Source organism: Ictidomys tridecemlineatus, chromosome 4 (genome assembly GCF_052094955.1).
Source record: "Ictidomys tridecemlineatus isolate mIctTri1 chromosome 4, mIctTri1.hap1, whole genome shotgun sequence".
In the NCBI taxonomy this organism is placed as follows: domain Eukaryota; kingdom Metazoa; phylum Chordata; class Mammalia; order Rodentia; family Sciuridae; genus Ictidomys; species Ictidomys tridecemlineatus.
Genome location: NC_135480.1, coordinates 183063926 through 183136014, shown reverse-complemented (window position 1 = coordinate 183136014; position 72089 = coordinate 183063926). Strand labels below are relative to the sequence as shown.

The 72089-nt window shown below is 33.7% G+C and overlaps 5 protein-coding genes across 7 annotated transcripts in view; 3 read left to right on the top strand and 2 right to left on the bottom strand.

Annotated features, from left to right (window-relative positions):
* Nucleotides 1–8131: 8131 nt before the first annotated feature.
* Nucleotides 8132–9076, bottom strand: LOC101964247 (olfactory receptor 13D1). Its single transcript, XM_005340390.2, has one exon. It carries the CDS (start codon nt 9074–9076, stop codon nt 8132–8134), a length of 945 nt encoding a protein of 314 aa, XP_005340447.2.
* A 5260-nt stretch (nt 9077–14336) lies between these two features.
* Nucleotides 14337–41553, top strand: LOC144377320 (olfactory receptor 13C9). Of its 3 annotated transcripts, XM_078047897.1 has the most exons (4): nt 14337–22885; nt 23364–23509; nt 37625–37713; nt 39960–41553. In XM_078047897.1, the coding sequence occupies exon 4, from the start codon at nt 39979–39981 to the stop codon at nt 40933–40935; it is 957 nt and encodes a 318-aa protein (XP_077904023.1). In that variant the 5' UTR covers nt 14337–22885; nt 23364–23509; nt 37625–37713; nt 39960–39978; the 3' UTR covers nt 40936–41553. The 3 variants fall into 3 exon arrangements, with proteins under 3 accessions (XP_077904023.1, XP_077904022.1, XP_077904024.1); XM_078047896.1 differs by having other exon boundaries at nt 14337–23509; XM_078047898.1 differs by lacking the exons at nt 14337–22885; nt 23364–23509 and adding an exon at nt 29521–34214.
* LOC101966286 (olfactory receptor 13C7) lies at nt 26062–27964 on the top strand. Its single transcript, XM_040286116.2, has one exon. It carries the CDS (start codon nt 26251–26253, stop codon nt 27211–27213), a length of 963 nt encoding a protein of 320 aa, XP_040142050.2. The 5' UTR covers nt 26062–26250; the 3' UTR covers nt 27214–27964.
* Nucleotides 41554–50375: 8822 nt separating the features above from the next.
* LOC101963968 (olfactory receptor 13C9) lies at nt 50376–51432 on the top strand. The gene has a single exon (XM_078045171.1). The coding sequence runs from the start codon at nt 50456–50458 to the stop codon at nt 51410–51412; it is 957 nt and encodes a 318-aa protein (XP_077901297.1). The 5' UTR covers nt 50376–50455; the 3' UTR covers nt 51413–51432.
* Nucleotides 51433–66367: 14935 nt separating this feature from the next.
* The window catches only part of LOC144376909 (olfactory receptor 13D1-like), a 5752-nt gene continuing 30 nt past the window's right edge, over nt 66368–72089 (bottom strand). The window contains exons 1-2 of the mRNA XM_078045170.1: nt 71200–72089; nt 66368 (exon numbers count right to left, since the gene is read on the bottom strand). The exon at nt 71200–72089 is cut by the window's right edge and continues 30 nt beyond it. Of these exons, the coding sequence (XP_077901296.1) occupies nt 66368; nt 71200–72089 (891 nt within the window). The remainder of the gene's footprint in view (nt 66369–71199) is intronic.

Genomic DNA, 72089 nt, shown 5'->3' with positions numbered 1-72089 from the left:
TGTGTAATATTGAGGAATCATTTTGATATGCTCAAACTTGCATGGAATATAATTTGCTGTATTTCAGTCCCCAATACTTCTTCTTCCCTGCCCTTCCTTGCTTCCCAATTCCCCTTACTCTCTTCTACTGTTTTTTTATTGTATTTATTTATTATTTTTAAAAATTAGTACTTCATAGATACATGTAAATGTGAAATTCAGTGGTATATTCATATATGTACATAGAATTATTTGGCCAATATAATTCTACAGTTCCTCCCTTTTCCCGTCTGCCCTTAATCCCTCTGTATTTCCTTCCTCTAATCCACTGTGCCTCTCTATTTTTATGAGATCTCCTATCCTTTCCACTTCTTATTTTGTTTTACCTTTCATATATGAGAAAAATATTTGACCCTTGATTTTCTGAGTCTTGCTTATTTTATTTAGCATGATGTTCTTCATTTCCATCTAATTACCAGCAAATGTCATGATTTAAATCTTCTATTTCATTTCATTCTTATTTTTTTTCATTCTTATCAGGGAACTCAGAAGATCTAGTGCTGGATGAAAAAGACATAATTTTAAAGTGGTATTGAGCCTAGAAATTTTGTTGTATTTGCAGGAACTGTAAATGAAGTTTGATGATATCTATGATTTTTATTGGCTAACACAGTCAGAAGATATGGTATAATATTGTGGTTTATTACCTCCCTTCATAAACAAAGGAATGATTTATTTTAATTAGAATGCAGTGACAATAAATATATAACCTTTAATTATGTAAGTTACCATATCTACAGAGTCCTTAATAGACTTCCTTTGACTCTGTGTGTACTAGAGATTACAAACTGCTGCTGTAGTATACGAAACACGCGGTGGAAATCCTGGTTCATAAATTATGTTCATATTAATCTTTACCAAGTATTGACAAAATATTTTATAACTTTATCCTCTTAAAAGCAGTTTATGAGGTTTATCTGACCAACGTTTTATTTTGCCTATTTCCTCTTTGAATGTGAAGTTACATTGATACACCTTGTATTACAAATTGCATGGTGATGGAAATTATTAGGTGGCTGAGGGTATGTATCTTGTTGGTGCTCCTGCTAGTTTTTATTCAAAAGCTGGGTTCATACAAATATGTAGCAGGAAGCAGGAGAGGTGGATTCAATGCTGCCTCAACTGAGTAGGTGGGTAGCAGCTTCAGCTGAACTCTACGTGTTTATGTTCGGAGCTACATCCCTGGGTAAGTACCTTCTTTTTTTTTGATGCCCTGTTATATAGTCACTAGATAGAAGCATAGACCAACTTTCCCTTCATTAAGGGATACATATGACTATTTTTCTTGTGTGTATGTATTTTCATGTGTGTAATGCTGGATTATACAGTGCACAAAATTGCAATAAAGTGATGTTGCATTTTTATTATTAATAGTAATTGGTATTAAAACAATAAAACCTTTTCTTCACTTTTCCTTACAAAGTCCCACTAGAATCATTGGATTTTTGTTAGGTAACTGTTGGGTGATGAATACTGAATTAAATGTTTTTGGGAGGAAAATAAAGCAGCCACTGCATCTCCCCTCTTTTAAAAATGTGTTTTTACTAGTGCACTCTCATTATACATAGTATTGTGGTTGATTTTTACATATTCATAAATGCACATAACATCATTTGCTCTAATACATTCCCTAGTACTCCCCTGCAATCCCATTATCCTTCCTATACTCTTCTGGTCTTCCTTCATGTGTTTACATTCATTTTTATATAAATGTGGAATTCATTGAAATATATTTATACAGGTATTCCTGTTATTTTTTGAAAATATTAATTTATTTGTTTCAATTAGTTATACCTGATAGCAGAATGCTCTTCAATTTAATACATAAGGATCACAATTTTTCACTTCTCTGGTTGTATATGAAATAGGGTCATACCATTTGTGCAATCACCTAGGGTAATGATGTCCATCTCATTTCACCATCTTTCCTATTCCCATTCCCCTTCCCCATCCCTCCCTCTCCTTTGCCCAACTCAAAGTTCCTCCACTCATCATATGCCCCACCCAATTATGGATTAGCATGCATGTATCAGAGAAAGCATTGGTCTTTATTTTTTTTGGGATTGGCTTACCTCCCTTAGCATTATATTCTCAGCTCCTTCCATTTACCTGCAAATGACACAATTTTATTCTCTTTTATTGTCAACTAATATTCCATTGTGTATATACACCACAGTTTCTATGTCCATTCATCTATTGAAGGGCATCAAAGTTGGTTACACAGTTTGGTTACTGTGAATTGTGCTGGTATAAACCTTGATGTGGCTGCATCAGTATAGTATACTATTTTTAAGTCCTTTGGATATATATCACGGAGTGGGATAGCTAGGTCAAAAGGTGGTTCCATTCCAAGTATTTAAGGACTCTCCTTACTACTTTCCAGATTGGTTGCACCAATTTTCAGTCCCACCAACAAAATGTGCCTTTTCCCCCACATCCTCCCCAATACTTATTGTTTTTTATATTCATGATAATTGCCATTCTGACTCGTAGTGGGATGAAATGTTAGAGTAGTTTTGATTTGCATTTCTCTAATTGCTAGACATGTTGAGCATTTTTTCAAATATTTCTTGATTTATTGTATATTTTCTGTTGAGAACACACGATTGCCTTAACATAAAGATGGGTATACAAGGGTCTTAAAATGTTTACATTTAACCTCTCTTATCATCTTCCATGTTGTGTCTATTCTTTTTACCTTGTTTTTAAATCCTTCATTTATTCTTTCTTTTCCTTACAAAGCCAGTGACAGTTTATATATACCTACAAATTTAGCAATTTTATTGTTTATTGTATTTTAGTTTTAATTTAATTCTTTGAAGTTAGGGAATTTTTTTCTAGGATAGTTTGGATGATAAAATCTCTTTCTTTTTTTTCCCTTAAAAATGTATTTATTTTGCCTTCTCTCATGAAAGTTTAATTAGATACAGAATTCCCAGTTTTCAGAATTTTATTTGGATAATTTGAAGATATTTTTATATTTATAAAAGCCTTGTGCTTTTTGTTGACATTTTTTATTATCTTGAAGCATTTCTGAAAACAAATGATGTTATATGATATTAAGATGTAAGATCATTCATTACAAAGAGCAAGTTTAGCTGAAATTTTTAAAGGCTACTGTAAGTATTCTGTGTGGGAAGCATCATGACATTGTTAGACCAATATCCTCATTTCCATTTAGCCATTTATTCTTACCATTACATTTTGCTAATTTATAAACATGCTTATATACTTGTATTTATTTTTTAAAAGTGAATTACTTTGTTTTAAGCATTAGGTAAAACATTGTTACATATTATACAAATGATTAATTGAAACCACCTTTCATAAGTTTTAGATTTTAAAATTTAAATGAGCCTGCAAAATCATCCTATAAAACCTAGACTGGATTGTACATACAAGAAACCAAAAAAGATATCTTCTGCAGACAAGGCCTTATTCTAGGTGTTATCATTTTACTCTTTATGTTATAAACTTAAAAAGCTTTATAACATAAATTATGTATTTCATAATTTGGTATCTTAAAGAAGAGAAATAAGGCAAATATCAATGTCATAATATACATATAGAAACATTATTTAGTTTTGTACACACTATATTCTACATAATCATTCTAATGACCTCACTATTGTAGTGAGACAACTAGTTTAAAAACATAATAAAATTTCCTAGTCTAGTTAAGTTAAAAATAGGAGTCACTCTCTCATTCTATTTTGCTCTATGACTCTTACATAATTATTTTTTATTTACCATGGGATTGTTTCTTTTTTTTTGTTCGTGAATACCATTCCACTGTATGAGAGAGTGTAAGACATTAAGATACCTAAATCTTCGTGTATTTCTCACAAAGACATCATTCCTTCTGAATCCAGATCATTATAGTATATAGTCTTTGCCATCTAATTTTCTTGATTTATGTCTTAAGTAATTTATTTCACTTGTTATTCATTCACTGATGTGTTCATTTTCGCTGTCTCTCAACACTTGGAAATTTTAACTTTCATGAGGAGCATAAAACTTAGACTCAATAGCCTTTTCATCACTAATACCATTAGTATTCATTATATTTAGTAATCTCATCTCCCACTTTAAATAATGATATAGAGTACAGCCTACATAGTAACACCTGTGTTCTTTAATCACCTGAATTATTATTATAATATTACTACTATAATATTATTCATTTACATTAGCCTTACCCAATGGTACCTCATATTTATAATAATTTTTGTCACATATCTGGTGTGAGAATATGAGTAGCATGGAATAGAATCAGTTCAGCCAATTTATAGATTAATTGTTGGAATTAAACTTCAACTTATTTTTTATAGTGGTTACAAGTCAGAAAAAAACTGGGAAATGTGATTATGTAACTTGATTGTTTTTAAGGGTATCAGCATTACAAGGTATATAGGCAAATATCTTTTGAATACATGAATAGCATCATCAAAAACTTCTTGACTTTAATTGTAGTGAAAAGTGTATACTTACAAAATACATGGTATAGGAAGAGCCCAATTTCTTTTGCTAAACCCTGTACAGTCTAGTATGACAGGGGAATCACTAGTTCTGTCAGAAAAAGCCAAAAACACATGAATAACCACCATCAACAACACATCATATCAAACAAATTTATTGTTTTTCTTTTCTTTATTATCTTTGAAATTAATTCTAGTAAATCTTCTGATGTCTTACTTTTCTTTACTTTCCTTCTCCCCTTGTGCTAATTCCCCAAGGATTAGCAACTGAAACCCTGACAAGAGTTCAGTATAGGAAATTAAGTTTCATAGGGACCATTAAAATTTATTTTAAATTTCTCTCTTGTAAAAGTTGTAAATAACCTATTACTATGTTTTCCCTTTTAAAGTAGTAGAACTTTTTCTTAAACTAAGTTTAAGAGAATTATAATGATATCATTTAGGATCCAAATTCTGTTCTTGTCTCATTCATTCATGGATATAAAATTCATTCAAGAGTTGTATTCCTGCCAAATTTTGACAGTTTTTTGTATATGGTACTGTGAAATTTTGAAACATAAAGAAAATCTGAAAAAAATTGTTATACCTATATATCTACCATCCATATTTTACTAGATTTGCTTATCTCATTCTAAGTATCTATCCCTATATCCCTACATTAAGTCCAGTTCATTTTTTGGGGTGCATTTCTAACCAAACTATAAATATCATTACACCTTCTTTAAATAGTTTAGCATCTTTATTATTAACTAGAATTTAATACTTATTTAGTTTTCCTTTTAAACAATTTCAATAAACAAATGTGAATGTAGGAAAGTTCTGACAAATTCATGCCTTTTTCACTGAAACACCTATCAAGTTATAGAACATTAACATAAGCTCAGAAAATTCCCTCACAACCCAGCCCAGTTGATACCTGAAATCACCCCTCCACCACAATGACAGCCACTATTCTGATTTTAAAAATACCATTGATAGGTTTTTATCTCTTCTATGACTTAAGTATTTGCCATTCTAAAAACAAAACTCTGTTTGCTGTGCAAAGAATGAATTGTGGGAAAACAAAAGTCGAGTTGTGGGAGGAAAAAAGTCTGGGATTTGGGAAGCTTTAGTATTAGCATAAGTAAGACCATGTGGCTTGGAATAGTATGGTAGTAATGGAGGTGATCACACTAAATTGTGATGATGGGTTGGATGGGCATTCCTGTGTGGTGCTGTACTTCCTGAGATGAGCAAGAATTGAGAAATAGTTTGAGGAAAGGAAAATCAAAGCTTCTGTTTTGGACTGGTTATATTTAAAATACCTATTATGCTAGATCTCGGGTCTGGAATACACATATAGGACTCATTCTTCTTCATTTTAACATCTTTTTTTTCTGTTGGTTATTTTCAAGCTATAAGCTCAGTAAATTAGTGATTATTATTATTATTAGTGATTATGTCCATGTGTACCTGCATTAGTAAAACTATGCCAACCTGTTAACAGTCAATCTTTTGATGCCCAGAATTAAAAAAACAAACAAAACAAACAAAAAACTATACATAAAATAGAGCATGCTAATTTAACCAGAATTTTTGCTATAGTAGTTGTATGTATTATATTATCACAGTCATGCTTCCTATATTCTGTGAAAATGAAATTATGTTAAGTGAATAATCTTCATACAAGAAGGCACTATACAATGACACAGTTAATGTATTAATTGAAGCCCACTTTGTTAATAATTGTGGCATTACAATACCAGATAAGTCATAGACTTTTTTTATATTCCACTGTCATATATTTAAAAAATAAAATCAATTAAATATAAATAAATAAATAAACAAATAAATAAGTAAAATTCTAAAAAAAAATTTCAATCAATAGCAAGTTTATTGCCAAGAGAACATAAATCTTAAAATAATAAATATTCCAAAACCTAAATAGTTTGCTATGGAATTTTAACTTAGAGGAAGAAAAGGTAAGAATTGTGCTAGGATTTTTAAAAATGCTTTAAATAAGAGGAGACATTTTTGAGAGGTAGTTTGAGATTTTATAGGTAGATTATAGAGAGGGCAATTTTAGTGGGAGTGAATGGCAATTGTAGGGATTATTTAGGCAATGGTACATATCCTTATTTATTTATAGCATAAGAAAGGCAGTCACACACTTTATAATAAATGCCTTTGTTTCTGGATACCAAGGTTTCTAAAATAAAGATTAGTTTTATATCTTTCCTTGAGGAAATTCAGAGTCTATTGTAAGAGATGTATATTTATAATGGTATGAAGAATGTGTATTTTTAATTGCATGACAATTTTTTAGCCTACAGAAGGATGTTAAATATAGTGACCTTTATTATAGTTATTTAGGAATATTTTGTCTATTGTTTATGGGCAAAATGTACTATTGAGAGTTGCAAAACTAAGAAGCACATAAGATTACCCAAGAATGGTAGTAAAGTTTAGAATAATAGTCTGGGGCAAAACTGAAAAACAGAATGTAGGAAAACGTAAACACTGTTTAGAAATTATTGGTGAGGGGTGATTAGTGTATTTACCTTCATGTAAAACAGAAATTATATGATTATAATTTATTTAATGAAAGAAAAAAGAGAACCCCTGAGTGCTGGAGAACTTGCGACTACTTCAGAAATCTATCCCCACAATTTTTGGCTTCAAAAAATGAATGCAGAAGCAACAAAGGAATACATTAATCAGGACAATTTGATTGTAAGTAATTAAGAATCCAATTCAAAGTTAGTTTTTTTTTTATAGAAAGGTAATTTATTGACTCATAAAACCAAAAGAACATTTGTGAATTCGATTTTAGACACAGCTTGATCAAGGAATTAAAACAACCTTTCCTACAAGCCTCACAACTTTTCTTTTATCTTTCAGTTAGGCTTTCTCCACATAAGGGCAATGATTGGCTCCAGATGAATACTCTACCTGTTTAGCAACTCTAGCAGAAAGAGTTCCCCTTTTTCTTCAAACTGGGACAGAAATCTTGGATTGAGTTTGGTTAGCCTGAATTGGCTCACTTGAAATCCTGAATGAATCACTGTGGCAGGAAAGATTTTGTTCTTAATCAATTAGGCCAATGTTCATTGCTTATACTATTTCCAAAATATTGGATTAGTCCTGTCCAGAACCACACAAACTCAAATGGATGGACTGTTGATTCATCAAAAGAAGAATACTCTTACCGAAAAGAGGGGGACAGACCAAAAAGACATACATGTTCAACTTTAAATAACTGACAAAGGAGACTGAGAGGACAAAAGAAAGGAAGAGAGATGAAATAGATGAAGGAGCGAGGAGGAGAAGGACCAAAAGGAGAAGGAAACAGGAGCAGAGAGAATAAAAAGTGAGGAAGAAAGAAAAATAGTAGAGACAAGATAGCAGAGGGCAGAGAGGATAAGATTTATATGATGGAAAGATGTATAGGGACTAATTAGAGGAGCTGTGCACATACAGGGACTGCAAACAAGACAATATTCAGAAGCTTTATATGAGCATTCCAGATTGAAAAGAACGGAGTCCTATGTATGGCCTTACAAGCAGACTTTTTCTGTGACTATAAAACACCTGATCTGATCCTTTGTTGAGAGAATCACATGTTTCAAGGCCTTTCATACTTTTGTTAGATGCAAGTGTCTTTTCAAAATTTTCTTCAGAGCCTCTTTTACTTCCTTATTCCTCAGGCTATAGATGATGGGATTCAACATTGGGGTTATCACTCCATAGGACAGTACAATGATTTCATCAGATACTTTGGTGTTGTTTGACTTGGGTTTTGTGTACATAAAAAGGGCTGACCCATAGAATAAGATCACCACAGTCAGGTGGGCTGAACAGGTAGAAAAGGCTTTTTTTCTCCCTTCAGCAGAATCAATTCTTAGGATGGAAGAGAGAATGAAAATATAGGACACAAAAATTAACAGCAGAGGAACCACCAGTATAATAATACTTGCCACTGTCATAATAAGCACATTCATTGATATATCTGAGCACACTAGTTTTAGAAGAGCCAGGATCTCACAGGTGAGATGATCAATAACATTGTTACCACAGAAAGGCAACACCATTGCCATGACTGTTTGCACTAAGGAGTTCATGTAGCCTATAGCCCAGGACCACGCAGCCAAGTGCACATATAACACCTTGTTCATGATGATGGGGTACCTCAGTGGGTTGCAGATGGCTACATACCTGTCATAGGCCATCACAGCCAGGAGAACACATTCAGTGGAGCCCAAGCCAAGGGAGATAACCATCTGCAGGGCACAACCAAGAAAGGAGATGGATATTCTCTCTGACATAAACATAACAAGCATTGGTGGAATGAATGATGATGTGTAACAGATGTCTAAGAATGAAAGATTTCCAAGAAAGAAGTACATAGGAGTATGGAGGCGAGGATCCAGGATGGTGATGATAATGAGGAGACTGTTTCCTAGTAGGATAATCTTGTACATGATGAGGCAGAGCACAAAGAGAAAATGCTGGAGTTCTGGGTATTGAGAAAGCCCTACCAGAAGGAATTCAGTCACTGCAGTATAATTCTCCATCTTCATGTGTCCTTGTCATCTACAGAGTTCATATGAGGACGTGACTCAGGGAAATCTGAATTTTTGATGTAGATATATGTAATCATTTCTCTTCCATTATTTATGTATTTATTTTGATTTTTTAGAACATGGCCTGTAATCAGTAACAGCAGGGATAGTATATTAATTTTACTAATGATGAAAGAGACACTGAAAGATAGGTAATACTATGTAGCAGCAAACAGTAGCAGAGATTTCGAATCGTGGTGAGAAGTGCCAAGCTTTCCGATGAACACATAATCTTAGGGCAAACTTAATTGAAATTTGGACACATAAAAATCTTCTTATTATCAATATTTTGAAATGATACCATTCTAATACAGCTCATTTTAATTTAAAGTACCATGTAGATTTTGTGCCATCCCACTTAGCTTTAGTGTGATCCATTTTAAGTAGCTTAACTATTTGAGTTTCAACTAGCTAAGCTACTAGTCTCAGATAGGAGAAAGGGGGATTTTATTAATTCTTTGGTAGGTTTGTGTGAGAATTAAATTAGATAATATCCATTAGGTGGCAGGAACAGTAGACCATTTCAATATGTCATCTAAAACTATATGTAAGAATACAACATAATAAAATATAACAATATTAAATATATATTTCTATATTTATAACTGTTAAAAATGACAATTTTTATGTGCACATGTTTTTCTTAGAAGGAAAAGTTTATTTAAAAATGAGGATTTAATTGGGAATTATAATTGATGAACATGAATATTTTCTGATCTGTGGGACATGTCATCAATTAAGATTCTGATAATCACTGAAGTGTGGTTTCTAGGAATTTGTAGGCACTAAAGAGTTTGGGCTGCCATTATGCACAGATTTTCTTTTCTTTTCTTTTTTTCTTTTCTTTCTCTCTCTCTCTTTTTTTTAAGGGAGGATATCAGAGATTGAACCCAGGAGCACTTAACCAGTGAGCCACATTCCCAGCACTTTTTATTTTTTATTTTGGACAGGGACTTGCTAATTGCTGAAGATGGCTTTGAACTTGTGACTTTTCTGCCTCAGCCTTTTGTGCTGTTGGGAATACAGTTGTGCACCACTGCACCCAACTATGCACAGATTTTCTAGGGCCTATAATTCACCATTCTTCACTTTAAGTCACAAAACATTATCTTTCCTCCTAACTTTTACATATTTCCAGTTGATTTTAAGTATCTAAATTCTCCATTCTTTTTTCTCTACCACTTACCTTTTAGTTGTATATATTATTTTTTTCTAGCATATTCCTATCATTTCATATCTATTACTTCATTTTTTATATTTGATACTTTGGAGTGCATCCCTGGATCTTCCAAATTATTTTTATTTTTAGCCATAAAGTTTACATAAGTGACTAAACTGATTGTGGCTAACATTTATTGAGCACTTTGTTGTAAGCACATTACACTAATGTAAGTTCATTGAATGTATTGACTTACTTAAACTCAGGGCAACTCTATAATTAGTACCATTTTAAACTCATATTTGATGTGGAGCAAACAAAGATACACAAATTGAAGTAACTTTCACAAGTCCACAGATATAATAGATGATCAAAGTAGAATTGAATATTTTAGTCATGGTTCTAGAATCAACCCTCTTAACCACCAGACCAGACTATCTGTCACAGATTTCTATACTGATTTTAAGCAACAGAAACTATTAGAAAAATGTGTTACATTTATATAGGAATCATCACAGTTTGTTTTATTTCTGACCTTAAGTATTATGACAGAAAGCTCTGAAAGGTGGATTATAGCCTCCTTAGTTTTCCACTTACATGAAGGAATTTCACAATTATGAGGATTAGCATAATCAGGAATAATGGCCTGAGAACCCTTACCATTTTATTTGCCTCTAACAATCACACACCTGGAATTCTTAGCATTTGGCTTTCCTCTCAAAATCAGTATATACTTCAAGAACTTCAGTTATCTCAATTTTGGCCTTTTGTTTTCTTCTCTGAATTTTGTATTCTTTCAATTTTCTTCACAAATTAACTTTTTCCACATTTTTTATTGGTGCATTATAGTAATACATAATAATGAGATTTGCTCATATTTGGACATGCACACAATATAGCAATATAATTTGGCCAAAGTTTTGGCCTTTTCTATCTTTTTCCTCCCAATTCATGTTTTTTGAAGTTCTGTCTACTTATAACTCTAAACTATATCATTAGAACTTAGTTGTGTTCCAATTGTTTCATACTTACTTTTAAGATGCTTAAACATGAGTGTAAACCTATTATATAAAGGATTTCATCTTTTATTATTTTATCCCTTCACTGTTGTAGTTGTATTCTCTGGATTGTCATAATAGAAAGAAAAAAATTATTTCTGATCATATCCATCCCATAACTATAGATTTCCTTTTATCTTATTTGTATCCCAAGAGTTTGAAGATGTAGATGAATGACTTACTGCTTGGCTGGTCACAGATAACAAGACTGTCTTCCTACAAGGGAACACAAGGCTAGAAAAATAATTTCATCTTCATTTTTTTTCTTTACATTTGTCTTCTTTTTAGAGAGTATCCTTTGGACAGTGATTTTTTGGTGAGGCTAAAAAAAATTATTGTACCAATATCAGTATATTGGAGAATAATCCCTTCTTCCTATACCTTTCCTTTCCTATTGGCCACTTTGTGGACTTATTCCACAAAGGAAAGAGTTAAGACAGCTGTTTTAATTTGTTGTAAGGGATTAGTGGAAGAAGAGAGGGAGGATGGGGAAGAGAGAAAGAAGAAAAGTAGAAAAAGTGGTTATTATTTACTATTTAATAAAATACACTAAACATTTGTATTCAGGAGTGAGGTTCTTGGATAAAAGGGATAAAAATGGTTTTTCTTTTGCTCTATTCAAAAAACTTGCAGGTAATTGTGCATATTTTTTTTTCAAAATCAAGGATGAATAAGAGAAAAAATACAGTCATGTTGTCAAAAACATAGTTAACCCATCATAAAAAGTCTATCTTGACTCCCTCAGTTTTCTTTCCTCCTCTCAGTTCTGATTTTTCTCCTCCCATGATGGTGTCCAGTAAGGAGTTACTGGGTAGGTTTGCCTTCAAATAATCTGCATCAGTATCCTCATAAAAGTTACATTGACCGAGGGATAGAGTCTAAGGAAAACAATGTCCTCTTATGCAACACAGCTTAAAAGACCTACAGCTCATCCTCCAATCATTCTTTGGTCCCTTTGAGGTAACAATTCTGAAACCACTAGTGACACTTCCAGTGCTCTGCAATGACCAATCTGAGATTCTTTTAGTTATCCTCAAGCACAATAGTCATTTATCTTTATGCATTTGTACTGTTTTCTTAAACTTGAAGGACTTTTTTCAATTCGGATATTATATTTTCTAGGAAACTTTCTCACCTCCTATTATGAGGGTTATGCTTCTGCTATGTGCTGTCACCCAACCCTGTGCTTCCTGCTCTCATAGCATACTTCATTTACTTATTTGTTCAACACAAACCATGCCATTTATACTATGATATATAGTAGGGTTCCAATGTGATACTTTCAAAATGGGCACTGAATGAAGAATAAGTATTGTGATTTTAAGAAACAAATAATTTATATGCTATCTAACATTTTAATGTGAAAAATTATTGTAAATTATTTTATCAAATTAAAATATCAATTTTACCCAAATGTATTAGAGCCAAGAAAGTGTTGGTCAATCCAATTTATGAACATATTTACAAAGAATATAAAGTACACCCAACTATACAATAAAGTGATGTTAATTATTTTTTTTAATTCTTGGAATTCCACATTAATTTCTGAAAATTTGTCAATATAATATATGAAGTGAATTGGTTACAAAAGTAAAATACATTGGCATTTAACTAGGTGTTCAAGAACATTTAATAGAGCACAGTATTCATTCTTCATACAAACTTTTGGTAATCTAGACTTAGGACGATAAATCATTAAGATGATAAAAATCATCTTTCTCAGATTGTCAGTCAATATAATTTCAAGTGTTGAGATGCTGGAGGTATTTTTTTAGAAGTCATTAAAATGTATGATTTGAGTTTTTAATTGAAAGTTCTAACAAATGAGAAAATAAAAATATTTGTCACTTATTTTTATTATATCATAGTTTAAATTAAATTATGCTTTATTAATTGCTATATTATATCCTCTAAGATAGTGAAATTCTGGCATATAATGACCAGGGTATTAAGAGTGAAAAGACATGAGTCCCATGTTATATCACCAATGCAAACTGTAGTCTGAGAGAAGTGTTAAAAAAAAAATGGAGGACACTGTCATGACATATTGCCTGAGAAAGGAAGTGTCTCAAAAGCACCTAAATCATTGCAGTTTTGTAAACAAAACTGCAGTTTTATTAAAAAAAAAAGCTGCCTAAAGAAATTATCCCTGGGGCTGTGGCTGTAGCTCCTTGGCAAAGTGCTTGCCTAGTACTTGATCCTTAGCACCACATAAAAATAAACAAATAAAATAAAAGCATTGTCCGTCTACAGTTACCAAAATAATTAAAAAGGAAACAAAAAGAAATTATACTGTGTTGATTGAGGTTTTCTCTGGAACAAGGAACTTGGAGCATTAACAATTTAATCTCCATATTTTCCAAATAATTCTTAATCAGTCTATGTTTAATTATTATAAATATAAAATATGTACTATTTCCTAATTTTTAATAATAATTTTAATAAATATAAAACATATACTATGCTATATTTAATAAATATAAAATATATACTATTTCCTAATTTTTAAAGGAAGGGAATAGTAGAATTAACACAAGAACTTTCACACCAGTGTTATTTCAAACCCAAGTAGGAAATAACACAGTCAATGGTCAGGAAATTGGAGAGAAACTTTTTGTTGCTTTATATCATATAGAGAAATACAACATTTAGTGTTCCGATTTCAACCAGTAAATCTCACAGATTCCCACTCTTAGCATACAGCCTGACATAGCCTCAATTATTGTAAAAGGAATCCATATAGAATCTCAACATCATGTATATCCACAAGACTGGGATCCTAATTAGAATAAGATATACTCCATGTTTGTATAAATAAATATGTCAAAATAGAGTCTACTGTCATGTATCTAAAAAGAACAAATAACACACACACACACACACACACACACACACACAGGAATGTGATCTAGTTCGACAGTGCTCACAGGAGGCACTGTAAATCATCCTGTAGTATCTCTCTCTCTCTCTCTCTCTCTCTCTCACTCTCTCTCTTACACACACACACACACACACACACACACAGAGAAATGCAGAGATACTTGGTGGGCAAAAGTAGGCATAATAAAAAAAAAAGTAGGCATCGGGAAAGATCAAGGACTTCTCTTACTATCTTTTCTTTCTGTCAGAAAGCAGTAAATTTTGGTTATTTGTCCTCCACATTTTATTCACCTCTCCAAATACTTAGACAAAGATTGATTCTCAGCATTGTGCATCACTTGTGGAAAGAAAGCAAACTGTTGATCATGAAGCATTCACTCTTTTTCTCTTCATGTTTGCATGTTTATCAAGAAAGAATAGTAGTTAGAAAAGGATATGTACTCACCCAGACTCTCTGATTTTAACCCAAAGAATGTTTGTACAGTATATGACAACAGTCATCTTGCTTAATCCAAGTTTTCCTAATGTTTACAAAGTGCCTTTGTTCCTTACAGTATGAAAGATCACTGGCAGGAGGCTCCTAATGCTCATCTAAATAAATGACTTCCTAGGAGCCCTAAAAGGGGTTGATAATAATCAGTACTGGGTGACTTAGAATTTAGCCCTTTTTTTTTAGTCTTAAAATTATTCTGTTTTTTAATTAACATCATCATGTGAATCAAAATGCATCCCTCCCCGACAGGAATATCGTGGATGGTTTAAACTCTTACATTGTTGGAACTTCTATCTGTGCTATAGGCTCTCTGGGATTGATTAGAACATACAACTCATTCAGTTATTTCTAAGGCTCTGCCATGTAAGCCTATTTTGTCTGATCCTCTTCTTTGTTCTTATTGTTAGTTATGTATCTTTATGGAGAAGGACCATGTTTTAATAGAAAGAGCAGTTGACTTAGAGTCAGGATTCCTAGAGTTCAGTCTGGGTCTGTGATTTACCAGCGATACAAACTTGCATGTCATGAGTGTCATGAACAATAAGATAATAGTACACTCATTGTACTGATAAGATGATTAACATAACATACCTGAAAGATTTTGGCACAAAGGGAGTGCACAGTACATGGTATGTCAGTTCACTCTGAACTCCTAAACTGCCATTTTTAAATTTTTCAAGGTAAGCAAAAAATAATTTAAATATGTTCATAAATATTCAAGGTATTTTCTTTATCAAATAATTATATCCCATGTTCTTTTCTCTATTTTATTAAAAACTTACCAAATACAATAAATCATTCAGATTTCTTAACTGTTACATCCTCTTTGCTTTCTGAAAATAGCTCTTCCCAACTTTGCTTTAATCTACCTCATTTACACATTAGTGTAGGGTTTCCAAGTTTTCCATGTAGAATAAATTACTTGGTTTATTGGAACTACAATCTTCAAAACAAGTAAGACAGTATAGACATAAACATGAATATCTCTAATATTCACATCCTCTAGTATATCATTAAATTTTTCTATTTATGTATTGATGTATGAACATACTTTATGGCTTCATGCTGAAGTGTGAAGGCAATAATTAAGTAGCTGAGACTGTTCCTTTTTTTATATATTTTTTTAGATGTTGATGGACCTTTAGTTTATTTATTTATATGCAGTGCTGAGAATTGAATCCAGAGCCTCACAAATGCTAGGCAAGTGCTCTACCACTGAGCCACAACTCCAGCCCCTGTTCCTCTTTTTAGTATTTTTAACCTTAGCTATCTTCTCTTTGAGCTGTACTCATGTGTAGAATCCATACAGAAGAATCCTACACCTCCAGGTGAATGCTAGTAGTTGGAGTCAGTGGGAGGCAGATCAAAAGTAAAGCTTTTATCTCTAATACAAACTCATGTCATATATTTGAGTTTGTAGTAAGTCAATCTGCCACCTAAGTACTCTCTTACCTCTGGGTTTCAAGTATTTTCAGGGGGGTTACTGGTGCCTCTGGCAGCCAATTTAAGTCCATCTTTGTTTTCTTCTAGGAGACTCTATATTCCCACAAGTGATTTAAAGTTGATTCTTTCAAACTTCCTAATGGTAGCCAATTGTAGAATACTAAGGACAATGAATCAAAGACCTAATCATGTCTTACTCATTAAATAGCATTTTTTTAATTAATTTTTTTTCTGATTTTAGAAATAATATATATTCATTGTGGAAAATTGGTTTATTCAGAAAAGGCCAAAGAGAAAAGTGAAAGTCATCCATTATTTTAGATATAAGTATTGAAATTTTAGCATATTTTCATGAATATACTTTATATAGTATGAAGCATTATTGACAGCATATTCTACTTGCCATATTATATCCTTGAATATACTTCATATAGTATGAAGCATTATTGATAGCATATTCTACTTGCTATATTATATCCTTGTGGTTAAAATTCATGTATTTTATATATTTTTGATTTTATTTATTATGGTACTGAGGATTGAACCTAGGGGCACCCTCCCACTGAGTTATATCCCAACTCCTTTTATTTTTTTATTTTGAGACAGGGACTCATTAAGTTGCTGAGGGTGGCCTCAATCTTGTCTTCTCCTACTTCAGTCTCCCAAGTAGCTGGGTTTTGGCTCATGCTATTTTTAAGCAGGGTTTTAATGAATCATATCATTTTAAAATGTACATATAAAGGAGGAAAACATATGTAATTAGTGGAAGTAAAACAATTTCCTGTTGAATTTCTTGGTACTTTCTACTCGTCTTTAGCATTTTTAAGCTAACTACAAGGTTTGAGAGCATTATTCTTATTTCCTGTTAATAAAAGCTAATTCCCATCATCAGAAATCTTTGTAATGCCCTTTTTATAGAATGTAAAATGAATGCTATACATTTTTGTAGAATGTAAAATGTGCTATACATTTTTATCTTGGTGGTGTATCCTGGTCATAATCTCTTAACATATTTTATTTATTATTGATTTTTCTGTTTTTTAAATTTTTGTTTATTCTAATTTGTTATAAATGACAGTAGAATGTGACTCAATTAATATTACACAAATAGAGCACAATTTTTCATGTCTCTGGTTGATTCATGATTTTAATTCTTACGCTATAGGAGTCTTATTAAGGAAGTCAGAGCCTAATCTGACAAGATGGAGATTTGGGCCTACTTTTTCTTCTATTAGATGCAGTCTCTGGTCTAATTCCTAGATTCTTGATCCACTTTGAGTTTTGTGTATAGTGAGAGATAGGGGTTTAATTTCATTTTTTTTCATATGGATTTCCAGTTTTCCAAGCACCATTTGTTGAAGAAGCTATCTTTCTCCAATATATGTTTTTGGTGCCTTTGTCTAATATAAGATAACTGTACTTATGTAGGTTTGTTTCTGTGTCTGCTATTCTTTGCCATTGATCTACAAGTCTATTTTGGTGCCAATACCATGCTGTTTTTGTTACTATTGCTCTGTAGTATAGTTTAAGGCTTGGTATAGTGATGCCACCTGCTTCACTCTTCTTATTAAGGTTTGCTTTAACTATTCTGGGTCTCTTATTTTTCCAGATGAATTTCATGATTGCCTTTTCTATTTCTATGAAGAATGTCATTGGGATTTTGATTGGGATTGCATTAAATCTGTATAGTGCTTTTGGTAGTATGGTCATTTTCACAATATTAATTCTGCCTATCCAAGAACAAGGAAGATTCTTCCATCTTCTAAAGTCTTCTTTAATTTCTTTCTTTAGCATTCCGTAGTTTTCCTTGTAGAGGTCTTTCACCTCTTTCGTTAAGTTGATTCCCAAGTATTTTATTTTATGAGGCTATTGTAAATGGAGTATTTTTTCCTCATTTCTCTTTCAGAGGTTTTGTCACTGATATACAGAAATGCCTTTGATTTATGCGTGTTGATTTTATATCCTGCCACTTTGCTGAATTCATTTACTAGTTCTAGAAGTTTTCTGGTGAAATTTTTGGGTCTTTTCTGTATAGAACTTATATCATTGGCAAATAGTGCTAATTTGAGTTCTTCTTTTCCTATCCATATCCCTTTAATTTATTTCATCTGTCTAATTGCTCGGGCTAGTGTTTTAAGAACTGCGTTAAAAAGAAGTGGTGAAAGAGGGCATCCTTGTATTGTTCCAGTTTTTAGAGGGAATGCCTTCAATTTTTCTCCATTTAGAATGATGTTGACCTGGGGCTTAGCATAGATAGCTTTTATAATGTTGAGATATGTTACTGTTATCTCTAGTTTTTCTAGTGTTTTGAAAATGAAGGGGTGGTTTATTTTGTTAAATGCTTTTTCTGCATCTATTGAGATGATCATATGATTCTTATCTTTATGTCTATTGATGTGATGCATTACATTTATTGATTTCTGTATGTTGAACCAACTTTGCATCCTTGGGATGAGCTCCACTTGATCATGGTGAACTATCTTTTTGATATGTTTTTGTATTTAATTTTTCAGAATTTTATTGAGAATTTTTGCATCTATGTTCTTTAGATATATTGGTGTGAAGTTTTCTTTTTTTGATATGTCTTTGTCTGGTTTTGGAATCAGGGTGATATTGGCTTCATAAATGAGTTTGGAAGTGTTCCCTCTTTTTCTATTCCATGAAATAATTTGAGGAGTATTGATATTAGTTCTTCTTTAAAGGTCTTATAGAACTCAGCTGTGTATTCATCCTGTGCTTTTCTTGGTTGGTAGGCTTCTGATGGCATTTTCTACTTCATTGCTTGAAACTGATCTGTTTAAATCATGTATATCATTCTGTTCAGTTTGGGCAAATCATGAGTGTAGAAATTTGTTGATGCCTTCAATATTTTCTATTTTATTGGAGTACAAGTTTTCAAAATAATTTCTGATTATCTGTATTAATAATAATTTCTGTATTTCTGTAGTCTGTGTCATAATATTTCCTTTTTCATCACGGATGTTGTAATTTGAGTTTTCTCGCTCCTTCTCTTTATTAGCATGGCAAAGGTTTTATCAATTTTATTTATTTTTCAAAGAACCAACTTTTTGTCTTGTCAGTTTTTTCAATTGTTTCTTTTGTTTAGATTGCATTGATTTAAGTTCTGATTTTAATTATTTCCTGTCTTCTACTGCTTTTGGTGTAGATTTGTTCCTTTTTTTATAGGGCTTTGAGATGTAATGTTAGGTCATTTATTTGTTGACTCTTTATTCTTTTAAGGAATGAACTCCATGCAATGAACTTTCCTCTCAGTACCATCTTCATGGTGTCCCAGAGATTTTGATATGTTCTATCAGTGTTCTCATTTACCTCTAAGAATTTTTAAATCTCTTTTTTGATGTCTTTTGCAATCCATTGTTCATTAAGTAGCATATTATTTAGTCTCCAGGAATGAGAATAGATTTTAATTTTTATTTTATCATTGATTTCTAATTTCATTCTATTATGAACTGAAAGAATACAGAGTAGTATCTCTACTTTTTTGTATTTAAAAGGGTTGCTTTGTCGCATAATACATGGTCTATTTTAGAGAAGGATCCATGTGTTGCTGAGAAGAAGGTGCATTTGCTCACTGATGAATGAAATATTCTATATATGTCAGTTAAGTCTAAGTTATTTATTGTATTATTGAGTTTCAGAGTTTCTTTGTTCAGCTTTTGTTTGGAAGATCTATCCAGTGTTAAAGTCACCCAGAATTATTGTGTTGTGTCTATTTGACTCTTGAACATGAGAAGAGTTTGTTTGATGAATATAGATGCTCCACTGTTTGGTGCATATATGTTTATAATTTTATATCTTGTTAAGCAGTATGAAATGTCCTTCTTTATCCTTTTTGATTAATTTTGGCTTGCAGACTATTTTATTTGACATGAGGATGGAAACCTGTGCTTGTTTCCGTAGCCCATGTGAGTGGTATGTTTTTTCCCAACCTTTTACCTTCAGTCTGTGGATATTTTTTTTTTCCTATGAGATATGTCTCTTGGAGGCAGCATATTGTTGGGTCTTTATTTTAAATTCAATCTGCCAGTCTATGTCTTTTGATTGGTGAGTTTAAGCCATTAGCATTCAGGATTATTATTGAGACATGATTTGTATTCCTAGCCAGTTTTGTTTATTTTGGGGATTTAACTTGACCTTGTCTCTCCTTTGATTAGTTTTACCTTTAGTGTAATACCTCTCTCTGCTGATTTTCATTGTTGTTTTTCATTTCCTCCTCATGGAATATCAGTCCAATATGAAAAGTAATATATATAATATCAAAATTAAAATTAGAATTATTTATGAAATCCATGCCCATGTGGGGAGATTTCTAATTGAGTTTTCCTGATTTGATTCTTCTCAAGATTTGAGACATTTAGAAGATAACCACTTCTTGACTTTTCCTCTAACTTTTCCTGGGTTGGGGTTAGTGATCATATCAGCTTACCTCTGATACAGTTCTAGGGAGGATCTTTCCAATCTTTGGTGTGTCTCAGTACCTACTAACTTTCTGTTGGGTCAATAGAGACAGTCCCTGATTGCGACTTTAGTGGCCAAGTTATTTCCTTTTAGGGAGTGCAGGCTTATGTTCCCTTCTGAAGAGAATGTCCATGTTTCCCAGGCTGTCACACCCAATGTGGGCTACCTGAGGCATATTTTGGAGTGTGCAGAGGATGGAAATTCTAAGGTAGAGGTATTATAATCTTTTTGATGTGGTGGTGGCTGGTTTGTGGATGAGTGCTGTTCCCTCTTGAGTGCAGAGGTCATAGGTTAATGAGCTTGTATCTGGGCACACTGGATGGTGGTTGTTGGCTGTGGGATGCTTCTTCTTAAGCCCATTTGTGTGGTATACTGCTGTTGTGTATAGGCACAGGTTCTCTGCTGGATGTTTGGGGTTATCTTTGGAATTGACTTCTGTGGATCTGTACCTTTGAATGATAAATGAATTAATGGCACCTCTGGAATTTACAGCTGTGGATCTTCCTAGAGGTGCTGGGGCACTGGAGTTACTTTCTATTGCTGGGGTGTCCTCTCCAACTAATGCTTATTCATCAGTTCAGGAGACCAACTCTGCATGCTTGGAAGATGCTGTAGCTGCTGGCTGTTTCTATTAGGTGTAAGGGCACAGGATGCAGGGATGAGGGGTGCCACTGATTGCTGTGCATCCATTGCTTCCATAGGGATTCTTTAAATTGACATAGAGCTTAGTGGCTGACTGGTCAGCTGTTCTTTCAGTGCTTCATTTCTGGACTATAGAGAAGTTGAGGCTTGCTGCCTGGATCCACTTCCTTTTTTTCAGTATTTTCGTGGTAGCATCTTGTCCTTTGGTTTGTGCAAAGAATTGCTGCAGAGGTACTGCATGGTTTTTTCTTGTGAGCACACTAAAATATTTATATTAAGTTGATTTTTGTAAGTGGTAAGAGATAGATAGGGGTCTAGTTTCATTCTTCCATATGTGGCTATCCAGCACTGTTTATCAAAATTATTATCCTGGGGCCAGGGTTGTGGCTCAGTGGCAGAGTGCTTGCCTAGCATTCATGAGGCACTGGGTTCAATCACTGGCACCATATAAAAATAAAAACAAATAAAAGTATTGTGTCCATCTGCAACTAAAAAAAAAAGAAAAAATAAATGATTATTCTTTCTTCAGAGCATGTTTTTAGCCTCTGTTTTGAAAATTGTTATGGTTTGTATGTGAGTTGTCCTTGTATGAAACAGTGCAAGAAGGTTCGGAGAAATGAATGAGTGGACTGTTAAGAGTCTTAACCAAATAGTGATTTAATCCCCTCATAGGCATTAACTGAATGGTAGCTGAAGTGGTATGGTATAGCTGGAGGAGGTGGGAATCAGGGTATGGCTTTGGTGTATGTATTTTATCTGGAGAGTCGAGTCTCTCTCTGCCTCCTGGTCACCATGATGTGAGCTGCTTCCCTTGGCCATCATCTCCTGCCATGGTGTTCAGCCTCACCCCAAGCCCAGAGGAATGAAGCTGGCCCTCTGTGGACTAAGGCCTCTGAAACTGTGAAGTCTCAAATAAACTTTTCCTCCTTTAAAATTGTTCTGGTTAGAGTCCTTTAGTCACAACAGCAAAAAAGCTGAGTAAAAAATTATTTGGTTTCAAATGTGATGTTTTAATTCTGAGCTCTCTATTCTGTTCTCTTGCTCTCAGTGTCTGCTTTTCTGCCAGCATCATGTTGTTTTTATTACTACAGGTTTGTGATATATTTTGAAGTCAAGTAGTTTAATGTCTCCTGCTTTGTTCTGTTTTGTTTACGATGGCTGTTGCTTTTAGTTTTTATTTGTGTGTGTGTGTGTGTGGTATAAAAAAAGTTGCTAGAAATGAGAGTAGAATGGTTGATCATCAGAACCTAGACAGATTAGAGGGATGGGGTGGGGAAAGGTTGATGAGTGGGAAATTAATTATAATTAGATAGAAATAAGTAATTATAATGTGCTATTGCACAGTAGGATGACTGTAGATAGTGGTAACATATTGTATAATTTAAAAACCTAAAAATAAGATTTTAAATATTTTCACTATAATTTATAAACTTTTGAGGAAACAGATAAGCTTAACCTGGGATATAAACATTATACAATGTGCCCATGTATTGAAATATCACTTGGTACCTCATAAATATGTACAATTTTTATGTTTTAGTTAAAAATAATAATAAAAAAGAATTCCACCATTCCAGGCTACCATGGGTAATCTCAAAGGGAACAGACTAAAGGTAAGTCTTGCTTAAATGTTCTACTTTGAATTTGTATCAATAGCAAACAATATAGGTTTACTCTGACATTTGAGTCCTAAAACTTTCCAGGGAACTAAATGGAGACTCCAGTAGAGAATATAAACCCTTCTTTGCTTTCTTCAAAGAGACTTTTGTAATCCCAGAAGTGATTTAAAGTGGCATTTCTCATCTGTGTGGGAAGTAGTAGGTCCTAAAAGTTTAACAATACTGCCTCAGAGAACTAATTGTATCTTATTTATTAAGCAATAGCTTATTTTTAAAAAAATAAACTAAATTTTTCTAATTCAATAATACATATTAATTGAAGAAAATCTGGGAAGTTTGGGAAAGCCTAAATGGAGAAATCAAATTCATCCATAATTCCAGATATGGTAACTATTATTAGTTTAATATGTTCATAGGCATATGGTAAATAATAGGAAAAAACTGTAATTCTCCTATTGTATTTTCAACACAGAACACTCTGTCAACAATTTACTTCTGACATGAGATAACCAGATGTGTATCTTCTCCACATCAAGCAATTTTCTGACTTCACTGGATAGTCCTACAATTTATTTCAATTCTGAACTACCTACGTGGAGTTTGCATCAGATCCCACAGGTAAGGGGCTCAGTACCACAAGATTGTTCCCTACTTCAGATGCCAAAAGCAAATCTGAGCCTCAGGGACTTCTGACCAACTGGCTGCATGTTGAAAGTTCCTTTAGGTATTATTTTTTTTTTTGAGTTCTTTATATATCCTGGAGGTTAGTTCTCTATCTGATGTGCATATGGTAAAAATTTACTCCCATTCGGTAAGCTCTATCTCTACCTCATTGATTATTTTTTTGGATGACCTTTGATTTATTGATTTCTGATTTATTGATGATTAAATATTTGATTTATTGATTCTTGATTTTATTTCTTGCACTTTAGGAGTCTTATTAAGGAAATTGGGGCCTAAACTGGCATGATGAAGATTTTGGCCTTTACAGTGGCCACATCAACCTACTTAATTCTTCTGTTAGTTGAACATTGTTTAGAGTGAAAAATTCTCAACAGTTGCATTATGAGCCAGTATACTGAGCATGTCTTTGCATAAAGTTAACAACTCTGAGAATTGATTTTCAAATTTCATTTATTGAAGAAAGTCATAACATCTTTCATGGCATATGTTGATTTTCTATGTTTTATTTCTTCCTCAATGACATTTAAAAATATTTTTCACTGACAAAAATGAATCATGTTGTCAAATTTTATTCTCTTCTTTTTAACACTACAAATAGTGATTCCATTTAGTCTCAGAATTTGAAACAAAAAGTATATTTTGTAATATCCATGTAAAAGAATTGAATTTTCATGAGTTAACATTCATCTCAACAGATAGTCAAGGCAAATGTTATTAATTATAATAGCATTTAGTTAATAATTATTTCAAGTCAGAATTTATTTTCCTGTTCTAAAGTAAACTATGGTTTTCTCAGCCATTGAAATTGTTGCATTTCTATTACTTGTTGTGCTAGGCCATTGTAAGCTTAAGTAAAGGAAAGGCTGGATAAGTTTGGGACCTTGTGTATACACTTGAACAGAGACATGGATAAGCAAAATTAAAGTGACTGTGCTTATAGTTATGTCTGTTTAGAGGAACCAATGATACCAGAATGATGCTTATGGGATCTGGGACTCTGGTACTGAAGGTCAAAGTAAAGATAATTGGCAATTATCGAGAGCAAAGTATCATTTTGAACCAAGTGTCACAGATTTCTGACATATCTCTCCATTAAATATTGTCCATTCTAATTTCTATCTCTTGACCATTTTACCTGAGTAGTAGTCATTTGCTCTTCCCAGAGAGTGTGAGCTGGAAGAATCGTTGCTGGTTTGCAAGTTATACAATTAAATTGTACTAGCTACTTTGTTTTAATTGCTTCTGAGGGACTTTATCCCAAAATTACTAGGAAGTGAACTTTAAATTACTTTGGGGATTAGAAACATTCTCAAAGCAGCAAACATTTTAAGTTGCTTTGGTGTTCCATTGGCTGATCCTTTAAAGGATCCTCTAGTAGTAAAGAAGACTGTGAAGAGCCCCGGCTTTCATCATTACTGAAAGTCGTTTCTGTTTTGCCCCTGGTTAATTGGTTTTTCCAATGCCAGAAACTTGATTTTAATGAGAACTGGGACGTAGATAGTTCTTATTTATTTTGCTGAAATTATTGAAGTGGAAATCATGAGACTAGCAATCTTGTAAAAATGCAGGACTTCTGGTTTTGGCATTTTAATATAGAAACACTCCATATTCCAATGTAATGGGGATACAAATAATTATAGAAAATTGCTATATTAAGAATTTTCAAGTGGCCTACTCCTCACTGTCATAAGTATTGCTAAATATGCAGGGAGAAGATCTCAGCTCTGCTGTTAGAGCAGAGGAAGCTGACATCTGTGCAAAGAGGAGGTAATACGCATTTTCTCCTACCTGAAGGTAAAAGAGTAAATCTCTTGTTACTGAAATTTTGTAATTTGTACATTTATGATTGTAGCTTGAGACTGGGCACTAGTGTTTTCCTGAGGTCAATTTATTATTCATTATGTGCATCAGGCAGGACAATATAATGTTTTACAGATATTTCCTGATTGTTACTCAAAGACAGAAAGAAAAATTGTTCTACCTAACAGTGTTTCTTGTTTTGTTTACCAACATGCTGTAGTTAATATTCTTAGTATGTTGCAGGCACTTATAGTTCCCCCAAATTAAAAACAACCAAAAGTCCTTTTTCAAAAAATACATCTTCTTTACTATTTGTCCTTTGAGCTCCAAAACTTTTCTGAAACTGAGGTTAAATTACCTTTGGAGCAGGATTTACGTATGCTGCTTTGTTTTAATAACTGAAGAGCAGTGATTTTTGTTAAGGATATCATGTTGGTTATTCAGAAAAAACTGTTATGACATACATGATTTTTAAAATGGTCAAATGCTTGTTGGCCAATATTATTTGATACATTTTAGATTTATTCTGAATTATTTGGTCAAAATACTAATGTGACATTACATTAAAGTAATTTTAAATTCATAATGCAAATGAGTTGCATAATTCTAACCCAGTTGCATGTGTTCTTAAAATAGTCTCTAAGAAGGACATTTAATTTAGAGCTAAACTTCTTTTATGAGATATGAAAGTCTAACTGATCTTAACTTCAAGGATAGTAATGTATTCTTGTGTTATTTGTATATTCAATTATAGGTCTTTATTGCCCATGAGGAAATCCACTTAAGAATGTAAACAGTTCTTACAGTCACTGCTGTAGCAGATCACATGCATTCCAGCCGGTATAGAATTCCTGTCGGTGAAAGAAAATATTAACATGGGAAAATACAATCAATCTTCTGTGACAGAATTTGTCTTGCTGGGGCTTACAGGTTACCCAGAGCTTGAGGCCATTTACTTTGTGCTGGTACTTTGCATGTACCTGGTGATCCTGTTGGGAAATGGAGTCATCATCACTGTTAGTGTCTGTGACTCTCACTTGCACACCCCCATGTACTTTTTCCTCAGTAACTTGTCATTCTTGGACATCTGCTACACTAGTTCTTCTATTCCCTTATTTCTCAGCAGCTTCTTAACTTCAAAGAAAACCATCTCCTTCTCTGGATGTGGAGTGCAAATGTTTCTCTCCTTTGCTATGGGAGCCACAGAGTGTGTCCTTTTAAGTATGATGGCATTTGATCGCTATGTGGCCATCTGTAACCCTCTGAGATACCCCATCATTATGAGCAAGACTTCTTATGTGCCCATGGCTGCTGGGTCCTGGATCGCAGGGAGTGTCAATTCTGTGTTGCAGACTTCGCTTGCAATGAAGCTTCCTTTCTGTGGTGATAATGTCATTAATCATTTTACTTGTGAAATCTTGGCGGTATTAAAATTGGCCTGTGCTGATATATCCATTAATATTATTAGCATGGTTGTTGCTAATGTGATTTTTCTTGTGGCCCCAGTACTTTTTATTTTTATATCATATGTTTTCATTCTCTCCACCATCCTGAGGATTCCTTCTGCAGAGGGAAAACGGAAGGCCTTTTCCACGTGCTCTGCCCACCTAACAGTGGTTATTATATTCTATGGGACCATCCTGTTCATGTATGCAAAACCCAAGGCTAAAGACTCTTCAGGGGCTGACAAAGAACAAGTCACAGACAAAATCATTTCGCTCTTCTATGGAGTGGTCACACCCATGCTCAATCCCCTCATCTATAGCTTGAGGAACAAAGATGTGAAGGCAGCTGTGAAGAATATACTGTGTCGAAAACGTTTTTTGGAAGGAATGTAAATGCTACTCCATTTTTTTATTGTTTTACTCTAAATGCAGGGGTAATTTTTACTTGGTGGTTCCAAAATAAATGTAAGGACTGGTGGTACCACTAATTTTTTAAATTCTTAATTTTTTTGTGTCTGATATTTAAATGAAAGAGAAATGTAGGGCTAACCTTTTCCCTTAACAATAGGTTGAAGAAGAGGAGAGACAGAAATTTATGCATAAAAAATTCTCATCCAAATCACCCTCTTTCTCATGGATAATGAAGTTTAGTTTAACTTTGAAATGATGAGTTCTATAATCTTATGTATAGGGAAATAACATTTTAATAACAATCTCTTTTATGTGAATCAGTTTTATAGTCACATCATTCTTAGAAAATCTAGTAGGAAGGCTCTTGTTACTGATTAGAGTACTATATAAATTCAACATAAAGTGACCCATAATGAGATAGATATGGTCATATAGAGGGGATTGAGGAACACTTGGGTATTGGGTACCTGGGCTGGACATATGTCATTTTCATTGAAAAATATGATGCTATATCACCTAGGTCTGATTTCCTTTTGGTTACTATCTGGCAAGCACCCCACCTACCATAAAAAGACACCTGGGGCAATATCACCTTTTGTTTATCCAGCTGATAGTGAATTTTGGTCTATCTTGTGTTTAAATCAGTGAGCAGTGGTATCTTCGAATAAGAAACATTCTTATTATCTTTTAACATTGTTATTGTTTAATGGCTGAAAAATTAGTTTCTAAAGAATTTGACAAGGTTCTCTAAGAACACAATGGTAATTTATTAATGATAATTTAGTATAGTTTAACAAATTAGCTATTTCTGCAGTTACATGAATTTCCTGTAGAATAGGAGCTTTCCTTTCATTCATTCAGTTATTTGTTACTTATTTAACCAACCAGTATTTGTTGATACCTATATTTTCTCAGGCATTGTGCTAACTATTGAAAAAAATAACACAACTAAACAACCTGGAAAAACAAAAAAACAGAACATGAGGAACACTTTTTTTTTGGTTTTGGTTTTTTGGAATATAGACTAACATTAATTGGGGACAAAAATATTTTAAAAAATTACCTCTCCCCAGTTGGGTCTTGGGTCTTGGTTGGACTGAACAGAGTAATGGGTAGACTTGGAGCAATTAATTAATTAATTTATTGAGATGCTGAAATCAAACCCATTGAGTTACACTCTCAGCCCTACTGGGAGTAATTTAAACGTGGTCATATGCTATCTTCATATGAAAGCATTTGAACCATCTTTGAGAAAGAAAGAAAGGGGTTCAGTGAGAAAGAGGGGACAGTAGAGTGAGGAAGAAAGCAGTGCATACTAGAGATTTCAAAAGCAAGAGAATGAGATACTGCAAAAATAGAATTAGGGAAAAAGGAAAAGAATAACTAAATAGAATTTTGGGGAAGTTTAGATGCTGGTTTTGTGTGGCCCTACCTCATTAAGTCTTAATAATCTCAATAAAGATAAACAATATTCTTTAAGACATTTTGTGATGGATTCAGTTTCTTTTTGCAGTTTCAACATTCTAAGACTGGCTATAGATGAGCATAATTTGGGTATGTAACAGACTTAAGGGGGAGTGGTTCTCAATTACAGTGTAGCATGTGAAGAGTTTTTGAAGGGAGTATGTAAAATTTCCCTTGAAGTGGGGATTGTGTCCCAGGAAGGAAAGGGTGACTTATGCTTAGCTGAGTTGGGAAATATCTCAAAAGACATTTCAGAAGGACAAGAAAGTAAAAGAGAAATTGTTATAAAGCATCAGAACACTTATTTGCCTCATATGCATGCTGACATTTCTCTGAAGGAGAATTAATACGTTGATTCTGAATTTTGTTTTTGAATCAGGATTTTTCATATGCTGCAAACTGAATTTCCTTCGAAAGAAACATTTACTCCGAAATATTTTTATAAAACAATATTTTTTAAAAGGTCAACCTACAATATTTGGACTTATTTTAAAGATTTTTATTAAATTTTGAATATGAGTTTGTAGTAACATTGGGGCAAAATACAAACCAAGAAGAGTGATGATATATTAAGCAACAATAGCATATATTGCACTTCACTAGCCACCCACAGTCAAGGTTTTATGAAGAGAAAATATTTAGAATAAATTTACATATTGCTTATGAATCAGAGTCAATGATTTTTATATTTTTTTGCCAATTGATTATCAGAGAATATTGTACACTTCTATGCTTTTTGTCTTGCCCAGACCAGATGACCTTTTCAGTTTGTTTTAATCAGTCTTTTCTTACCTGTTTCCTCCTATGTTTTAAGGTAAGCTGATATTTTACCAACAGTGTTTGAAATTGTGATTTTGGGGATGGAATTGTATATAATATCCACTTTTCTTACTTCAAATACCTGGACTTGTATTTTTGGGGAGAGAGAGAGAGAGAGAGAGAGAGAGAGAGAGAATTTTTTTAATATTTATTTTTCAGTTCTCGGCGGACACATCTTTGTTTGTATGTGGTGCTGAGGATCGAACCTGGGCCGCACGCATGCCAGAGGAACGTGCTACCACTTGAGCCACATCCCCAGACCTGGACTTGTATTTTTACTATCCTTTTTCAATTTTAATTAATTAGTTCATTCAACAGTTAATACTGCCAACCATTTGGACGTTTTATAATGAAGAGTTAGCCATGGTTCCGACATTGAGAAGATTTCAGGAGCTAACAAATGATTATAGCATAAAAGAAAAACTATGGTAGTAAAGGTAAGGTCAGAGCAGCACAGAGTAAGGAATAACCAACTCGAGGGCAATATTAGAAGGCTTTGCAGAGATTGTGACATTCTACCTGTCCCTTCTGACATTGCTAAGATTTCACTAGGGAAGGAAAGTGACAACACAGAGGAAATAGCATTTGTTATTATTGTCCTTAGGTGTGAAAGAACATGGAGTAATTATAAAACTACATGGTGAATGAACACAGTATGTGTAAAAGTAATGGGAACAAACATGGTCATGAAAAGAAGATGAAATACTTAGCCAGAAATGTAGATTGGAACTAGATAAAGTCCCTGGGTAAAATATAAAAACAATGGTAAATAAGTCAATGTATCAAAGGTTTTCCAAATGGAAGAGGCCAACAAATATAATTTGCTCAGAAGCCATATGTGTTGGATTTTCTTGGATAAGATTAATTTCATTTTTTTTAAGTCTTGACCTTGTAACTTTACTTGTTTGTACTACTTAGACAACTTATTTCTACATTTTGTGAGATCATTTTCATAAAGTGATGTAGTTAGATTAATACTAAAATTTCTAACTCTGGCATTGTTTCCACACATATCTTCCTTTCTTTTCTCTGCTTATATTTAAAATTTTGCCTCAAAATATGTCAGCTTATTTTATTCATGAACTCAAAGGTGTCAGTTTCTCATCATTTCTTCCAGCACCATTGTCCACTCATCAGTTTTCCTCATATACCCAAGCACCTCTATATTCCTTAGGTTACAGATAATAGAATTGAACATGAGAGTAACTACATAATAGACCAAGTCTATTAGTTTGTCTGAAGGAGATTTTTGTATGTTTGCTTCATTTATACAAAACATATTTCATAAAACACAATCCCCTCTCTCATGTGGACTGAGCATGCAGAAGAAACCTTTTTACTTCTTCCAGCTGAATTGATTTCAGTATAGCATAGGTGGTAAAAATATAGAAAGCAGAAATTAGCAGTAATGGAGTAACTGAAAACATTCCATTGCCCAACACATACTATCATTTTAGGAAATACACATGCACACTAGTTTCATTAAAGATACTATTTCAGAAAAATGATCAACGAATGACATTTCTTCCACAAAAGGACATTTGTAATGTTAGTACATTTATGCCAGTTTGTTGAAAAAGCCTAATCCATGAAGAAGAGCTGCCTTCTAAATACAAAGACTCTTATTTATGATGATGGGAAAACTCAGATATTTGCAGATGAACACATAGCAGTCATAAGCCATCACTGCCAGAAGCACAGTATGAACCCCATGAACTGGAAACAGACACTTACGTATTACATCCCGTGAAAGAGTCTTTTTCTCTGATAAGAAGTTTATCAGTATTGCAGAGACAACAGGGATGAAACCTAGATGTTCAGAAAGGAGGGGTTATATACTTAGGTAGGAGGAAGCAGAAAACCTAGATGCTGTTCCAGGGAAGGAGTATATGATTCCAGTTACATCACTAAACATATGACAGAAAAAATTTTTTTATTTAATTCTGAGTATTCAGAAAGACCTCACAGGATGAACTCAATTTCAATTGTCCAATTTTTTTTCATTTTATTTTTCAAATCCAGAGTAATTCAGAAAAGGAAACAACGTGTGAATTAAATGAGTGATTCCATATCGTGTGAATTGGTAATTGAAGTAGGAGGTCAGTCCTATAACTATGCTCTCACTACCTGGAACAGTGATAAAAACAGAGAGATTAGTTCATGAGGTTCTCCTAACTTATGAAGCAATTGAGCTGCTTTTGTAGCTTGCTAAATGTACAACTTCTGTATTCTATTTTCAGAGATCGTGATGCATGAGATTTAATAGAGGGAAGAACCCTTTGTATTTTTATTTTATGCTTTTGTTGGTGCATTTTAGTTATAAATAATAGTGTGATTTACAATAAATACCATTTATTGTAATATATTTGTACATGCACATAACATAATTTGGTCAATTTCGCTTCCCAGAACCCCTTCTTTCCCTCTCACCTTCCATCCCTCAATTTCCTTCCTTTATTATCTGTTTTTGTTGATTTGATTGATCCACAAATTCCACTTTGAGAATAAATATTTTTAGAGAAGGCATATCTTAATATGTTAAAAAATATTTATTTTATATCATACCAATCATTAACAAAACCAATGATTTAGGGGTTTATAGTTTACAATATTTTCATGTTTTACTCATTTTATCAATACTATAATTCTGTGAAGAAAATGAAATCCAGAGAGGTGAAGTTTACTTAAAATCATAGTGAGTAGGCTGCTATTAAAATGTTTTTTTCTGATTTTAAATCTCGTGTATTTTTAGTGCATTGTAGTTATACACAATAATATGCTTAATTTTGACATATTCATAAATGCATATAACAGTTTTCTCCATTTAATATCTTGTACCACCCCATTTCTTCCCATCTTCCCTTACCCTGATCCCCTTCCTCTACTCTATTTATTTATAATTGATGCATTATAGTTCTATATAAAATTATAATGCATTGTGGTATATGCATGCACTTTTTACAATCTAGTCGACTTAATTTTTTCCCCTTTTCCTCTCCTTCTCCTTTTCCCTTAGTCCTTCCTTCTACTCTATTGATTTTCCTTCTGTTTTCATAAGGTCTATCTTTTTAAACTCCTTTTTTCCCCTATAACTTCTGCATATGAAATAAAACTTTTGACCATTGATCTTCTGAGTCTGGCTTATTTCACTTATCATAATGTTCTGTATTTTCATCCATTTAACAGAAAATGTCATAATTTCATTCCTTTTTATGGTAGAGTAGAACACCATTGTGTATATACACCAAATTTTCTTTATCCATTCATCTACTGATGGCCACTTAAGCTGATTCCATAACTTGGCTATTATGGATTGTGCTGCTATAAACGTTGGTATGTAGGTATCACTATATTATGCTGATTTGAATTCTTGTGGATAAATACCAAGGGGTAGAATAACTAGGTTGCTGCCCCTGACTCACACAGGCAGCTAAACTAAGGTCGCTCGTGTGAATTTCTAGTGACACCAAATAAAACACAGACACACACTTTACCTTTAAACAAGCTTCAGGATGGCTTCTCTGCTCTTGGCCTCAGGCTCCCCAAATAGAAGAACAAGATAAATTCATGAGAGGCTGGCAAGAGACAGTGAGCACATTCGGAAGTGGGCTTTTATTGGGAGCACCCTTGTTCTTAGAAAGTTTCATCCAAAAAAGGCCAGAAGGGGCAGGGTTACAAGGGACAGGTGAGTGTAATTCAGCCCAAGGGGCATTGCCTACATCTGAAGACACACCCTCAACTTCCTGAACCAGGACAACAGTCCAGATGACTATGAAATATAGTGATGGTCAAAGCCTCTGGCTTCAGGACAGAAGGCAAGAGTCATTCAGAGTGGCTCCCCACACTAGGTCATAGAGTGGTTCCATTCCTAGTTTTTTGAGGAATCGCTCTATTACTTTCTAAAGTGGTTGTAATAATTTGCAGTCCCATTGACACTGTGTAAGTGTACCTTCCATACACCCTGATCCTTGACAGCAATTGTCATTATTCATCTTCTTCACGATTGCCATTCTAACTCAAGTGAGTTGAAACCTTAGTGTAGGTTTGATCTGCACCTCCCTAATTGCCTTGGATGTTGAAGATGTTTTAACATATTTGTTGGCCATTTATTTCTTCTTTTGAGAAATATCTCTTTAGATATTTCACTCATTTATTGATTTGATTCTTTATTTTGAGTTATTTTTATATTCTGCTTATTAATTCCCTATTGGAGAAGTAACTGGCAAAGATTTCTCCCATTCTGTAGGTTCTCTTTTCATGCTCTTTTTCCTTTGCTGTGGAGAAGCTTTTTGTTTTAATACATGCATTTTTTAATTATTAGACTTTATTGTTATCTAACAATTATGGATGGTGCCTAAGGGCTGGGAATCAGGCAACTTTTAAAATAATATTCTCCAGGTGATTCTAAAGGGCAACCCAGGTAAAAAAACATGGATATGCTTGAGTGATTCTTAAACTTTAAAATTTCTAGCAATCACTTGGGGAATCTTTGAAAATAATTCTGATTCAATGGGTCTGATGTGAGTCCTGAGATCTTCATTTATTAACATGCTCCTAGGTGATGTTGATGCTGCTTGTCTTCAGAACATGATTGCATAGCAAGGCCTTTCAGTCTTCTATACCTTGGAAAGCATCATTGGTATGTTATGTGGATGGCAATTTGTATTCCAAGTGAAAGAACATTCTGGTGGCACTTGGAGGTGAGACTACTGTGTGGTTTATTTTGGTTTTGTGTTGTCTAGATTCAAGGAATAGAAGCATCACATTGCTCTCCATGGAGCCTGCATTCTATTCCTGTCCAAGAAAGTCATTCTTTGTGCACTTGATGAATTGTAGTTAGAGCCATCATTTTCCTAAGGAAGGAATTTTGGTTTAGGTCAAGTACCTGAGATGTGCACCCACCAGTAAGGAGCAAATGATCTTAGTCTTTAAAAACTTAATTGGTAAATTTTAGCAGCTGACCTTCCTGTTTATAGTGAATGAATTGTAGAATTGTATTCTACCTCAGCTACAAAATGTAGTCCTAGATAAATAAATTAACTCATTCAGTGGATGATTAATGAATCAGAATTTTCAAACAATAGTTTTGGTTATTGTGTAGGATTTGCTATGTTGGTCATTTGTCAGCAGGTTATGCTACTCCCTAATTAAATCATGGTCCACATAAAAGATGATTTCTTATCCTAGTGGTTCTTGAAAGGACTCTTATCTAATTTAAGTTTTATTTAACTATTCAGGCTTTATAAACAGAGCAGTGAAGAATGGAAAGGCCAAGATACACTCCTATTTGGTACTGTTTGTGACTGGAATTTGATTGACTGTAAGTCACAACCAGCCTACTATTAGTGTACCCAAAACACTGAGGCTTTGAATGAGCATCAATAGTTGGGTTTGTACTGAAGCTATTAAGAGAAGGTGTGAGTCAAGTGGGATTTCTTTTCATGTAATTTCTCCAGAATGTTTGGTCCTATTTACTTTCAGAAAACAATTATTTTATGCTGATAAGGTTGTACATTTGGCACTCTAATATCCTTGAAGTAATTGCTGCCAAAAGATTTTACTTGAAAACATCCCTATGGGATCCACCCATCTCTTTAGGTGCTTTTGAGAAAAAGATAATTAATTGCATAGACGCCATTAACGGTATTTCTTTTGCAATGCTAGAATAACTCTGTTAAGAACCAATTGATTGATTCCAAATGTTTGACCTTTCAAAAGAGCATAGTGTTGAATATCTTTTTGCTAGAAACCTTCTCTACATTTATGTTTACTTCTCTAAGGTGGAGTCACAAAATTTGTTTGGATAAAGAGAACAAAAAATCTTAGACTAGGGATAGTTACTAATTAATGATTTCCCCTAGGCTTTAGGGTGTTGGATAACTTTTCTATCATTGCATGTTGCCCTTCTATATTCATTTGATGATGGAGAATTATGAAATTTTCATAGTACATTCACTTAATGGACTATTTGTAATTACTAAATAGATTTTTTGAAGAATTTATATTATTGAAAAAATACTTATACTAGTATAGATAAATAAAAGAAAGACAAAAACAGAATTCTACATTTTTATCCAGAACAAGATTTATCAAAAAAATTACCATGATATCTTTCCTAAAATTTCTTGACTTGAAAATTAATACAGACACATTTAGACAGAACAAAACAATTCCAAATAAAAGAAACAAATGAAGATGATACCTAATTACATTAGAAAAATTGATTCGGTAAATAACGTAAAAAACTTAATATAAATGATTAGGCAATTTCTTCACATCTGTGGATATTACACACTGAGGCTGTGTTGCACTTTATAGTCATTGATGTTTCCTACATCCTAGATTGTGGCAGAAAGGATAGTATACTTTAAAATACTTGTTATCGAGGGGCAAATTTGCTTTATAACATTATCACCTGTGTCTAGATTAAATGAGAGGTTGATAAAAGTAAAAGTTTTATTTAACTATTTAGGCTTTATAAACAGACCAGTGAAAACTGGATAGGCCAGGTTTCACTCCTATTTGATACTGATAAAGAACAATTAAAACTTTGCCAAAAAACTTGATTTTTAAAAGTAAAATAGATTCTAAAAAAGAAAACCACAATAATTGGTTGTTGTTCTGTTCCTAAGAAGAAAGGTCAACCATAAGGTGGTGAGACTTGAGAAGATGGCCAGGAATCAATTCGTGTGATCAGGAGGATCAATAAACATTACAAACAATGAGGAACGTTCAGTTTTAATTTATTTCTTCTTATGTGCTGTGATTTTAGTGTTTTGTGTTTAACAAATTATTTTCATTATTTGAGTGGAGTAATTCAATGAAAGAGGATCATTTCTGCAGGAGTGGAGATCAGATGGCCAAGGGGCGCAGAGTGTCTGGAACTTACACATATTTACCATTGCCAATGTATTAATTATTAATTATGCCAATGTGATTAATATAGGTGATACATATATCCCATTAGGTGAATTTTTTGAAATAATCAATTAGAATGAAGTTACAAATTAGCTTTTAAAACACTATGAAAAACTGAATAGCTTGATATCTTTTAGGTTTTCATCGTACAGTTCAAAAATTTCTTAATTTGTTGTGAATTTCAAAATGCCACCTACATTTACAATCTGTTTCAGAGCCAAATAAAATAATTTTAATATTATTAGTATAGTAAAACCATTTTCTTCTTTTATTAATTTATCAAATATGACTTAGGTACAGCTAGGTGTGGTGGCACACACCTGTAATCACAGAGGTTGGGAGGCTAAGGCAAGGGAGGATTGTGAGTTCAAAGCCAGCCTCAGCAAAAACAAGACACTAAACAAATCAGTGAGACCCTGTCTCCAAATAAAATACAAAAGAGGACTGAGGATGTGGCTCAGTGGTCAAGTTCATTCCACGAAAACCAAAGGGGGGAATATACAATATGAACTATATATATAAATTAAATAAATTAACATATATAAAAGTTTATAACAATGCATAAAATATGTAAGCTATTATTATTATTAATAACCAAGAATTAATAAAGAATTCATGTAGCCTAATAACTTCCATTTACCAATAGGGAATAATAAGATAGATGAATAAAGTGATTAAAATGCATTTGGAATAAGAATCTAAGGAGTATATAGAAACTTGGGAATGGGGTAATGAATGTCCTCAAGACTTCTTATTGGTTATTTAAAATACAGTAATGTGAGCAATATAATTAAGTCTTTAGGGTATTATTCTTGAAGTTTCAAAAAGTTTTGAATATCTTTCCCTTGAAGCAATTTAAAATTTTGGCTTAGAAAATTGCAGAAGTCCCTAAGAGCATTAAATATTTAAATTGCCTTCCTGTGCCTAAAAAGATTCTTTAGAGGATTTACTGGGCCTTCACCATGTGCCCCATTCTCAGACTGAACTAGTGAATATTTGTTCTCCCTTCTCTTTTGAACTAGTGAAATTAAACTACACTTCCTTTGGAAACACTTTTGACTGTAATGTACAGAAAATTTTGAAATAATTTGGAAATGGTAACTTTGTCATCAATATTTTCCAAATTCTATGTCCTGTGACATTTGGCTCTCCAAAGGTAACACTTTTTTTTTTTTTTTTTTTTTTTTTTTAGAAACCCATCAGCCTCATAGAAAATTTTGTAGACTAGCCTGAAAATCAAAGATCAAGGAAAAATTTAACTATGTGTGGCAGCCTGACCAGGTAAGACTATCCCTTTAGAGATAATTTGCTGAAAAAATACTAATAACTAACAAATAAAAGAGTTAGTCTTTATGAACTGAGTTGAAAGAACACATATGTTGTGAGGCTGGATTATTTTCTACCAGAAATAGTGTGTAGGGAATAGGAATAAAGATTCCAAGAGAAAGGTCTTAAATAATAGGTAGAAAATTGGGGGAAAAAGGAAAAACAACCAAAAGAATAATTGTAAATCCAAAGCATTATGAACTTCAAAAACAGATGGTTGCTTAGGTCTAATGGGGAATAAAGATTTATTTGGTCAGAATGTATTTTCTACTCCTTGCTTCACTACAAGTGTCTACACTTCATCATTTTCTTTGATTCTGTGAGGTCACAATAGTCTGCAGATCTGAACTCTTGATCAAAATATAAAAGCAGTTTGTTTTCACCAAGGTTTGATTTTGTAGCTATTCACCTCTTAGCACCAATTCAGCTTTGTTGGGTTCACTTTAGCAAATGTTTGTCCATAGTAATCATGAGTAGACAATGTTTTACCTTGTTCCTGTCCTAGAACCTTTACATGGGCAGTTTGTTTGGAATGTGTCATTTCTTGTTCTTGAATACATCATTGGATTTGTGAAAAAAGAAAATGAAGAGAAACAATGAGTCATTATCTAACAGGAAGAAATTCTGACTTATGTTTGCATAAATATTTGGAAGCTTGTTTTGAGTATTTCATTTTGTTGTTGTTAGTGATGCATTTCTATGATAATTTTAGATATTATATTTGTACTACACATACAATTAGATTTTAGATGAATGAATTGCAATAGTCTTTATTTTCAAATGTCAGTCTGTGAGTTCCTTGTTTAAACTGCCGTGGACTTTTGTTATAATAGTATAATATTATTCATTGCAAAATGAGTAAATTTTTGCTATGGTGTGCATCCATCTCAAATCACAGATGTGATGAAAAATAGTAGATTGGATTGGTTAAGGAGAGATGCCTGGTAAAGCCTAACTGATAAATAATATTTGAAGATACTCTTGTAGAAGGATGATGGAAGAACAAGTCACCAGAAGATGAAGGAAACCAAAATAGTACTTGCCATGTGCTACATGCTTTACAGACATTACCTAATTTATTTTCTGAAGGTCCTCATAATGAGGCTATTAAAATCTCCCTGTTATGCATTGGAATATGGAGACTCTGGGAAGTAAATTACTCAAGACCATGAGACTAATGACTGGCTAAGATAGTATTTAAATGCATGTTTTTTTCTACTAGGAAAAGTGGACCTGACATGATAATAAGTTGTATGGTGGCAGTGTTTAGAAGAATGATTCTTAAACTAAAATTGCATCTCAGCCACCATGTATCAAGGAGTAGGAATTTGAGTGGTGTTCTATATAACATAGAATTAAGAAGGCAAATCTTGGCTTGAGATAAAATAGAAATATTCATATTTAGTGTATAAAAGAATCTCAAAGCATAAAGTGTAAAAAGGATGAAAAAAAGGGAAAAGTAGACTGAAAGAAAAGAATCTAATAATGGCTAAAGTCAGAGCAGTGTGGGTAGTTAGAAGAGGAGTGAAATAGGGTGAAAGCCCTTAATTCAGACTTTGCTCTTGTGTAAAGTTTCATTAAGAAGGGGAAATGTACTGTGTTAAGTGCCTGTTTGATTCCAGAAGTTACTTTTTGTTTTGTGAATTGATTGGAGCACTTTCAATGGATGCTGTGCTGAACAAGGATATAACTGGAAATTCGTATGTGTTTATGCATGTGTATAGGTGCATTAGGAGGGGCCTATTTTTGGGAAAAAAATTCATAGAGGTGGCTCATGACCTTCTGAGGAAGGATTTGGAGGTGATGAACACCATTCCTAATTCTTGGGTGATATAATGGGTATTTTAGTAAAAACATTCAAAGTGAGAAGTTTATAGAATTGCCCTGTTGGAAGATATTTTCTTTGTGAAGAAGTTATTTTTTAAAAAATTATTTGAGGGATGTGGGGATAAGAAAGAAAGTAGAATGAAACAGACATTATTACTTTATGCATGTATGTGACTGTATGACCAATGTGATTCTACAATATGTATACTCAGAAGAATGAGAAATTATGTCTCATCTATGTATGATATATCAAAATATACAAGTGCATTCTACTGTCATATATAACTAATTAAAACAAATAAAAAATTTAAAAAAGAAGAAGAAAAGTCCTTACTATAAAAAAATAAAATAAGAAATTCTTTGAATTCTTACAGGTGAAAGACAGATGATAAAATGGAATGGGAAAACCAAACCATTCTGGTGGAGTTTTTTCTGAAGGGACTTTCTGGTTACCCAAGGCTTGAGGTACTCTTTTTTGTACTCATCTTATTATTGTATGTGGTCATCCTTCTGGGCAATGGAACCCTCATCATACTCTCCATCCTCGACTCTCACCTCCACACCCCTATGTACTTCTTCCTGGGGAACCTCTCCTTCTTGGACATCTGCTACACTAGCACCTCAATTCCTTCCACTCTGGTGAGCTTCCTCACAGAAAGAAAGACCATTTCCTTCTCTGGCTGTGCAGTGCAGATGTTCCTTGGCTTGGCCATGGGGACAACAGAGTGTGTGCTCCTGGGAATGATGGCCTTTGACCGCTATGTGGCCATCTGCAATCCCCTGAGGTATCTCATCATCATGAACAGGAATTCCTATGTGTCCATGGCAGCAGGCTCCTGGCTTTCAGGGGTTGTCAACTCTGCAGTGCAAACTGCATATGTGGTACGGTTGCCTTTCTGCAGGAATAATGTCATCAATCATTTTTCCTGTGAAATTCTGGCTGTCATGAAGTTGGCCTGTGCTGACATCTCAGGTAATGAGTTCATCATGCTTGTGGCCACAACTTTGTTCACTTTAATGCCGCTGCTCTTGATTGTCATATCTTACTCATTAATCGTTTCCAGCATCCTCAAGATTCGTTCCTCTGAGGGGAGAAACAAAGCCTTCTCTACCTGCTCAGCACACCTGACTGTGGTGATAATATTCTATGGTACCATTCTCTTCATGTACATGAAACCCAAGTCTAAAGACGCACTTAATTCAGATGGTCTGGATGCAACAGACAAACTTATATCCATGTTCTATGGGGTGATGACTCCCATGATGAATCCTTTAATCTATAGTCTTAGGAACAAGGATGTGAAGGAGGCATTAAAAAATTTACTGAGCAGAAGATTAATTTGCAAGTGAATGGATTATATATTGTGCTGTGAACTAATTGGACATTGTTAAAACTTGAGAATTACATTGGAATTTTGGTTACTTTATCTTTGCTGTTTTGTGTATCATGTTAAAATTATTAGATGCTCATAAAGAATTTTCATTGTATAAGATAGTAAGGTAAGACATAGAGAGAGGTCACCTGCCATCAAGAGATGGGTACTTGCAAACTTTTTGAACAGTTTCTTCATATTTTGTATTTTTTTTGCAGTATCAAGGTAGAAAATTTTGTACCTTTTTATGTTCTTTTTTTGCATGCATACATTATTTCATAGGCAACAATTCATCAAATCATTAAAAATAAACAAAGCTCTCTATTGTGAAAAAAAGTCAAAGAAAAAAATCTTCAAAATGCTTCACTCATATTTTCTATTGGAGAACTTCTATTGCAGTTTTACATCAATCTACAAATTTTCTTAGGCCACCACATGCTAACATGCTATTTATTTGGCAATCTATATTTAATTTAAACCCAAAGTTGCTTTACCATTGAGCTACATTATTAGTTCATTTTATTTTATGTTTTTTAATTGTTTTTTAAAGAGAGAGAGAGAGAGAGAGAGAGAGAATTTTTTGATTTTTTTTTTTTTTTTTTTTTAGTTTTTGACGGACATAACATCTTTGTTTGTATGTGGTGCTGAGGATCGAACCCGGGCTGCACGCATGCCAGGTGAGCGCACTACCGCTTGAGCCACATCCCCAGCCCTCATTTTATTTTTATTTTGTGACAGGGTCCTACCAAATTGCTGAGGCTAGCTGCACTTTGTCATCCTTCTCCCTCAGCCTTCCATGTCACTGGGAATACAGCTGTGTGCCATTCAACCCAGGTCAAGTGCTGCTTTTTTTTTTTCCCCCAACATTTAATGTTGGAAAATGATGTTTGGGACAAACTTCTGCCTAAGGCAGCATAAAAGTAAATTGTGAAATAATGATGTTTTGCAGACAGTTGATTTTTACAGATATATGTATAGTCTTCATTATTCAAAGAGCTTTGCATGTACCAAGTGCCCTTTGTGGTCTTAAGTAACTATCCTTAATCCAGAAAGTCTGACAAATTGAGAAACTGCAAACTTTATAAAAGTCTGCAGAATGTTAAGAATTCACAAAAGGCAGATTTAGAATTGGCAAGTCTGGTTGGGTTTAGTGTGATCCTGAGCAACTAATTATGTCATACAATTAAGAAAAGAGAAACACCTTAGAAAGTAAAGTGAGAAAGGATTCTGAAAAGGAAAGAGTCTTTTGGACCTGAGAATAGAACATGAGTAGTAACTGAAATTTATTAAGCTGCAATTTTTCTCCAGGAAGTTTACTAGGGCATAAAAGCATTAACAGATATTGGAAAAGAAATGACATGGAATTGTATACTAGACCCTAGGTCAGGTCAAAAAATAGCCCAGACCTTGGTGATGAGACTGCAAATGGACTGGGCCTAGAACTCCTAGAGACAATATGCTAAGTATCTTTATATTGAGAATGTGATTGTATTGAAAGTTTAGCAATCTCATTTAGTGTGTAATATTGCAATTTAGAATAATTTTCAAACATATCATTATGTCCTATGGTAATGATACAGTGTATTATTGGGAAAAAAGAAAGGAGAAAGTCTATGAATCTTAGAAGCAAGAATTCTTCAGGTTAAGTATTATTTATTGATTATATTTATGTATAAATGTTATTAAAAAAATTTGAACAGGCTTTAAAATTTTAAGATGCACTTAAGGATATAAAATAAACAGCTTATTCCTGTTGATAAGTTATTCATTTCTTTTTCTGGAATTAACAAACTTTATATTTACAGAGATATGTGTGGGGAAAAGTATACACACACACACACACACACACAACACACACACACACACACACACACACACATATATATATGTATATATATATATGTAATCTTTCTTACACCAACAATGGAGTGCCATATAAATTGTTCTTAATATTACTTTTCTACCTATTATTTCTTGAATATCTTTCCTTATTAGTGTACAGAAAAAAGCCTCATTTCTTTTGACAGTAGAATAGTGTTCCACTGTTTCTATGTTCCTTTCTTGTAGAAATTTAAATTGTTTCCACATCTGTCATTATAAACAATATTTTAATTAATCAATTTGTAAGTTAATCACTTTTCAGGTAATGCCAGTACACCTGTATGATAATTTCTGAAAAGTAAACCTGTTGTCAAAATTGTATGTATTCACTTGTGATCTTGATAAATATTGCCACCTGGAGATGGTAGGAAATTTCTGATTGGAAGTTCCCTGAGATTTTGGCAATCTTTCTTAAACATCCTTTTCATCTAACATTCTGTTTATTTATCCATATGTACATGTAACAATATATATGTAAACCGTGTGTAAATAATGTATATAAGTACAAATTACCAAATAGTATAAATATATGTCAATTAATAAGGAGTTACAATCTATATACATATGTATATAATTATTATTTATATGTTTATAATTTATTTTATACATTAGTTGTACATAAGATTTAACTATATGTTGTACATGATATGTAATTATACATTATTTTCTCCACATATATTCTTAGATGTAGAATTTATGGTTGAGTCATATACTTTTACCTGAAATATAAAAAGAAATATTTGATGATATTATACTGTAATCTGAAAAAAGCCCCTGAAAATGAACTCTAATTAAACCAATATATAAATATAGCCCTCAAGACTGGGGACAAAAAACAGGAGAGGTACTAATAGTGATCAATGAATAAGCACATTAATAGGTATATTGATCAAGACTATTCAAGTTTCCATCATATAAGGCTGGAGAGATGAATCATACATAAACTCCAAACACTTTTATATTATATCAATAAAATTTGGGAAATTGGAGATTAATATGGAAATTAGGGAGTTTAACTATTCTCTTAGTTTCATCTTCCTTTTGGTTTGAAGGATTTAAGGGTGTCAGAGAGCACCCTACTAGAAAGGAACTTCATCTCTATGAGCAAAATGGTTGGATCCTGTCAGTCAAGCTATGAGAGTAAAGACAGAGAAGAGAACTATTTTTGGAATGAAAATATAGCATAAATATATAAATTAATTTAAAAAATAGTCCTGCCAACGTCAACAACCAGTAGAATGTGATAAAAGAGAATGTTGTAATCTAAAACAAGGAATGAAAAATAAGTATGATGGAAAGAAGGAAATGAACCACATTAATAGTTATGTTTAAATGAACATGATAGATATTTTTATAAATTACAGAAACTTAAAAGTAGCTGGTACAGTGGCACATGTCTATAATCCCAGTATCTTGGGAGGCTGAGGCAGGGAGGATTGTGAGTTCAAAGCCAGCTTCAGGAAAAGTGAGGCACTAAGCTACTCATGTGAGACCTTGTCTCTAAATAAAGTACAAAATAGAGCTGAGGATTTGCCTCGGTGGTCCATTGCCCCTGAGTTTAATCTCTGTTACCCAAAAACAAAAACAAAAATATGACTTTCAGTAGATTAACATATATAAAGTTTTATAACAATGCATGAATATTTGTAAGTAATTATTATTAATAACTAAGAATTAATAAAGAATGAATATAGCTTAGTAACTTCCATTTACCAATAGGACATAGTAAGATGAATAGTGTCTGGACAGAGTCATTAGAATGCATTTGGAACAGGAATCTGAGAAGTACATAGCAAGTTAGGAAAGGGGTAATGTATGTCCTCAAGTCTTATGATTGGTTAATTAAAATACAGTAATGGACCCAATATAATTAAGTCTTTAGGGTATTATTCTTGAAGTTTCAAAAAGTTTTGAGCGTCTTTCCCCTGAAGCAATTTAAAATTTTGGCTTAGAAAATTGCAGAAGTCCCTAAGAGCAAGAAATATTTAAATTGTGTTCCTGAGTCTTTAGAGAATTTACTGGGTCTGTAGAATGTGCCCCATTCTCAGACTGAAGTAGTGAATATTTGTTCTCCTTTCCTTTTGAAATAGTGAAACTAAACTATACTTCCTTTGGAAACACATTTGACTGTAATATACAGAAAATTTTGAAATAATTTGGAAATGGTACCTTTGTCATCAATGTTTCCCAAACATTGGCTCCCCAACAGTAACACCTTTTTTTAGAAAGCCATCAGTATTGTAGAAAATTTTGTAGACTAGCCTGAAAATCAAAGATCAAGGAACAATTTGCTATGTGTGGCAGTCTGATCAGGTAAGTCTACCTTCCCTTTATAGGTAATAGCTGAAAATATACTAATAACTAACAAATAAAAGAGTCAGACTTTATGAACTGAGTTGAAAGAAGTCATGTGTTGTGGGGATGTATTATTTCCTAATGGCAGTAGTGTATAAGGAATAGGAATAAAGATTCCAAGAGAAAGGTTAGAAAATAGTTAGAAATCTGGAGGGAGGAAGGAAAAACAATCAAAAGAATAGTTGTAAATCTAAAGCAATATGAACTTCTAAAACAGATGGTTGCTTAGGTCTAACTGGGAATAAAGATTTATTTGGTCAGAATGCATTTCCTACTCCTTGCTTCACTACAAGTGTCTACACTTCAAATAGTATCATTTTTTTTTGGTTCTGTGAGGTCACAATAGTCTGCAGATCTGAACTCTTGATCAAAATGTAAAGCAGGTTGTTTTCACCAAAGTTTGATTTTGTAGCTATTTACCTCTTAGCACCAATTCAGCTTTGTTGGGTTCACTTTAGCAAATGTTTGTCCATAGTAATCATGAGTAGACAATGTTTTACCTTGTTCCTGTCCTGGAACCTTTACATGGGCAGGCTGTTAGGAATTTATTTGAATACAGCTTTGGATTTGTGAAAAATGAAAATGAAGAGGAACAATGAGTCATTATAATTTTTTACAAATTTCTTCCTAACAGGAAGAAATTCCTAACAGGAAGAAATTCTGACTTATGTTTGCATGAATATTTGGAAGCTTGTTTTGAGTATTTCTTTTTGTTGTTGTTAGTGATGCATTTCTATGATAATTTTAGATATTATATTTGTATTACATTTACATTTAGATTTTAGATGAATGAATTGCAATAGCCTTTATTATCAAATGTCAGTCTGTGAGTTCCTTGTTTCAAATTGCAGTGGACATTTGTTATAATAGTATAAGATTATTCATTGCAAAGTGAGTAAACTTTTGCTATAGTGTGCATCCATCTCAAATCATAGATGTGATGAAAAATAGTAGATTGGATTGGTTAAGGAGAGATGCCTGGTAAAGCCTAACTGATAAATAATATTCGAAGATACTCTTGTAGAAGGATGATGGAAGAACAAGTCACCAGAAGATGAAGGAAATCAAAATAGTACTTGCCATGTGCTATGTGCTTTACAGACATTACCTAATTTATTTTCTGAAGGTCCTCATAATGAGGCTATTAAAATATCCTATTATGCATGAGGATATGGAGACTCTAGGAAGTAAATTACCCAAGACCATGGGACTAATGACTGGCGAAGATAGTATTTAAATGCATGCTTTGTTTTCTACTAGGAAAAGTGGACCTGACATGATAATAAGTTGTATGGTGGCAGTGTTTAGAAGAATGATTCTTAAAGTAAAATTGCTTCTCAGCCACCATGTATCAAGGAGTAGGAATTTGGGTGGTGTTCCCTATAACATAGAATTAAGAAGGCAAATCTTGGCTTGAGATAAAAAAGAAATATTCATATTTAGTGTATAAAAGAATCTCAAAGCATAAATGGTAAAAAGGATGAAAAAAAGGGAAAAGTAGAGTGAAAGAAAAAGACTCTAATAATGGCTAAAGGCAGAGCAGTGTGGGTAGTTAGAAGAGGAGTGAAATAGGGTGAAAGCCCTTAATTCAGACTTTGCTCTTGTGTAAAGTTTCATTAAGAAGGGGAAATGTCCTGTGTTAAGTGCCTGTTTGATTCCAGAGTTACTTTTTGTTTTGTGAATTGATTGGAGCACTTTCAATGGATTCTGTGCTGAACAAGGATATAATTGGAAAATTGTATATGTTTATGCATGTGTACAGGAGCATTAGGAGGGGCCTATTTTGGGGGAAAAAATTCACAGAGGTGGCTCATGACCTTCTGAGGAAGGACTTTAGGGGTGACAAACACCTTTCATAATTCTTGGGTGATAAAACTGGATAGTTCCCTGAAAACATTCAAACTGTGAACTGTTATGGAACTGCCATGTTAGAAGTTATCTTCTTAATTATAGGGTTTCTTTGGGGTCTTTTTCTATTAGACTTTTATAGCAATTCATTAAAATGGCAATTGATGGATGTTTACAGAATTAGCAGTCATAGACTGGGAGTCAATATATGCAAATCACATACATGATAAAGCACACATTCAGAACATGTAAAGAACTCTGAAAATTCAACAGAAATTTTTAAAAAATCATTTAAAAACAGGCAAAAGATATGAACAGATCCTTTACCACAAAAATGACCATAGAAATATGTTCAACATCATTAGTCATTAGGAAATGCAAATTAAAACCATGATGAAATATAACTACACATCTATTAAAATGAATTTCCAAAACCTGTTGGCAATACTAAATGTTCATGGAGATGGGATGGCACATTGCTGGTTGCAATGCAAAAGTGACACAGCTGCTCTGGAAAACTACTTTTATTGCAAATTTAAATGTGTACTTTCTATATGTGTATTATCCCACTACTGGATATTTACCATAAAAATAATGGAACCTGATATTCATTAAAAAATTGAAGCAAAAATACTTACATTACTCTAATCATAACTGCCCCGAACTGGAGACAACTGAAATGTTCTTTAAAAGATAAATGGATAGACAACTGTAATACACCCATTCAATGGAATTCTTATTTAGCCCTAACAACTTGAATGAATATTAGAGGCTTTAAGCTAGGTGAGAGAAGCTCAGCTTGGTTCCATGTCATTTGTAGGACATTCTGGATAAAGTGAAACTATGGGGCCAGAAATTACATCAGTGGTTAACAGGGTTTGTGAGTATGTGGAAGAAGTAAGTAGAAAAGAAATTGTATGAAAGATTTTTGGGAGGTTATAAAAGAGTTCTGTGATATGGTTATAGTGGTAGTTACTTGATTCTATACATGTTTAAAATTCTTAGAGTTGTACATAAAAAGGTAAAAAGTCAATTTATTTTTAACTGAATGATAGTTTTAAAAAATTAGGATAGAAAAATCATTCTATCTCTTTCACTGCTATTCCACCCTAAAAAGACATTGCATTTTGAGAAGAATATTAGGCTTAAAGCAATCCTTAGCAAGAAGAGTGAAGCAAGAGGCAGCACAAAACCAGACCTTAAACTATACTACAGAGCTATAGTAACAACATCTGCGTGGTATTGGCACAAAAATATACATGTAGACAAGTGGTACAGAAAAGAAGACACAGAGACAAACACATATAAATACAGTTATCTCATACTAGACAAAGGTGCAAAAAACATAAATTGGAGAAAAGATAGTTTCTTCAACAAATGGTGGTGAGGGAATTGAAAATCCATATGCAGTAAGATGAAACTAACGCCTTATTTCTTACCATGAACAAAAATCTCAACTCAAAGTGGATCAAGGACCTAGGAATTAGACCAGAGACCCTATGCCTAAAATAAGAAAATGTAGGTCCAAATTTTCATCATGTTGGATTAGACCCTGATTTCCTTAACAAGACTCCTAAAGTGCAAGAAATAAAATCAAGAATCAATAAATGGGATGGATTCAAACAAAAAGCTTCTTCTCAGCAAAGGAAATAATGAGGTGAAGAGAGACCCTACATTTGGGGAGCAAATTTTTACCACACGCAGATCAGATCAAGCACTAATCTCCAGGATATATAAACAACTCAAAAAACTTAACACCAAAAAAAAAAACCAAACACACAAACAAACAAACAAAACAACCCAATCAATAAATGGGCTAAGGAACTGAACAGACACTTCTCAGGAGAATATTTACAATTGATCAACAAATGTAAGGAAAAATGTTCAATATCTCTAGTAATTAGATAAATGCAAATCAAAACTACTCTAATATTTCATATCTCTCCAGTCAGAATGGCAGTTATCAAGAATCCAAGCAACAAACGATGTTGGCGAGGATGTGGGGGGAAAGCACACTCATACATTGCTGGTAGGACAGCAAATTTGTACAACCAATCTAGAAAGCAGTATGGAGATTCCTTAGAAAACTTGGAATGGAACACCATATGACCCAGCTATCCCACTCCTCGGTCTATATCCTCAAGCTTAAAAACAGCATACTACAGTAATTCAGCCACTTCAATGTTTATAGCAGCACAATTCACAATTTCTAAAGTATAAGAGCAACCTAGATGCCCTTCAATAGATGAATGGTTAAAGAAACTGTGGTACATATACACAATGAATATTACTCAGCCTTAAGAGAGAATAAAATTATGGCATTTGCAGGTAAATGGATGGAGTTGGAGAGTATCATGTTAAGCAAAGTAACCAGGGGCTGAATGTTTTCTCTGACAAGTGAATGCTAATCCATAAGGAGGGTGGTGCATGGAATAAGTGGAGGAACTTCGGATAAGGCAAAGGGAAGAACATGGCAAAGGGGTAGAAAAGATAGTGGAATCAGATGGACATCATTACCCTAGATACATGTATGATTGCATAAACGATGTGACTCTACTTCATGCACAACCAGAGAAGTGAAAAATTCTGGTCCATTAGTGTACACTGAATTGAAGAGCTTTCTACTGTCAGGTATAACTGATTAGAACTAATAAATTTTAAAAAAGAGAAAAAAATAATATTAGGCTTTGCACAAGAATTGCACCCTCTTTCCCCCCACTATTGACAACTAGGCACTAATATGATTGGGTTCATTTCTCTCTTCAGTTTGATTCACTTCTTTTACTATTTTAATACTTATGGGTTATTACCAAGTTCTGATCTGGAGCCACACTGCCTTTCTAAGTAATTTACCTCATCTCTGATATGACACATTGTGTATTATTTTTATGGTTTATAGAAAAATGTCAGATAAATATGTGCCACAGGAAGGTAGGCTTGAACTTGAACACAGGCTTTGCTAAGCATTTAATGTATGACTTCAGGCTTAACTTCCCTATGTTAGGTTTTACTATCTATAAAAGAATAATATTGTAAGGTTTCAATGACATAATATATGATAAAGATTCCTATGAAAAACAAACCTAGCCCAGAATAAATAATCAATATAATTGTTTCTTTCTCATACTCATCCTCTTACATTATTTTTAAAATTTTTTTTATTGGTTGTTCAAAACATTACAAAGCTCATGACATATCATCTTTCATACCTTTGATTCGAGTGGGTTATGAACTCCCATTTTTTCTGTTTATTTTTCTTCTTCTATTTCTGATTTTATTTCTATTTCTTCTCACTGGGTTTATTACAATTTTTCATATTTGTGCATTGGTTTACTTAGGCTTATTATAGTGGAATAGTTAAAAAATATTTAAAAAATGCTTTGAATTCTTACAGGTGAAATAGAGATGATAAAATGGAATGGGAAAACCAAACCATTCTGGTGGAGTTTTTTCTGAAGGGACTTTCTGGTTACCCAAGGCTTGAGGTACTCTTTTTTGTACTCATCTTATTAATGTATGTGGTCATCCTTCTGGGCAATGGAACCCTCATCATACTCTCCATCCTCGACTCTCGCCTCCACACCCCTATGTACTTCTTCCTGGGGAACCTCTCCTTCTTGGACATCTGCTACACTAGCACCTCAATTCCTTCCACTCTGGTGAGCTTCCTCACAGAAAGAAAGACCATTTCCTTCTCTGGCTGTGCAGTGCAGATGTTCCTTGGCTTGGCCATGGGGACAACAGAGTGTGTGCTCCTGGGAATGATGGCCTTTGACCGCTATGTGGCCATCTGCAATCCCCTAAGGTATCTCATCATCATGAACAAGAATTCCTATGTGACCATGGCAGCTGGCTCCTGGCTTTCAGGGGTTGTCAACTCTGCAGTGCAAACTGCATTTGTGGTACGGTTGCCTTTCTGCAGGAATAATGTCATCAATCATTTTTCCTGTGAAATTCTGGCTGTCATGAAGTTGGCCTGTGCTGACATCTCAGGTAATGAGTTCATCATGCTTGTGGCCACAACGTTGTTCATTTTGATGCCACTGCTCTTCATTGTTATGTCTTACTCATTAATTGTTTCTAGCATCCTCAAGATTCATTCCTCTGAGGGAAGAAGCAAAGCCTTCTCTACCTGCTCAGCACACCTGACTGTGGTGATAATATTCTATGGTACCATTCTCTTCATGTACATGAAACCCAAGTCTAAAGACGCACTTAATTCAGATGGTCTGGATGCAACAGACAAACTTATATCCATGTTCTATGGGGTGATGACTCCCATGATGAATCCTTTAATCTATAGTCTTAGGAACAAGGATGTGAAGGAGGCATTAAAAAATTTATTGAGCAGAATATTAATTTGCAAGTGAATGTATATATTGTGCTGTGAACTAATTGGACATTGTTAAAACTTGAGAATTACATTGGAATTTTGGTTACTTTAACTTTGCTGTTTTGTGTATTATGTTAAAATTATTAGATGCTCATAAAGAGTTTTCATGGTACAAAACAGTAACATAAGACATAGAGAGAGGTCACCTGCCATCAAGATATGGGTACTTGCAAACTTTTTGTTTTCTTCACATTCTTTAGGTTTTTGCAGTATCAAGGTAGGAAGTTGTGTACCTTTTTATGTTCGTTTTTGTGCATAAATACAGTATTAAATAGGCAATAATGCATCAAATCTTTAAAAATTAACATAGCTCTCTATTGTGAAAAAAATCCCCAGAGAAAATCCCCAAATGCTTCATTCATATTTTCTATTAGGGAGCTTCTATTGCAGTTTTGCATTAATCTGCAAATCTACTTTAGCCATCACATGCTATTTATTTATTTAGCACTGAGTATATAATTTAACTCAGAGGCAGTTTACTGTTGAGCTACATCCCGAGATTTATTTTTTATTTTTTATTTTGAGACCGGGTCTTACTGAGGCTAGCCACTACCTTGCAAGAGTATGTTGAAATATTTAAACCTTCAGTTCAAGTAGTTCTTCTAGTTGATAAATTTATTTCTTGTTCTTCCAGTAATTTACCTCTAAACCAGAGGTTGCTTTATAGACTGTAAAATTAATAGCTCGTTGTGTCTCTTATACTTATAGCCAGTCTTCACATATCCTCATTAGTAACTTAACCTCCAAAAAGGCAGTTACCATAAGTAACCACTTTGTCACAGAAATTTATTGACTCCTGATATGCACCGAAACACAATGTGTGGATATGATTACTAGGTGTGAAAAAATGATTACTAAGATTAAGTGTAATTCAATTCCTCTTGTTCAGATAAAGTGTCATTACATTTCTTTAGTTTAACATTAAGAAGAAAACTAATATTTAGCAATAAATTTTAGGAACAGGTCAAATTAAATTTTCCCTGAAAACAAAGGTTGAAATACTGCTCATTGTGGAGATACACAAGATCCTAAAGATCTGCTTCAGGGTTTAGAAGGCAATTTAAATATTCTGCTATTAAAGACTATTCTGAACATCTGTGCACAACTTTAAATTGACTCATAGATTAAATATGGACAAAAGTTATGAAACTTCAGAATAATGCCCTGAAGAGCTAACTACAAGAGGTCTATGACTCTATTTCAACTCTAAAATCAGAAGGAAGTCCATGTATTTTCATCAAAATTTCCTCAGCTGAATTCTTTCAATCTTTCCTTCCCTCTGTCTCCAAACCTCACACAAATATTTTGAAAGTATAATTATTGACTGTATGAAAATAAAATTTTCATTCACTTTATAGATTTAGTTTAGAGTGAAAGTTAACATTTCGAACACTTATTTTCATTAATTGTAAAAGTCATACACAGTGTAGAAATAATGAACAATTAAAAAAATAGAAGGAATGGAAGAAAGTAAAGGAAGGCAGGGCGGGAGAGAGGGAGGGGGAAAAAAGGCAAGCAAAGAAGTTATCCTCTAGCAACACACAAAGGTAAACAACAAATAGTGTTTATATATGTTCAATATTATAATTGAATAGCTTAGTAATAACCACAGCTCAAAAAGATCACCAAGGTCACAGATCTCATCAGACAACAGACAAGACATGAACAGGGGTAATCTCATTAAAAAGAAGAGCTTGGATGCTCTAATAAGATTTGGATAGCATTAGAGCAGATTATGCTCAGTGAAGTTAGCCATCCCAAAAAAACCAAATAGTCTTTGAAACCCTAGAACAATTATACAAAAGAAATAAGTTAAAGTGAATAGGAAAAGAAAAGCTCAAACTATCCCTATTTGCCAACGACATGATTCTATATTTAGAAGGCCTACAAAACTCTCCCAGAAAGAATTTTGAACTCAGAAATGAATTCAACAAAGTGGCAGGATATAAAATTAACACACCTAAATCAATTGCATTCCTATATGTTAGTGATGAATCAGCCAAAAGAGAAACTAGGAAAACTGTCGCATTCACAATAGCTATCCCATTCACACATAACAAAAACAAAAGAAAACATTCCAAAACCAAACCAAAACAAACAAACAAAAAAACTTGGGAATTAATCTAACAAAAGAGGTGAAAGACCTCTACAATGAAAACTGCAGAACACTAAAAAAGAAATTGAAGAAGACCTTAGAAAATAGAAAAATCTCCCATATTCTGTGTTAGGCAGAATTAACATTGTCAAAATGGCCAAGGTACAAAAAGCACTATACAGACTTGATGTAAATTCTATTAAAATTCCAATGGCGTTCTTCATTCAAATAGAAAAAGTAGTCATGTTATTCATTTGGAAAAATAAGTGACCCAGAATAGCCAAAGCAATTCTTAGTGAGAAAAGTGATGGAAGAGGCATCCCAATACCAGACCTTAAATTATACTACAGAGCTGTAGTAACAAAATGGTATTGGAACCAAAACAGACATGAAGACCAAAGGAATAGAATAGAAGACACAGAGACATACCCACATAAATTTAATTATCTCATTCTAGACAAAGGCTCTATAAACATACACTGGAGAAAAGATAGCCTCTTCAACAAATGGTCCTGGAAAATTGGAAATCCATATATAGTAGATTGAAATTGAACCCATGTCTCTTACCTACATAAAACTCAACTCAAAGTAGATCAAGGACCTAGGCATTAGATCAGAGACCCTGTACCTATTAAAAGAAAAGTTGGCTCAACTCTCCATTGTGTCAGCTTAGGAACCAAATTCTTCAATAAGACTCCTAAAATGCAAGAATCAATAAATGGGATCACATCAAACTTAAAAGCTTCTTCACAGCAAAGGAAAAAATCAAAAATATTAACAGAAAGCCTGCAGAATGGAAGAAAATCTTTGCCACCTGCACATCAGATAGAACATTAATCTCCAGGATATATAAAGATCTCAAAAAACTTAACACCAAAAACAAACAAACAACCCAATCAATAAATGGGCAAAGGAACTGAACAAACCACTTCACTGAAAAAGAGAGATGAGTGATCAAAATATATGAAAAAATGTTCAGCATCTCTAGCAATTAGAGAAATGCAAATTAAAACTATACTGAGGCTGTGGGGAGAAATGTTCACTTATACATTGCTGTTGGGACTGCAAGTTGAAGCTGGTACAATCACTATGGAAAGCAGTCTATACAGAGGATTCCTTAGAAAACTTGGAATGGAATGACCATTTGATCCAATTATCCCACTCCTCGATTTGTATCCAAAGGACTTAAAATCAGCATACAGTGACACAGCCACATCAATGTTTATAGAAGCTCAGTTCACAATAGCCAAGCCATGGAACAAACTTAGGTACCCTTTAACAAATGAATGGGTAAAGAAAATGTAGTATATATACTCAGCCATAAATAAGAATGAAATTATGGCATTCACCAGTAAATGGATGGAACTGGAAAATGTGCTAAGTGAAATAAGCCAGTCCCCAAAAACCAAAAGCTGAATGCTCACTTTGATATGTGGATGCTAACTCACAAGAAGGAAGGGTAGTGAGGGGAAGAATAGAAGTTCATTGGATTAGACAAAGGAGAATGAAGGAGAGGAAGTGGGGATGGAAATAGGAAAGGCAGTACAACGAATTGAACTTATGAATGAATCAAAATGAATGCTCATAAGTGAACAGACAACCATAAATTAATAGACAACTCCACATCATGCACACCCACAAGAATGGGATCTTAACTGGAATGGGTCATACTTTATATATGTATAATATGTCAAAATACTCTCTACTGTTACTTATATCTAAAAAAATTAACAAAAAGAACTTTAAAAGTGATTTTAAGTCAAACTCTCTTATTTATAAGTAGTACTTGAAACAAAGAAAAAGTTTAAACTAAAAAATTGTAGAGAGGTAAACAGAAGGAATCTAAAAGAAAGTTCTAGTGTAATATTCATGTAATAAGAATGGAAATTAACTTTAAAGTATCAAATAAGATTGATATGCTAATCAGTGATAACTGTCATAATTCATAAAGAAGATATTTCAGTCATAAAGCCATATACACATCAACACAGAAGCTAAACTCATTTTTTAAAATGATTCTAGATTTACAAGAAGAATTGAATTACAAATATTTATCCAGAATTGATTAAATTAGGGTGGCAGAAAATTAGAATTATTGAAAAGATTGTGATAATACAAAATAAACTTATCATACATATACATGTTGTGTGTATGTATGTAAAGTTACATATGTTTCTGAAAGAGAAATCACATTTTTTGTTAGCATTTACAAAATAGCATAAAATGAGAGTTGCCTATGTATGTGTTCTTTTCTCGTGATGAGACATTTCTGTTCTATTTTTTAACTTTTAAAACATATATCATGTAATTGACTGTCAAAAAGTTCATAAGTAGAGAGTTATAAGTCCCATTTTCTTATAATAAAATAAATTATAGGTTCCCCAAAGATCATTTTGTGTATTATTTCATGAGATAATTAGTAAGCTGCAGCTATAGAGACACAGAAGACACTCAGGAAAACAAAGTTTATTGTACTTACAGGTCCTACAAACAAAAGAATGACACATCATGCAAGACATATAAGGAAGACACCAGCATGGTCAGGAGGCAGAAGATAGGAGAAAAGGGAAGGTTGATTTCACAGCCTTTATTAAGATTTCCATAGAAAAGTCAAGATTCCCTGTCCAGGGCAGGGTGAACAGCACAGACAACTTCAATAATCTCTTCAGCCTTTGGTGCCAAGGGGAAATCCCTAGTTGCCAGGCACCTGGTCCTAGGATGACTGAGGTAGAGGGATATTGCTTCCTGGGTGTATGGGACAGATAGAGGAGTGATGGCTCTAAACTGGTTAGTTTGAAAGGCATGTTCTCAGCTGGGCCCATTACTATGTCCAAGAATTGGCTAGACACTGGAGGGTCTCCAGCCAGAAAGCTTTTCTTTAAGACGTCAAACATCTTAAACATGATGAAAAGAAAAATTTAAAAACATGTTTACAACATGATACTCAATTCAATTCATTCCTGTTGCTTAATATTTCCTTAGCACTGTTCTAGACACAGTTGAATTGGTGAACAGAACAAACACACTTGCCCTCCTAGAGCTTCCACCTGATCCAGGAAGCCAAAATACATAAAAACAAAACAAAACCAAAGTTAATATTGAGCGTTAGCTACACTGGAATAACTAATGTCTAAGATATTTACAAATGCTGGATAAATTAAACAATTGTTAATGAATTTTACTATTTTTAAGGAAGTCAGGATATGAAGAGTTAAGATTCTAGAGAAAAAGGAAGATCATTTAAGTGAGTTAAATATTCTGTGCTCCTCTTCTTCCTTCCTGTGGATTCACTGTTTCTTAATTGTTGCCTCCTAATGGGTGAAAGGCTGATGATAAGAGGGATAAAAGTGAAAATAGATTTTGAAAATGTCTGAAAAGCTATAATTTGGATTTTTGGATCTGCCAACACATGCTGTCCTTGAGAGCCCAAGTCCTTTAACTGAAGAAGGGTACAGGTGAGTGATCTCCAAGTTGTCATTGGTTTTCCTATATAAAACATTTGCTGATTTCTTAGGGTAGTCAGAGTAAGAGGTCAGAAATTGAGCAAAAAAAAAATGACTAAAAAATATCATGAGATTTTAGCAATCTAATAGTGCTTTTCAGTTGAACATTGGAGTCTGGGACCCATGAAGGAGAAAGCTTGTTGATAAAATCTCCAGGGTCTTTGTTGGGGCCATGAGGGAAAAAAATTTAAAAAGAATAACTTAGATTTCATATAAACCTTACCAAGTCTGAAGTCCAACAAAATTGTTTTAATCCATTTTTGACATAAGGAAATCTTCCCTAGTGTAGGTTTCTTCTGAAAAACACTATGAATCCTCTTCCAGCAAATAAAACATTGCCCAAAGACTATCTATCTATCTATCTATCTATCTATCTATCTATCTATCTATCCACACACACATATATGTCAAATTATATGTATATAAAAAATTGTAAGAAATGTTAAGAAACAGAACCTAGAGACAAGGATGGACAATTAAATGTCCCCAGATGATCCAAATATAAGTGCTATCACACATAGTCTCTAAAATAACTGATGCTACATGTCCCTGAACATATATAACCAGATGATAAGTGGAACACATGTATCCAGAGAACTAGAAAGTATGTTGAAAAATAAAATGAAACTTATAGAGCTGAAAACTACAATGACTGGAATTAAGAACTAAATAGACGGATTGATCAGCAGATTAAACGAGTTTGCAGAAAGGCTTAACAGGTTAGAAGGCAGGTCTACAGAAAGAATACAAATATGTATGAAGAGAAAAAAGGAAGGAAAATAAAAGACTCTAAACACTGTAGGTGGCATGGTAGAAAAATCTAGCATAAATATAACTGGATACTCAAGAGAGAGAGGAGAAAGAAGATAGAAGAAAGGGGTTAGAAGAAGAAAATGACTAATACTGAATAATTTCCTGAAACTTAGAAAGATATCAAGCCACAGATTCAAGGAAATCTGTAATGTCAAGAAGCGTAAATAAAAAGAAAGGAACATATAAGAGTCTCAGCATAAAATCATGGAAACCAACAATCAAGAGAAAAAAAAAACAGCCAAAGGAAAAAACAAACACCTATTTCCTCATGAACCTCTTTTCATGAGATGATTAGTAAGCTGCAGCTACAAAAGTAGATACAGAAGAGGTTCAGAAAAACAGTTTATTGTACTCACAGGTCCTAGAGACAAAAAGAATGACACATTATACAAGGCCACATAGGGAGGGCAATGGGATGGTCAGGAAGAAAAGGGAAGGTAAGGGTAAGGTGGAGGCCACATCTTCCTCAAAGAAGCAGCAAAGAAACAGAGAGGTTACTTTTCATCATAAACAAGGGGTACCAGAATATAAAAAAGAGTTAAAAGAAAACGTTGAAGGAAAATAATTGCCAACCAGTAAGTAATTACTAAGTGAAAATATTCTTTGAAAATGAAAACAAAATTAAAACAGTTCCAGAACAACTCCTACCCTAAATTCATACATACACAGAATTCATGTCTGGCAAAGTTGCCTTGAAAGAAATCTCAAAGGGATAACTATTCATGGGAAAAGGAAATGACCTCAGTTAGAAGCAAATGGTGAGGAATGATAAATAGAGGATGGGTGGATATACGGATCAATCTAAATGAATGTCAAGTGTAACAAACATCAATTATACTAATTGCTTTTTAAAAATTATATGCAGAATTAAAACTTAAAAAATTAGGAATCTAAAACTTCAAACTAGAGTGGTTAAGCAAAGGTAACAGTCTGGATTTTTTTTTTTTTTTTATGAAACGAAAACAGCATACATTACCATCTTACAAGCCAGAGATGCAGATTTTTACCTCTACAGTTAGCATCCCTGAAGAAAATATAAGATTAAGTAAAGGAGAAATAAAACATTGCTCCAAAGAAAGCAAGATAGATAAAGGATAACATCAAATCTGTGGGACCAATCATAGTACCAAACCATAAGAACATATGAAGAGGGCTGGGGATGTGGCTCAAGCAGTAGCACGCTGGCCTGGCATGCATGCGGCCCGGGTTCGATTCTCAACACCACATACAAACAAAGATGTTTTGTCCAACAAAAACTAAAAAATAAATATTAAAAAAAATTCTCTTTCTCTCTTTAAGTAAAAAAACACCATATAAACAGTTCTAATAGAATATGTGCAAGACATTTTAAAAAATCCAGCTGAACAATACTGAGACCAAATGGAAGGCTATTTTTTTCATGGGCTGGAAGAGTCTATTCTGTCTAATCTGATGTCTAGTTTCAAGGAAAAATCAAAATTCTAGCAGTTTTATTGTGAAAACTGAAAAGAGGATACTAAAATATATGAATGCCAACACCTGCCAAACTTGTGTAATGAGGAACAAATTTAGAGGACCAGAAACCAAAACAACTTACAGAGCTGTATTTAATAAAGGAGTGCTGCATTACAATGAATATAGGAGTTACTGTAAAAGAAAACTGGACTGCATCCCAGTTCTGCTACAGATTAGACATGAGATCTTATTCAATTGAAGTATATAAATTGAATTAGTGACTTCATCCCTCTTGAGCCTGCCTACTTTGATTTTGGACCTAGGCAGATGACTTGATTTGATTACTGGGGCATTAGCAAACATAATGCAAGCAGACACTTGTGAAGCACGCACACAATGAAGTGGGCCTGCTCTCTTGCATCTCTGCATTGTCATGAGAATATGCTCAAGCTAGCCAACTGGAGGATGAAATAACATTGAGCAGAATTGAGTTGGCCCAGTGGCCACAGCCAAGATGGTGCTTGGTCAGCCAACACTCAACCGATTACCATAAGAATAAATGAACCCAGGAACAATCCAAGAGTCAACTTACAGCTGAACTGATATAGAAAGATAACTCATTTGAGGTCACCTGACTCTGATCCAAGTCAAATGTAATCTCATAAATGTTTACTGTTGTATGTTACTGAAGTTTTTTGTTGTTTATCGTACTATACCCCTATAGCAATGTAAATATGATCTGCAGTAATGCTTTCTTTCCCTATTCTATATTGATGTACCCATGCCTTGAAAGAATTAGTTTTATTCATCTATGCCATTTTTATCCATATCAGAATATTCTGATAAATATAAGTATCCTCTTTTATTTTCACCATTTTTATATTGAGATATAATCCACATGAAATTGATTTTCATGTATGGTATGAGACAAGGGTCAAGATTTATTTTTCACCATATGGATAGTATTTGACAAACACAATTTATTAAAATGATCCTTTCCTTAGTACATTGCAATGTCACTTTTTAACATAAATTGGTTGAGGGCTGGGAATGTGGCTCAGGCGGTAGCGCGCTCATCTGGCATGCGTGCGGCCTGGGTTGGATCCTCAGCACCACATACCAACAAAGATGTTGTGTCTGCCGAGAACTAAGAAATAAATATTAAAAAAAAATTCTCTCTCTTCTCTCTCTCTCTCTCTCTCTCTCTCTTTAAAAAAAAACATAAATTGGTTGATAATATATGTATAAGTATGTTTGGGGCATCTTGTTCTGTTTTACTGCTGTTTTTCTGTCCTTGTTTAATGAGATAGTTATGCTAATTATTCAAATTTAATCATTACATATTGTATACACAGCATATATAATATACATATATGATATTTCTGTACCCCATAAATATGTAAAATTATCAAATTATTATTTGTTAATTAAAAACAACTTAATAAGCTGTAAATACTAAATCCTTATTCAATATGTTCTATTACTCAGATAACTGTGATATTTTGAAAGTTTTCTGAAATCAGTGTGTCACCAACCATACGTAAAGCCATTTCTAAAGTTCCGTGAGGTGTACCGTTTATTGTATAATTCAAATCTACAGAAAGAACTGAATAGGCAAATAGTTTCCTCTGCTTTTACCTGCAAAAGTGCTTCTAAAGAATCAGGACTTCACTGGCCCCAATGGCTTGAAATAATTTTTAAAATTTTACCAATATTTTTGTTTTCCCATTGAGTTAATGGAATTTGGAATCATAACCTGGAGAACTACAGAGTTTCTTAACTTCTTTTGCTTCACAGTATTTGTTTGTGTCTTTCTTTCCTTTCTTCTTTTTAGAAGTTAAAGGTATATTTTACTTTTAAAAAATTTTATTTATTTGTTTTATGCCAGAGCATGAAAACTGGGTGCTGAGTGGGTAAGATCAATAGAAAAATCTCTGGTGGAAATGGAGGTGGGTACTGACCATGATGGACTTCAGTGACCAGAAATATCTAATTTTCACCTTTTGGATATAATCAGTAACATATTTCATGTTTTCTTAGGCTTTAGGGGTTGAAATTTTGGCAGATTGTGAAGGTACTAAGTTTTGTCTGAGTCAGTGTGGCCCAGCACTGGAACATACAGGCAATTCTGGTTATGGAAAGCAGGGAAATCATGAATCCTTTATAGTTCACTGAAATGTTAGAGATGCCATGGAAGTGGGATGGAGGATGGAGAAGTTTTAAAATTTAAATTTATTTTAATTGATACATAAAATATAAAATTTATATATTTATGGGGTACCATGTGATGTTTCCAAATGTGTTTCTATTGTGTTATGTTCAAATCAGGATAAACATATCTATGTATTCAAACATCATATCTTTGTGTTAAGAGTATTTGAAATCCATTCATGAGTTCTGAAAGCTTTCTGGTGGAGGTTTTTTTTTGAAGAGGGGTCTTCTGTATTCAAAATAATATCATCAGAAAACAGTGATAGTTTTAGTTTTTTTTCTATTTGTATCCCTTTAATTTATTTCTTTTGCCTGATTGCTCTGGCTTGGTTTCCAAGGACTATGTTAAATAGGAGTGATGAAGGAGGGGATTCCTGTCTTGTCCCAGTTTTCACATGGAATGCTTTCATTTTTTCTCCATTTAGAATGATGTTGGCCTTGGGTTTAACCTATATAGCTTTTACAATGTTGAGGTATGGTCCTACTATCCCTAGTTTTTCTAGTGTTTTGAGCATGAATGAAAGTTGTATTTTGCCAAAGGCTTTTTCTGCATCTATTGAGATAACCATATGATTCTTGTCTTTAAGTCTATTGCTGTGATGAACTATATTTACTGATTATCATTTGTTGAACCAAGCTTCCATCCTTGGGATGACCCACTTGATTGTGGTGCACTATCTCTTAAATATGTTTTTGTATGTGGTTTGACAATATTTTATCCATATTTTTTGCATCTATGTTCATTAGGAGTTTTGGTATGAAGTTTTCTTTCCTTGATGTGTCTTTGTTTGGCTTTGGTATCAGGATGATACTATCATAGAATGAATTTGGAAGTTTTCCACCTTTTATATTTCAGGAAGTATATTTTAGAGGAGTATTGTTTTAAATTCTTCTTTGAAGGTCTGGTAGGACTTGGCTGGGAATCCATCTGGTTCTGGGCTTTTCTTTGTTGGTAGGCTTTTAATGGCATCTTCAATTTAACTACTTAAAAATGATCTGTTTAAGTTTTCTATTTCCTCCTGATTCAATTTGAGAAGGTCATTTGTCCCTATAAATTTGTTGATGTCTTCATGACTTCATAAATGAATTTAGCAAAGCAGCAGGATACAAAATTAACATCCATAAATTAATAAATTCCTATACACCAAGGATGAATCAACTGAAAGAGAAATTAGGAAAACTGTACCATTCACAGTAGCCTAAAAAATAAAACACTTGGGAATTAATCTAACAAAACAGATGAAAAAACTCTACAATGAAAACTACAGAACACTAAAAATGAAACTGAAGAAGACCTTAGAAAATGGAAAGCTCTCCCATACTCTTGGGTAGGCAAATTAATATTGTCAAAATGGTCACACTTCCAAAAGTACTAGGCAGATTTGATGCAATTCCTATTAAAATACAAATAGAAAAATCAGTCATGATATTCATTTGGAAAAATAAGAGGTCCAGAAGCAATCCTTGGTGAGAAAAGTAGAGCAGGAGACTTCACAATACCTTATCTTAAATTATACTACAGGGCTGTAGTAACAAAAACAGCATGGTATTAGCACCAAATATACATGAAGACCAATGGAAAAGAATAAAAGACACAGAGACAAATACACATAAATACAGTTATCTTTTCCTAGACAAGGCACCATAAACATACATTGGAGAAAAGATAGCCTCTTCAACAAATGGTCCTGGGAAAACTGGAAATCCATATATAGTAAATTGAAATTGAACACCTATCTCTCACCTGCACAAAACTTAACTCAATGTGGATCGAAGACCTAGACATTAGACCTGAGACCTTGCTCCTACTAGAAAAAAAAATCAGCCTAAATCTACATCAGACTGACTTAGGAAATGAATTCCTCAACAAGACTTTTAAAATGCAAGAAGTAAAACCAAGAATAAAAAAAAATATATCAAGCATCAAAGTGAAAAACTTCTTCACAGCAAAGGAAAAAAAAATCAAGAACATTAACAGAAAGCCTGCAGAATGGGAGAAAATATTTGCCACCTCCACATCAGATAGAGCATTAATCTCCAGGATATATAAAGAACTCAAAAAACTAAACACCACCCCCCCCAAATAACACAATCAGTAAATTGGCAAAGAAATTGAACAGGCACTTCACAGAAGAAGAGATATAAATGAACAACATGAAAAATGTTCAACATCTTTAGCAATTAGAGAAATGCAAATCAAAACTACACTGAGATTCCATCTCACTCCCATGGGAATATCAATTATCAAGAATACAAGTTCAAAAAATGTTGGTGAGGATATGGGGAAAAAGGTACATTCATACATTGCTGGTGGGATTGCAAATTGGTACAGTCTGGAAAGTAGTATGAAGATTCCTCAGGAAACTTGGAATGAAACCACGCTTGACTACCAGTCATCCCACTCCTCAGTGTATACATCAAGGACTTATAAAAATCAGCACACTACAGTGACATAGCCACTTCAATGTTTATAACACTCAATTCACAATAGCTAAGCTATGGAACCAACCTAGATGCCCTTCAACAGGTGAATGGATTAAGAAAATGTTTTATATATACACAATGGAACATTATTAAGCCATAAAGAAGAATAAAATTATGACATTTTGCTAAAAAATGGATGGAACTGGAGACTATCATGCTAAGTGAAATAAGCCAATCCCCCAAATCCAAAGGCCAAATGTTCTCTCTGATGTGTGGATGCTAACACTCAATACTGGCTGGGGGTGAGAAATAAAAGTTCATTGGATTAAACAAAGAGGAATGAAGGGAAGGGATGGGAGATGGGAATAGGAAAAACAGTAGAATAAATTGGAACCGAGCCTTCCTATGTTCATGTATGAATACACAACCCGTGAAACTCCACATTATGTGCTGCCAAAATAATGGGGTCCTAAATAGAATGTTGTACTCCATGTAGGTATTATATGTCAAAATATGCTCTACTTTCATGTATATCTAAAAAGAACAACAAAAAAGGGAATGTTTGAAATCCTTATAACTGTTCAAAATAGAGTCATTATCTATAGCCATTCTACCATGCAATAGCACACCAGAACTTCTTATACCCATCTTACTATAATTTAGTGCCCACTGATCAATGACTCCCCATCCCAATACCAGCTCTAAGAATCACCTATACAGAATCAAGTATAGGTGATTTTCTTAAATTGCCCGTGTATCCAAATTGGCCACTCAATGTATCCCTCATGATGTCTCATGGTTCCTTAAATTCAACAGGCTTACTTCCTACAAATTTCTCAAATTCCTTCTCTTTCTCCATACTCCATCTTGCACAATTTTGAAGTCTTCATAAAAATATTCATGAAAGATAAGATTGGAGGTGAGAGGGAAGGAAATTTTAGGTTACAAATTATATATTAAAGTTATAGCAATATAGAATGGTAATGCAAAAATGAGGAACCACAGCTGGTCGATATTTCAGAGCAGAAATTGTGTGTGGAGATGGGAGGTATAGTGTTGGGAGATGAGCTTGGAGAAGTAGAGAATAGAGAGAATGCAAACCTGTGTACTTGATACTGTGTTTCAACTCTGTCTTGTACAACGGGTTTTTAAACATCTCCATATGTGATCAGTTGTGAGATATGTTGTAAATAATTTGATTCAAATAATAATATAGTGAATTTTAAAAGCGATTTTATTTCTAATAAAGCAGAGTCAAGATCATTTCCATATTCAAAAGTGCCTTCTTGAGGATAAAAATTGGGTCATATGATAGTGACTGGGCTATTGCCTGCTTCCCTAGTCTTTTCTGATATTGGTCAGTATACAGAATGTTCGTCTGTCATATTAAGTAGTCTGCATGTTTATGAAGTCACTTCTTATTTCAACTTAAATGAAACAGCTCTTTGCATAGCTAACTCTCTCTGGTCCTAATTAAATCCAATAAATTTTTGGATTAAAATAAGTTTTAGAAAAATTTCCGAAGCAACTGCCTGTAACATAGAGTTACATTTCTTAGTTTGTAGACAGTATCACAACACATAATTACATCATAATATTATAATTATTTATTTACTTGACTGTGTCCTATATTTCCTTGTTCATTGCCCAAGAGAAGATTTTGTGTAATTCAGCTATAGATATTCAGCACCCTAGAGTGTATTCAATAAATATTGGATGAATGAGTTAATAATTAATGTGATATTGCCAGGACAATGATCCCCATAAAGCACTTCTAATAAAAATTCCTTGAAAGTTCATGAGGTTTAAATTTTTAAATATATAAAATATACACTTCTCTATTCACTACTCCGGATTCAGGCTGGATAATCACTTCAAAATGTTTTTTTCCTGGTATTTTTCCACTGCTCCACAGTTGAGGTCTGATAATGTACCTGAGCACCTTGCTGGGCAGTGTAACTTTGATTTCCATTACTATCCTGGATTCCCACTTGCACATCCCCGTGTACCTCTTCCTCAGCTCCTCGGCAACCTTTCCTTTCTGGGCATCTGATTCACATCTTCTGCTCTCATTCCAATTCTCACAACTTTTTTTCATGGAAAAATATCATCTTGTTCTCAGGATGTGCTCCTCAGATGTACTTCTCTCTTGCCATGGGCTCCACTGAATATGTGCTCCTCTCCTTGATGGCTGATGACTGGTACCTGGCCATTTGCAACCCCCAGAGATACCCTCTCATCATGAACAAGAGGGTCTGTGTGCAGATTGCAGCTGGCTGCTGGTGACAGGCTGCCTCGATGCCCTGGTGGAAACAGTGCTTGTGCTGCAGCTGTCTCTCTATGATCACAGTATCATCAATCATTTCGCCTGTGAAATTCTGGCTGGCCTGAAACTTGCTTGGTTAGACACTTCCACGGTACAGTTAATTATGCTGGTAATCAGCGTGCTTCTTCTTCCCATGCCAACGCTGCTCATTTGTATTTCTTTCTCTTTCTCTTTTCTTTGGGGGTAGGGTGAGGTACTAAGGATTAAGTCCAAAGGTGCTTAACCACTGATCCATATCCCCAGTCCTTTTTATTTTTTGAGACAGGATCTTACTAAGTTGCTTAGGTCCTTTCTAAGTTGCTGGGGATTGCTTTGAACTTGCAATCCTCCTGCCTCAGCCTCCTGAGCTGCTGGGATTACAGGTGTGCTCCACTGAGCCTGGCCTTTTTTATCTCAGATATTTGTCCTCTCCAACATCCTGACAATCATCTCAGTGGACTGCCTAGGTGAAGCCTTTTCAATTTGTGCAGCCCACCTGATTGTGGTGGTTCTGTTTTATGGGGCAGCTCTCTGCATGTATCTAAAACCCTTAGCTGTAAATTCACAGGAAATAGGTAAATATATGGTTTTATTCTCTATGGTTTTGACTCCCATATCAAAATGCGGTCATTCACAGGAGAAAAACAGCTATGAAAAATTATTTATTAAAACTGTCTTTGTGTTCTCTTAATCCCTGGTGATAAATAAAATTGATAAAAATTAGTATAAAGGGGGTTTGGTGGTCAAGGTACCCCAAAACATTGGCATAATTGGAGAAGACACTTATTTATTGATTTTATATATTTTTAGTTGCCAATGGACTTTTATTTTATTTTATTTATTTATATGTGGTGCTGAGAATTGAACTTAGTGCCTCACCTATGCCAGGAAAGCACTCTACCACTAAGCTCCGACCCCAGTCCCCAAAAGACACTTAATTAAAATAAGATGTGCAATTTCCTTAGTCCCTTGTTTGACTATTAAAACTCTTAGATGATGTAAAGCCATCATATATACATCTATCTGAAATTTTTATATAATATAATAATAAGAAATTCTTTTTTGTTTTGTTATAAAGAATAACAAATTAACTTTAAATAATGTTAATAAATGTTGATTCATTCAAAGTTTTACACATGTAGTTTGCAAATGTAATTACTCTAGTAGGTTATTGACTGATTTATAATTAACCTGCTTTTCAGAATGGCTAAATTTAATGGAAACAATCACGTATTCTATGAATGGGTGGCTATGTTTTATATGTGTGAATTGTTTTTTCCTGGGATGGATATGTGTGATGTGAATGCCTTGGGGTAGAGGAGGGCCTAGCAGGAAAACAAAATCAGAGTTCAGCAGTATGTTGTTGATCTCAAGTTGACATTATATTATATGTTATGCTTTGAACTAAGGCATCATTAATCCAGCAATAAAGCCCTGATCATGTATTTCCACAGATAAAAATACTAACATGCATCTACAAACAATAACGGGCAGAAGAGTGAACAAGATGAGAGGGTTGTAACTGCAGAGCAAGGTTTAGAAGGATATTTTATTCTTTTATCGTTTTATTTTTAGCTTAGGTCAAGAGCTTGACTGTTTCAAGTTTCTGGAAGAAATACCATGTGTACCTCTTTGAATTGAAAAGGTACAAGTTCATTTGGGAAAACCTTTGTTGAAAGAACTTTTATTTATTCAAAAAATGTTTAATGAAACTTCTTTGTGTTGGTCTATGATGCTAAGGTATAGAAGAGGGCATTTTGTGAGATGGAACTCTGGAAATATATCTGTCTCTCTATCATGGTGATATAAAAAAATTAGAAAGTTTTCATATGATCTTTAAATTGAGCTATAAAGGGGTAACAGATTTTGGTATGCTGAAAAATGAGTAAAACTTATTTTTGTTTGTTAACAAATTCACAAAGGGAAGATCTTTTTAAGACTACTAACATTTATTTTGGGATAAACGTGAAATGGCTTCTTGAGGCCAGATTGTTGAGTTTTGTAATATAGACAATGCAAGTTTAGGTTTTATTTTGTTGATAATAAAAGCTAGTGGAGATTTTGTTGCACTCTAGTGCATAGATCACATTGGGTTCTTAGGTTACAAAGACTGATCTTGTGATAAAGACTGCTTTTATGGTAGTATGGAATATTTGTCAAAAACAGGAGAGATAAATTAGTGTAACATTGTAAGAGTCCAAAAAGGGCTAATGAATAGTTAAACAAATCAAAATCTCACAGTTTTGGACGCTGACGGCCTGTGAACAAGTTCTTGGCAAGGTTATGATCCGTTAGCAGGTGCTAGGGAAGGAACTGTTCCAGGCCTCTTAGGTTTTGGTAGTCCTTTGAGTTACAGAAAATCCATTATGATTTCAGATGACAGTTTTGTTTGTTTGTTTTTTAGTGCTGGGGATCTGACATAATGGTGAGAAAGAAGTAAAATATGGCTTCTATTACTGTGAACTTTATGGTACTATCTTTTTTTTTAATAATTCCTAAATGCCTTTTTAAAATTTAATTTAATTTTTTAAATTTATATATGACAACAGAATGCATTACAATTCTTACTACATATATACAGCACAATTTTTCATATCTCTGGTTGTATACATAGTATATTCACACCAATTCATGTCTTCCTACCTGTACTTTAAATAATAATGATCATCACATTCCACAATCATTAGTTACCCCATGTCCCCTCCCTTCCTCTCCAACTTCTCTGCCCACGTTCCTGCTCCCTATCCCACTATGAATCAGCCTCCTTATATCAAAGAAAACATCCAGCATTTGTTGTTTTGAGATTGGCTAACTTCTATGATACTATCTTTAATGGTTAGTTTTATGGAATGGCATTCCTCTCAGGGCATTTCAATGAATCATATTAAAGTCTAGGGAATAAATTTATTCAATGAACCATAGTAAAATCTAGGGAATAAATTTATTTTATACATATATACATGTATGTACAAACACATATGCATACCTTTTTATAGGCATAATAATTTCCACATTTTATCTGCTATAATTTCTCTAGTATCTTTCTCCAAAAGAGAAAAACCATGCATTTACACTGATACTTTTAATTCTAATTAAATACCACAGTTTTCTTCCTTTCCATATTTGTACCTCCTCCTCTGACAGTGAGAAACCTGTCATTACTCCTAGTATGTTTACTTGTTGCTCATTTGAGTCTCTGTGTGTAACTGACTTCCCATTTCTTTTGCATCCCCATGAAGGTGTCCTTCACATTCTGCTCTGCCAACACTGACCTCAATCTCAGCTTGCTTGTGTTTTGACACTTCAGTCAAGGTTGTCCCACTTCACTCTTGTCTGGTTCTGACTGCCTTGACTGACTGGAACAAGTAAGGATCTCTCCTCAATACCGTTGTGTTACTAAAGCCCTTGCTAAGTGGTCTTTGAGCATGGAGGCCCTCAGCATCCAGCTCAGGCTGGGACACTGTGCCAGGCAGCTCAAATTTATTCCATAAAAATATATGACATGATATATTTTATAAAATACTACTATATATTATTACTCAGTAACCATTTTGAAGGTTTTTTTTTTTTTTAGAATTTTATTTTTAATATTTATTTTTTAGTTCTCGGCAGACACAACATCTTTGTTGGTATGTGGTGCTGAGGATCGAACCCGGGCCGCACGCATGCCAGGCGAGCGCGCTACCAGTTGAGCCACATCCCCAGCCCCTTGAAGGTTTTTTTTAAATGAAAGGAAAACATTTAAAATGAGACAATACATTGCTTCCAAAAGAATGAAATTGTCAGTTTCCTTGAAGAATTTATACAATTGATTTATTTTTTTAGCTAAATAAAGAAAAATATACACTTTGACTTTTATCTTACCCAGCCCAGAGGACCTCTTCAGTATGTTTTATTCAATCTTTTATCTTTCCCTATATTTAAAGATTATTTGATACTTTATGTTAACTTTTAGAAGTATAGTTTTTTGAAAGAAATAATATCTAAAGTCTAGTTCTCTGAACTCTTTGTGTTAAATCTGGTACTTAGATTACATTTACTGTCCTTTAAAAATTTTTAATTGATTCATTTAATAGCTAATTACTGCCAACTGCTTTAAATTAATTGACATTGGACTTCATACAGGGCACAGTGGGTCATTGTTCATCCTTTGGGAGGATTTCAGAAACTAAGAAATGATTATAACATGAAGGGAAAGACACTGTAGTGAAGAGAAGAGTCAGGGCAGCATAAAATAGGAAATAAGTTTTGAATATTGTTATAGATGATATGACACAGCCTATCTTTTCTGAGATGTCCAGTATTTTATGGGGGAAGGAGAACTGTGAAAATGCAGATGAAATACTATGTGCAGTTGTCTTTAGATGTGAAAGAAGATGATTTAATTGGGTAACTGCAAAGTAAAGGGAACCTAACATGTGCATAGGGGGTTGTGTGGGACACTAACAGGTAAAGAGAAGGTGAAATATAATGTTTAAGTTAAGACCAGGATCAGATCAAATCACTGGATAAAATAAAAAGCAAGAATAAACCAAAACAAAACAAAAAGCATTAATTTTCTAAAACAAAGAAGGCTGAAAAAATGTGACTCATTTCTTAAGTAAACACATGGGCTGTATTTGCTTATGATGATGGAGTACCATATGGAGTTGCATATTCCCAAGTCATTGTCACAGACCATCACTCTAAGAGCAAGAGAAAAAAAAACACATCTAACAAAAGCTTAATTAAATTTTTTATTGTCTTCAAATGTCTATTCTTACTTCTCAGACCAATTATTCCTGTATTTTATGAGATCAGCCATTTTCATAAAGGAATATAATTAGATTATTAATCACATTTCTTTCTAATTGCAATTCTATGACTCAAGAGGCAATCTTCATTTCTTTTGCTTATATTCATAATCATTGCTTTGAATTTATGATCTTACTTTGTACATAAGCTCAAAAGTGTCAGTGTGTCATTATTTTCTCCAGAACCAGTGCTTACTCATCAATTTTCTCATAGCTCCATGCACCTCTGCATTCCTCAGGCTATAGATGATAGGATTGAGCATGGGGGTGACAACGCCATAGAACAGGGTAATCAGCTTGTTAAAAGCAGAGTCTTTTGACTTTGGCTTCATGTACGTGAAGAGTATTGTCCCGTAAAACAAAATTACCACTGTCATATGGGCTGAGCAGGTAGAAAAGGCTTTTTTTCTTCCTTCAACTGAATTGATTCTTAGTACAGTAGAAAGGATGAAAATGTATGAGATACATATCAGCAATAATGGAGAAAACAAAAATATTATATTGCCCAACATTATAACAATCTCATTCAAGGAAATATCTGTGCAAGCCAGTTTGACCAAGGCCAGTATTTCACAAACAAAATGATTAATGATATTTTTCCCACAGAAAGGCAACCGTACTGCAAGAACAGTTTCTATCAATGAGTTGAGAATTCCTAAACTCCAGGAGAGAGCTGCCATCTGAATACAGAGTGCCTTGCTCATGATGATGGAGTACCGCAGTGGGTTACAGATTGCCACATAACGGTCATAGGCCATCACTGCTAAGAGAACACACTCTGTGGATCCCATAGTGTAGGAGACAGACATTTGAATAACACATCTAGTGAAAGAGATGGTTTTTTTCTCTGATAGGAAGTGTATCAGCACCGAGGGGATAAAGGAGGATGTGTACCAAATATCTAGGAAGGAAAGATTACCCAGGAAAAAGTACATGGGCACGTGGAGGCGGGAATCCAGCAGAGTTAGGATGATCAAGGTGCTGTTCCCCAGAAGGATTACCAGGTACATCACCAAGCACAACACAAAAAGAAGTTTTTCAATTCTTGGGTATTCAGAAAGTCCCTGCAGAATAAA

What these genes read in the sequence shown, in the direction of transcription:
- LOC101964247 (XM_005340390.2), bottom strand. Translation starts at nt 9,076, where the DNA reads ATGAAGATGGAGAATTATACTGCAGTGACTGAATTCCTTCTGGTAGGG.
- LOC101966286 (XM_040286116.2), top strand. Translation starts at nt 26,251, where the DNA reads ATGGGAAAATACAATCAATCTTCTGTGACAGAATTTGTCTTGCTGGGG.
- LOC144377320 (XM_078047897.1), top strand. Translation starts at nt 39,979, where the DNA reads ATGGAATGGGAAAACCAAACCATTCTGGTGGAGTTTTTTCTGAAGGGA.
- LOC101963968 (XM_078045171.1), top strand. Translation starts at nt 50,456, where the DNA reads ATGGAATGGGAAAACCAAACCATTCTGGTGGAGTTTTTTCTGAAGGGA.